Raw genomic sequence first — 61,474 nt, 5'->3', positions numbered from 1 at the left:
CTCTCTACAGTACAGGGCTCTATAGTGTGACCTCTCTACAGTACAGAGCTCTATAGTGTGACCTCTCTACAGTACAGGGCTCTATAGTGTGACCTCTCTACAGTACAGGGCTCTATAGTGTGACCTCTCTACAGTACAGGGCTCTATAGTGTGACCTCTCTACAGTACAGGGCTCTATAGTGTGACCTCTCTACAGTACAGTGCTCTATAGTGTGACCTCTCTACAGTACAGGGCTCTATAGTGTGACCTCTCTACAGTACAGAGCTCTATAGTGTGACCTCTCTACAGTACAGGGCTCTATAGTGTGACCTCTCTACAGTACAGAGGCTCTATAGTGTGACCGCTCTACAGTACAGAGCTCTATAGTGTGACCTCTCTACAGTACAGGGCTCTATAGTGTGACCTCTCTACAGTACAGGGCTCTATAGTGTGACCTCTCTACAGTACAGAGCTCTATAGTGTGACCTCTCTACAGTACAGGGCTCTATAGTGTGACCTCTCTACAGTACAGAGCTCTATAGTGTGACCTCTCTACAGTACAGAGGCTCTATAGTGTGACCTCTCTACAGTACAGAGCTCTATAGTGTGACCTCTCTACAGTACAGAGCTCTATAGTGTGACCTCTCTACAGTACAGAGCTCTATAGTGTGACCTCTCTACAGTACAGAGCTCTATAGTGTGACCTCTCTACAGTACAGGGCTCTATAGTGTGACCTCTCTACAGTACAGAGCTCTATAGTGTGACCTCTCTACAGTACAGGGCTCTATAGTGTGACCTCTCTACAGTACAGAGCTCTATAGTGTGACCTCTCTACAGTACAGGGCTCTATAGTGTGACCTCTCTACAGTACAGGGCTCTATAGTGTGACCTCTCTACAGTACAGAGCTCTATAGTGTGACCTCTCTACAGTACAGGGCTCTATAGTGTGACCTCTCTACAGTACAGAGCTCTATAGTGTGACCTCTCTACAGTACAGGCTCTATAGTGTGACCTCTCTACAGTACAGACCTCTATAGTGTGACCTCTCTACAGTACAGAGCTCTATAGTGTGACCTCTCTACAGTACAGGGCTCTATAGTGTGACCTCTCTACAGTACAGAGCTCTATAGTGTGACCTCTCTACAGTACAGGGCTCTATAGTGTGACCTCTCTACAGTACAGGGCTCTATAGTGTGACCTCTCTACAGTACAGGGCTCTATAGTGTGACCGCTCTACAGTACAGGGCTCTATAGTGTGACCTCTCTACAGTACAGAGCTCTATAGTGTGACCTCTCTACAGTACAGGACTCTATAGTGTGACCTCTCTACAGTACAGAGCTCTATAGTGTGATCTCTCTACAGTACACGGCTCTATAGTGTGACCTCTCTACAGTGCAGAGCTCTATAGTGTGACCTCTCTACAGTACAGGGCTCTATAGTGTGACCGCTCTACAGTACAGAGCTCTATATTGTGACCTCTCTACAGTACAGAGCTCTATAGTGTGATCTCTCTACAGTACACGGCTCTATAGTGTGACCTCTCTACAGTACAGAGCTCTATAGTGTGACCTCTCTACAGTACAGGGCTCTATAGTGTGACCGCTCTACAGTACAGAGCTCTATAGTGTGACCGCTCTACAGTACAGAGCTCTATAGTGTGACCTCTCTACAGTACAGAGCTCTATAGTGTGACCTCTCTACAGTACAGAGCTCTATAGTGTGACCGCTCTACAGTACAGAGCTCTATAGTGTGACCTCTCTACAGTACAGAGCTCTATAGTGTGACCTCTCTACAGTACAGAGCTCTATAGTGTGATCTCTCTACAGTACACGGCTCTATAGTGTGACCTCTCTACAGTACAGAGCTCTATAGTGTGACCTCTCTACAGTACAGAGCTCTATAGTGTGATCTCTCTACAGTACACGGCTCTATAGTGTGACCTCTCTACAGTACAGGGCTCTATAGTGTGACCTCTCTACAGTACAGAGCTCTATAGTGTGACCTCTCTACAGTACAGAGCTCTATAGTGTGACCTCTCTACAGTACAGGGCTCTATAGTGTGACCTCTCTACAGTACAGGGCTCTATAGTGTGACCTCTCTACAGTACAGAGCTCTATAGTGTGACCTCTCTACAGTACAGAGCTCTATAGTGTGACCTCTCTACAGTACAGAGCTCTATAGTGTGACCTCTCTACAGTACAGGGCTCTATAGTGTGACCTCTCTACAGTACAGAGCTCTATAGTGTGACCTCTCTACAGTACAGAGCTCTATAGTGTGACCGCTCTACAGTGCAGAGCTCTATAGTGTGACCTCTCTACAGTACAGAGCTCTATAGTGTGACCTCTCTACAGTACAGAGCTTTATAGTGTGACCTCTCTACAGTACAGAGCTCTATAGTGTGACCTCTCTACAGTACAGAGCTCTATAGTGTGACCTCTCTACAGTACAGGGCTCTATAGTGTGACCTCTCTACAGTACAGGGCTCTATAGTGTGACCTCTCTACAGTACAGAGCTCTATAGTGTGACCTCTCTACAGTACAGAGCTCTATAGTGTGACCGCTCTACAGTGCAGAGCTCTATAGTGTGACCTCTCTACAGTACAGAGCTCTATAGTGTGACCTCTCTACAGTACAGAGCTTTATAGTGTGACCTCTCTACAGTACAGAGCTCTATAGTGTGACCGCTCTACAGTACAGAGCTCTAAAGTGTGACCGCTCTACAGTACAGGGCTCTATAGTGTGACCGCTCTACAGTACAGAGCTCTATAGTGTGACCGCTCTACAGTACAGGGCTCTATAGTGTGACCGCTCTACAGTACAGAGCTCTATAGTGTGACCTCTCTACAGTACAGGGCTCTATAGTGTGACCTCTCTACAGTACAGAGCTCTATAGTGTGACCTCTCTACAGTACAGAGCTCTATAGTGTGACCTCTCTACAGTACAGGGCTCTATAGTGTGACCTCTCTACAGTACAGAGCTCTATAGTGTGACCGCTCTACAGTACAGACCTCTATAGTGTGACCTCTCTACAGTACAGGGCTCTATAGTGTGACCTCTCTACAGTACAGAGCTCTATAGTGTGACCGCTCTACAGTACAGAGCTCTATAGTGTGACCTCTCTACAGTACAGACCTCTATAGTGTGACCGCTCTACAGTACAGGGCTCTATAGTGTGACCTCTCTACAGTACAGAGCTCTATAGTGTGACCTCTCTACAGTACAGAGCTCTATAGTGTGACCTCTCTACAGTACAGAGCTCTATAGTGTGACCTCTCTACAGTACAGAGCTCTATAGTGTGACCGCTCTACAGTACACAGCTCTATAGTGTGACCGCTCTACAGTACAGAGCTCTATAGTGTGACCTCTCTACAGTACAGAGCTCTATAGTGTGACCTCTCTACAGTACAGGGCTCTATAGTGTGACCTCTCTACAGTACAGAGCTCTATAGTGTGACCGCTCTACAGTACAGAGCTCTATAGTGTGACCGCTCTACAGTACACAGCTCTATAGTGTGACCTCTCTACAGTACAGAGCTCTATAGTGTGACCTCTCTACAGTACAGAGCTCTATAGTGTGACCGCTCTACAGTACAGAGCTCTATAGTGTGACCGCTCTACAGTACAGAGCTCTATAGTGTGACCTCTCTACAGTACAGAGCTCTATAGTGTGACCGCTCTACAGTACAGAGCTCTATAGTGTGACCTCTCTACAGTACAGAGCTCTATAGTGTGACCGCTCTACAGTACAGAGCTCTATAGTGTGACCTCTCTACAGTACAGAGCTCTATAGTGTGACCTCTCTACAGTACAGGGCTCTATAGTGTGACCTCTCTACAGTACAGGGCTCTATAGTGTGACCTCTCTACAGTACAGAGCTCTATAGTGTGACCTCTCTACAGTACAGGGCTCTATAGTGTGACCTCTCTACAGTACAGAGCTCTATAGTGTGACCTCTCTACAGTACAGGGCTCTATAGTGTGACCTCTCTACAGTACAGGGCTCTATAGTGTGACCTCTCTACAGTACAGAGCTCTATAGTGTGACCGCTCTACAGTACAGAGCTCTATAGTGTGACCTCTCTACAGTACAGAGCTCTATAGTGTGACCTCTCTACAGCACAGAGCTCTATAGTGTGACCTCTCTACAGTACAGAGCTCTATAGTGTGACCTCTCTACAGTACACAGCTCTATAGTGTGACCTCTCTACAGTACAGGGCTCTATAGTGTGACCGCTCTACAGTACAGAGCTCTATAGTGTGACCTCTCTACAGTACAGGGCTCTATAGTGTGACCTCTCTACAGTACAGGGCTCTATAGTGTGACCTCTCTACAGTACAGAGCTCTATAGTGTGACCTCTCTACAGTACAGAGCTCTATAGTGTGACCTCTCTACAGTACAGAGCTCTATAGTGTGACCTCTCTACAGTGCAGAGCTCTATAGTGTGACCTCTCTACAGTACAGGGCTCTATAGTGTGACCGCTCTACAGTACAGAGCTCTATAGTGTGACCTCTCTACAGTACAGAGCTCTATAGTGTGACCTCTCTACAGTACAGAGCTCTATAGTGTGACCGCTCTACAGTACAGAGCTCTATAGTGTGACCGCTCTACAGTACAGGGCTCTATAGTGTGACCTCTCTACAGTGCAGAGCTCTATAGTGTGACCTCTCTACAGTACAGGGCTCTATAGTGTGACCTCTCTACAGTACAGAGCTTTATAGTGTGACCTCTCTACAGTACAGGGCTCTATAGTGTGAGCGCTCTACAGTACAGAGCTCTATAGTGTGACCGCTCTACAGTACAGGGCTCTATAGTGTGACCGCTCTACAGTACAGAGCTCTATAGTGTGACCTCTCTACAGTACAGGGCTCTATAGTGTGACCTCTCTACAGCACAGAGCTCTATAGTGTGACCTCTCTACAGTACAGAGCTCTATAGTGTGACCTCTCTACAGTACAGGGCTCTATAGTGTGACCTCTCTACAGTACAGAGCTCTATAGTGTGACCGCTCTACAGTACAGAGCTCTATAGTGTGACCTCTCTACAGTACAGACCTCTATAGTGTGACCTCTCTACAGTACAGAGCTCTATAGTGTGACCTCTCTACAGTACACAGCTCTATAGTGTGACCTCTCTACAGTACAGAGCTCTATAGTGTGACCTCTCTACAGTACAGAGCTCTATAGTGTGACCTCTCTACAGTACAGACCTCTATAGTGTGACCTCTCTACAGTACAGAGCTCTATAGTGTGATCGCTCTACAGTACACAGCTCTATAGTGTGACCTCTCTACAGTACAGAGCTCTATAGTGTGACCGCTCTACAGTACAGAGCTCTATAGTGTGACCGCTCTACAGTACACAGCTCTATAGTGTGACCGCTCTACAGTACAGAGCTCTATAGTGTGACCTCTCTACAGTACAGAGCTCTATAGTGTGACCTCTCTACAGTACAGAGCTCTATAGTGTGACCTCTCTACAGTACAGAGCTCTATAGTGTGACCTCTCTACAGTACAGAGCTCTATAGTGTGACCGCTCTACAGTACAGAGCTCTATAGTGTGACCGCTCTACAGTACACAGCTCTATAGTGTGACCTCTCTACAGTACAGAGCTCTATAGTGTGACCTCTCTACAGTACAGAGCTCTATAGTGTGACCGCTCTACAGTACAGAGCTCTATAGTGTGACCGCTCTACAGTACACAGCTCTATAGTGTGACCTCTCTACAGTACAGAGCTCTATAGTGTGACCTCTCTACAGTACAGAGCTCTATAGTGTGACCGCTCTACAGTACAGAGCTCTATAGTGTGACCGCTCTACAGTACAGAGCTCTATAGTGTGACCTCTCTACAGTACAGAGCTCTATAGTGTGACCGCTCTACAGTACAGAGCTCTATAGTGTGACCGCTCTACAGTACAGAGCTCTATAGTGTGACCGCTCTACAGTACAGAGCTCTATAGTGTGACCGCTCTACAGTACAGGGCTCTATAGTGTGACCTCTCTACAGTACAGGGCTCTATAGTGTGACCTCTCTACAGTACAGAGCTCTATAGTGTGACCTCTCTACAGTACAGAGCTCTATAGTGTGACCGCTCTACAGTACAGAGCTCTATAGTGTGACCTCTCTACAGTACAGAGCTCTATAGTGTGACCTCTCTACAGTACAGAGCTCTATAGTGTGACCTCTCTACAGTACAGGGCTCTATAGTGTGACCTCTCTACAGTACAGAGCTCTATAGTGTGACCTCTCTACAGTACAGAGCTCTATAGTGTGACCGCTCTACAGTACACAGCTCTATAGTGTGACCTCTCTACAGTACAGAGCTCTATAGTGTGACCGCTCTACAGTACAGAGCTCTATAGTGTGACCGCTCTACAGTACAGAGCTCTATAGTGTGACCGCTCTACAGTACAGGGCTCTATAGTGTGACCTCTCTACAGTACAGAGCTCTATAGTGTGACCTCTCTACAGTACAGAGCTCTATAGTGTGACCTCTCTACAGTACAGAGCTCTATAGTGTGACCTCTCTACAGTACAGATCTCTATAGTGTGACCGCTCTACAGTACAGAGCTCTATAGTGTGACCTCTCTACAGTACAGAGCTCTATAGTGTGACCGCTCTACAGTACAGAGCTCTATAGTGTGACCTCTCTACAGTACAGAGCTCTATAGTGTGACCTCTCTACAGTACAGGGCTCTATAGTGTGACCGCTCTACAGTACAGAGCTCTATAGTGTGACCGCTCTACAGTACAGAGCTCTATAGTGTGACCTCTCTACAGTACAGGGCTCTATAGTGTGACCGCTCTACAGTACAGAGCTCTATAGTGTGACCTCTCTACAGTACAGAGCTCTATAGTGTGACCGCTCTACAGTACAGAGCTCTGTAGTGTGACCACTCTTTTCCTCCGCTCCTCTTGTCTCTTCGGACGTCTGCTCTGATCTCTTCCTCTGCGCTGATCTCTTCCTCTGCTCCTCTTCTCTCTTCGTACGTCTGCGCTGATCTCTTCCTCTGCTCTTCTTCTCTCTTCGGACGTCTGCGCTGATCTCTTGCTCTGATCCTCTTCTCTCTTCGGACGTCTGCTCTGATCTTTGCTTCTGTTCCTCTTCTCTGTTCGGACGTCTGCTCTGATCTCTTCCTCTGCTCTGATCTCTTCCTCTGCTCTGATCTCTTCCTCTGCTCTGATCTCTTCCTCTGCTCCTCTTCTCTTTTCGGACGTTTGCTCTGATCTCTTCCTCTGCTCCTCTTCTCTCTTCGGACGTTTGCTCTGATCTCTTCCTCTGCTCTGATCTCTTCCTCTGCTCTGATCTCTTACTTTGCTCCTCTTCTCTCTTCGGACGTCTGCTCTGATCTCTTCCTCTGCTCCTCTTCTCTCTTCGGACGTCTGCTCTGATGTTTTCCTCTGCTCCTCTTCTCTCTTCGGACGTTTGCGCTGATCTCTTCCTCTGCTCCTCTTCTCTCTTCGGACGTCTGCTCTGATCTTTTCCTCTGCTCCTCTTCTCTCTTCGGACGTCTGCTCTGATGTTTTCCTCTGCTCCTCTTCTCTCTTCGGACGTCTGCTCTGATCTCTTCCTCTGCTCCTCTTCTCGCTTCGGACGTCTGCTCTGATGTTTTCCTCTGCTCCTCTTCTCTCTTCGGACGTCTGCTCTGATCTCTTCCTCTGCTCCTCTTCTCTCTTCGGACGTCTGCTCTGCTGTTTTCCTCTGCTCCTCTTCTCTCTTCGGACGTCTGCTCTGATCTCTTCCTCTGCTCTGATCTCTTCCTCTGCTCTGATCTCTTCCTCTGCTCTGATCTCTTACTTTGCTCCTCTTCTCTCTCCGGATGTCTGCGCTGATCTCTTCCTCTGCTCCTCTTCTCTCTTCGGACATTTGCGCTGATCTCTTCCTCTGCTCTGATCTCTTCCTCTGCTCTGATCTCTTCCTCTGCTCTGATCTCTTCCTCTGCTCCTCTTCTCTCTTCGGACGTCTGCTCTGATCTCTTCCTCTGCTCCTCTTCTCTCTTCGGACGTTTGCGCTGATGTCTTCCTCTGCTCCTCTTCTCTCTTCGGATTTCTGCGCTGATCTTTTGGCTTTTTCCCCAGCGGCTCTTCAGGTTTTGGCGTGTAATCACTTCCGTGCGTTCCTCTACTTTACGCACAGCGTGCTGCATCGCAGCGGATTCACCAGTTACCCCTGCGGGAGCTACGAGGAATTCATCGCGGTACGTTCTGCCTATGTCCTGGGAGACCGTCAGCATGGCGAAAGCCAGGTCATAGGATTGTGCAGATAATAGGAGTCATCCTCTTTAGTGCTGAGATTATAATGGGGGTCACTTAATTTCTCCAGGGTTCCTGTTTTCCCTGCCCCCCAGGGGGATGCCCGTCCATGGGGTACTACGCAGACCCATCCCAGTACAACACCTCCAGGAGGCAGAGCTTCTATCTGAACACCGGGGGAGACCATTTCTCCAGTAAGTGGCTTGTTGTGAAGCTGCTCATATATTGCAGATGCTGTGCAGTAATGGAGCAGCGCTGCAGTATAAAGCATGGACTAGACTCCGATAGACCCTGCATCTATTACTGAGCTGTGCAGTAATGGAGGAGCGCTGCAGTATAAAGCATGGATTACACTCCGATAGACCCTGCATCTATTACTGAGCTGTGCAGTAATGGAGCAGCGCTGCAGTATAAAGCATGGATTAGACTCCGATAGACCCTGCATCTATTACTGAGCTGTGCAGTAATGGAGCAGCGCTGCAGTATAAAGCATGGATTACACTCCGATAGACCCTGCATCTATTACTGAGCTGTGCAGTAATGGAGCAGCGCTGCAGTATAAAGCATGGATTAGACTCCGATAGACCCTGCATCTATTACTGAGCTGTGCAGTAATGGAGCAGCGCTGCAGTATAAAGCATGGACTAGACTCCGATAGACCCTGCATCTATTACTGAGCTGTGCAGTAATGGAGCAGCGCTGCAGTATAAAGCATGGATTAGACTCCGATAGACCCTGCATCTATTACTGAGCTGTGCAGTAATGGAGCAGCGCTGCAGTATAAAGCATGGATTACACTCCGATAGACCCTGCATCTATTACTGAGCTGTGCAGTAATGGAGCAGCGCTGCAGTATAAAGCATGGATTACACTCCGATAGACCCTGCATCTATTACTGAGCTGTGCAGTAATGGAGCAGCGCTGCAGTATAAAGCATGGATTAAACTCCGATAGACCATGCATCTATTACTGAGCTGTGCAGTAATGGAGCAGCGCTGCAGTATAAAGCATGGATTACACTCCGATAGACCCTGCATCTATTACTGAGCTGTACAGTAATGGAGCAGCGCTGCAGTATAAAGCATGGATTAGACCCTGTATCTATTACTGAGCTGTGCAGTAATGGAGCAGCGCTGCAGTATAAAGCATGGACAGAACCTGCATCTATTACTGAGCTGTGCAGTAATGCTGCAGTATAAAGCATGGACTAGACTCCGATAGACCCTGCATCTATTACTGAGCTGTGCAGTAATTGAGCAGCGCTGCAGTATAAAGCATGGACTAGACTCCGATAGACCATGCATCTATTACTGAGCTGTGCAGTAATGGAGCAGCGCTGCAGTATAAAGCATGGATTAGACTCCGATAGACCCTGCATCTATTACTGAGCTGTGCAGTAATGGAGCAGCGCTGCAGTATAAAGCATGGATTACACTCCGATAGACCCTGCATCTATTACTGAGCTGTGCAGTAATGAAGCAGTGCTGCACTATAAAGCATGGATTAGACCCCAATAGACCATGCATCTATTACTGAGCTGTGCAGTAATGGAGCAGTGCTGCAGTATAAAGCATGGATTAGACTCCGATAAACCCTGCATCTATTACTGAGCTGTGCAGTAATGGAGCAGCGCTGCAGTATAAAGCATGGACTAGACTCCGATAGACCATGCATCTATTACTGAGCTGTACAGTAATGGAACAGCGCTGCAGTATAAAGCATGGACTAGACTCCGATAGACCATGCATCTATTACTGAGCTGTGCAGTAATTGAGCAGCGCTGCAGTATAAAGCATGGATTAGACTCCGATAGACCCTGCATCTATTACTGAGCTGTGCAGTAATGGAGCAGCGCTGCAGTATAAAGCATGGACTAGACTCTGATAGACCCTGCATCTATTACTGAGCTGTGCAGTAATGGAGCAGCGCTGCAGTATAAAGCATGGACTAGACTCCGATAGACCCTGCATCTATTACTGAGCTGTACAGTAATGGAGCAGTATAAAGCATGGACTAGACTCCGATAGACCATGCATCTATTACTGAGCTGTGCAGTAATGGAGCAGCGCTGCAGTATAAAGCATGGATTACACTCCGATAGACCCTGCATCTATTACTGAGCTGTGCAGTAATGGAACAGCGCTGCAGTATAAAGCATGGATTAGACTCCGATAGACCATGCATCTATTACTGAGCTGTGCAGTAATGGAGCAGCGCTGCAGTATAAAGCATGGATTAGACTCCGATATACCCTGCATCTATTACTGAGCTGTGCAGTAATGGAGCAGCGCTGCAGTATAAAGCATGGACTAGACTCTGATAGACCCTGCATCTATTACTGAGCTGTGCAGTAATGGAGCAGCGCTGCAGTATAAAGCATGGACTAGACTCCGATAGACCCTGCATCTATTACTGAGCTGTGCAGTAATGGAGCAGTATAAAGCATGGACTAGACTCCGATAGACCCTGCATCTATTACTGAGCTGTGCAGTAATGGAGCAGCGCTGCAGTATAAAGCATGGATTACACTCCGATAGACCCTGCATCTATTACTGAGCTGTGCAGTAATGGAACAGCGCTGCAGTATAAAGCATGGATTAGACTCCGATAGACCATGCATCTATTACTGAGCTGTGCAGTAATGGAGCAGCGCTGCAGTATAAAGCATGGATTAGACTCCGATAGACCCTGCATCTATTACTGAGCTGTGCAGTAATGGAACAGCGCTGCAGTATAAAGCATGGACTAGACTCCGATAGACCCTGCATCTATTACTGAGCTGTGCAGTAATGCTGCAGTATAAAGCATGGATTACACTGCGATAGACCCTGCATCTATTACTGAGCTGTGCAGTAATGGAACAGCGCTGCAGTATAAAGCATGGATTAGACTCCGATAGACCATGCATCTATTACTGAGCTGTGCAGTAATGGAACAGCGCTGCAGTATAAAGCATGGACTAGACTCCGATAGACCCTGCATCTATTACTGAGCTGTGCAGTAATGGAACAGCGCTGCAGTATAAAGCATGGATTAGACTCCGATAGACCCTGCATCTATTACTGAGCTGTGCAGTAATGGAACAGCGCTGCAGTATAAAGCATGGATTAGACTCCGATAGACCATGCATCTATTACTGAGCTGTGCAGTAATGGAGCAGCGCTGCAGTATAAAGCATGGACTAGACTCCGATAGACCATGCATCTATTACTGAGCTGTGCAGTAATGGAGCAGCGCTGCAGTATAAAGCATGGATTAGACTCCGATAGACCATGCATCTATTACTGAGCTGTGCAGTAATGCTGCAGTATAAAGCATGGATTACACTGCGATAGACCCTGCATCTATTACTGAGCTGTGCAGTAATGGAGCAGTGCTGCAGTATAATGCATGGATTAGACTCCGATAGACCATGCATCTATTACTGAGCTGTGCAGTAATGGAGCAGCGCTGCAGTATAAAGCATGGACTAGACTCCGATAGACCATGCATCTATTACTGAGCTGTGCAGTAATGGAACAGCGCTGCAGTATAAAGCATGGATTAGACTCCGATAGACCCTGCATCTATTACTGAGCTGTGCAGTAATGGAGCAGCGCTGCAGTATAAAGCATGGATTAGACTCCGATAGACCATGCATCTATTACTGAGCTGTGCAGTAATGGAACAGCGCTGCAGTATAAAGCATGGATTAGACTCCGATAGACCATGCATCTATTACTGAGCTGTGCAGTAATGGAGCAGCGCTGCAGTATAAAGCATGGATTAGACTCCGATAGACCATGCATCTATTACTGAGCTGTGCAGTAATGGAGCAGCGCTGCAGTATAAAGCATGGACTAGACTCCGATAGACCATGCATCTATTACTGAGCTGTGCAGTAATGGAACAGCGCTGCAGTATAAAGCATGGATTAGACTCCGATAGACCCTGCATCTATTACTGAGCTGTGCAGTAATGGAACAGCGCTGCAGTATAAAGCATGGATTAGACTCCGATAGACCCTGCATCTATTACTGAGCTGTACAGTAATGGAACAGCGCTGCAGTATAAAGCATGGACTAGACTCCGATAGACCATGCATCTATTACTGAGCTGTGCAGTAATGGAGCAGCGCTGCAGTATAAACCATGGACTAGACTCCGATAGACCATGCATCTATTACTGAGCTGTGCAGTAATGGAGCAGTGCTGCAGTATAAAGCATGGATTAGACTCCGATAGACCCTGCATCTATTACTGAGCTGTGCAGTAATGGAGCAGCGCTGCAGTATAAAGCATGGACTAGACTCCGATAGACCCTGCATCTATTACTGAGCTGTGCAGTAATGGAACAGCGCCGCAGTATAAAGCATGGATTAGACTCCGATAGACCATGCATCTATTACTGAGCTGTGCAGTAATGGAACAGCGCTGCAGTATAAAGCATGGACTAGACTCCGATAGACCATGCATCTATTACTGAGCTGTGCAGTAATGGAACAGCGCTGCAGTATAAAGCATGGATTAGACTCCGATAGACACTGCATCTATTACTGAGCTGTGCAGTAATGGAACAGCGCTGCAGTATAAAGCATGGACTAGACTCCGATAGACCATGCATCTATTACTGAGCTGTGCAGTAATGGAACAGCGCTGCAGTATAAAGCATGGATTAGACTCCGATAGACCCTGCATCTATTACTGAGCTGTGCAGTAATGGAACAGCGCTGCAGTATAAAGCATGGATTAGACTCCGATAGACCATGCATCTATTACTGAGCTGTGCAGTAATGGAGCAGCGCTGCACTATAAAGCATGGACTAGACTCCGATAGACCCTGCATCTATTACTGAGCTGTGCAGTAATGGAACAGCGCTGCAGTATAAAGCATGGACTAGACTCCGATAGACCCTGCATCTATTACTGAGCTGTGCAGTAATGGAGCAGCGCTGCAGTATAAAGCATGGACTAGTCTCCGATAGACCCTGCATCTATTACTGAGCTGTGCAGTAATTGAGCAGCGCTGCAGTATAAAGCATGGATTAGACTCCGATAGACCCTGCATCTATTACTGAGCTGTGCAGTAATTGAGCAGCGCTGCAGTATAAAGCATGGATTAGACTCCGATAGACCCTGCATCTATTACTGAGCTGTGCAGTAATGGAACAGCGCTGCAGTATAAAGCATGGACTAGACTCCGATAGACCCTGCATCTATTACTGAGCTGTGCAGTAATGGAGCAGCGCTGCAGTATAAAGCATGGACTAGACTCCGATAGACCCTGCATCTATTACTGAGCTGTGCAGTAATGGAGCAGCGCTGCAGTATAAAGCATGGATTACACTCCGATAGACCCTGCATCTATTACTGAGCTGTGCAGTAATGGAGCAGCGCTGCAGTATAAAGCATGGACTAGACTCCGATAGACCATGCATCTATTACTGAGCTGTGCAGTAATTGAGCAGCGCTGCAGTATAAAGCATGGATTAGACTCCGATAGACCCTGCATCTATTACTGAGCTGTGCAGTAATGGAACAGCGCTGCAGTATAAAGCATGGATTAGACTCCGATAGACCATGCATCTATTACTGAGCTGTGCAGTAATGGAGCAGCGCTGCAGTATAAAGCATGGACTAGACTCCGATAGACCCTGCATCTATTACTGAGCTGTGCAGTAATGGAACAGCGTTGCACTATAAAGCATGGATTAGACCCCAATAGACCATGCATCTATTACTGAGCTGTGCAGTAATGGAGCAGCGCTGCAGTATAAAGCATGGATTACACTCCGATAGACCCTGCATCTATTACTGAGCTGTGCAGTAATTGAGCAGCGCTGCAGTATAAAGCATGGATTAGACTCCGATAGACCCTGCATCTATTACTGAGCTGTGCAGTAATGGAGCAGCGCTGCAGTATAAAGCATGGATTAGACTCCGATAGACCCTGCATCTATTACTGAGCTGTGCAGTAATGGAGCAGCGCTGCAGTATAAAGCATGGACTAGACTCCGATAGACCCTGCATCTATTACTGAGCTGTGCAGTAATGGAACAGCGCTGCAGTATAAAGCATGGATTAGACTCCGATAGACCATGCATCTATTACTGAGCTGTGCAGTAATGGAGCAGCGCTGCAGTATAAAGCATGGACTAGACTCCGATAGACCATGCATCTATTACTGAGCTGTGCAGTAATGGAGCAGCGCTGCAGTATAAAGCATGGATTAGACTCCGATAGACCATGCATCTATTACTGAGCTGTGCAGTAATTGAGCAGCGCTGCAGTATAAAGCATGGATTAGACTCCGATAGACTCTGCATCTATTACTGAGCTGTGCAGTAATGGAACAGCGCTGCAGTATAAAGCATGGATTAGACTCCGATAGACCATGCATCTATTACTGAGCTGTGCAGTAATTGAGCAGCGCTGCAGTATAAAGCATGGATTAGACTCCGATAGACCATGCATCTATTACTGAGCTGTGCAGTAATGGAACAGCGCTGCAGTATAAAGCATGGATTAGACTCCGATAGACCATGCATCTATTACTGAGCTGTGCAGTAATGGAGCAGCGCTGCAGTATAAAGCATGGACTAGACTCCGATAGACCCTGCATCTATTACTGAGCTGTGCAGTAATGGAGCAGCGCTGCAGTATAAAGCATGGATTAGACTCCGATAGACCCTGCATCTATTACTGAGCTGTGCAGTAATGGAACAGCGCTGCAGTATAAAGCATGGACTAGACTCCGATAGACCCTGCATCTATTACTGAGCTGTGCAGTAATGGAACAGCGCTGCAGTATAAAGCATGGATTACACTCCGATAGACCCTGCATCTATTACTGAGCTGTGCAGTAATGGAGCAGCGCTGCAGTATAAAGCATGGATTAGACTCCGATAGACCATGCATCTATTACTGAGCTGTGCAGTAATGGAGCAGCGCTGCAGTATAAAGCATGGATTAGACTCCGATAGACCATGCATCTATTACTGAGCTGTGCAGTAATGGAGCAGCGCTGCAGTATAAAGCATGGATTAGACTCCGATAGACCATGCATCTATTACTGAGCTGTGCAGTAATGGAGCAGCGCTGCAGTATAAAGCATGGATTACACTCCGATAGACCCTGCATCTATTACTGAGCTGTGCAGTAATGGAGCAGCGCTGCAGTATAAAGCATGGACTAGACTCCGATAGACCATGCATCTATTACTGAGCTGTGCAGTAATGGAGCAGCGCTGCAGTATAAAGCATGGATTAGACTCCGATAGACCATGCATCTATTACTGAGCTGTGCAGTAATTGAGCAGCGCTGCAGTATAAAGCATGGATTAGACTCCGATAGACCATGCATCTATTACTGAGCTGTGCAGTAATTGAGCAGCGCTGCAGTATAAAGCATGGATTAGACTCCGATAGACCCTGCATCTATTACTGAGCTGTGCAGTAATGGAGCAGTGCTGCAGTATAAAGCATGGACTAGACTCCGATAGACCATGCATCTATTACTGAGCTGTGCAGTAATGGAGCAGCGCTGCAGTATAAAGCATGGATTAGACTCCGATAGACCCTGCATCTATTACTGAGCTGTGCAGTAATGGAACAGCGCTGCAGTATAAAGCATGGATTAGACTCCGATAGACCATGCATCTATTACTGAGCTGTGCAGTAATGGAACAGCGCTGCACTATAAAGCATGGATTAGACCCCAATAGACCATGCATCTATTACTGAGCTGTGCAGTAATGGAGCAGCGCTGCAGTATAAAGCATGGATTAGACTCCGATAGACCCTGCATCTATTACTGAGCTGTGCAGTAATGGAACAGCGCTGCAGTATAAAGCATGGACTAGACTCCGATAGACCCTGCATCTATTACTGAGCTGTGCAGTAATGGAGCAGTATAAAGCATGGACTAGACTCCGATAGACCATGCATCTATTACTGAGCTGTGCAGTAATGAAGCAGCGCTGCAGTATAAAGCATGGATTACACTCCGATAGACCCTGCATCTATTACTGAGCTGTGCAGTAATGGAGCAGCGCTGCAGTATAAAGCATGGACTAGACTCCGATAGACCCTGCATCTATTACTGAGCTGTGCAGTAATGGAGCAGCGCTGCAGTATAAAGCATGGACTAGACTCCGATAGACCATGCATCTATTACTGAGCTGTGCAGTAATGGAGCAGCGCTGCAGTATAAAGCATGGATTAGACTCCGATAGACCATGCATCTATTACTGAGCTGTGCAGTAATTGAGCAGCGCTGCAGTATAAAGCATGGATTAGACTCCGATAGACCCTGCATCTATTACTGAGCTGTACAGTAATGGAACAGCGCTGCAGTATAAAGCATGGATTAGACTCCGATAGACCCTGCATCTATTACTGAGCTGTGCAGTAATGGAACAGCGCTGCAGTATAAAGCATGGATTAGACTCCGATAGACCATGCATCTATTACTGAGCTGTGCAGTAATTGAGCAGCGCTGCAGTATAAAGCATGGATTAGACTCCGATAGACCCTGCATCTATTACTGAGCTGTGCAGTAATGGAGCAGCGCTGCAGTATAAAGCATGGATTAGACTCCGATAGACCCTGCATCTATTACTGAGCTGTGCAGTAATGGAGCAGCGCTGCAGTATAAAGCATGGATTACACTCCGATAGACCCTGCATCTATTACTCAGCTGTGCAGTAATGGAACAGCGCTGCAGTATAAAGCATGGATTAGACTCCGATAGACCATGCATCTATTACTGAGCTGTGCAGTAATTGAGCAGCGCTGCAGTATAAAGCATGGATTAGACTCCGATAGACCCTGCATCTATTACTGAGCTGTGCAGTAATGGAGCAGCGCTGCACTATAAAGCATGGATTAGACTCCGATAGACCCTGCATCTATTACTGAGCTGTGCAGTAATGGAGCAGCGCTGCAGTATAAAGCATGGACTAGACTCCGATAGACCCTGCATCTATTACTGAGCTGTGCAGTAATGGAACAGCGCTGCAGTATAAAGCATGGATTAGACTCCGATAGACCCTGCATCTATTACTGAGCTGTGCAGTAATGGAGCAGCGCTGCAGTATAAAGCATGGACTAGACTCCGATAGACCCTGCATCTATTACTAAGCTGTGCAGTAATGGAACAGCGCTGCAGTATAAAGCATGGATTAGACTCCGATAGACCATGCATCTATTACTGAGCTGTGCAGTAATGGAGCAGCGCTGCAGTATAAAGCATGGACTTGACTCCGATAGACCCTGCATCTATTACTGAGCTGTGCAGTAATGGAACAGCGCTGCAGTATAAAGCATGGACTAGACTCCGATAGACCCTGCATCTATTACTGAGCTGTGCAGTAATGGAGCAGCGCTGCAGTATAAAGCATGGACTAGACTCCGATAGACCATGCATCTATTACTGAGCTGTGCAGTAATGGAACAGCGCTGCAGTATAAAGCATGGATTAGACTCCGATAGACCATGCATCTATTACTGAGCTGTGCAGTAATGGAACAGCGCTGCAGTATAAAGCATGGACTAGACTCCGATAGACCCTGCATCTATTACTGAGCTGTGCAGTAATGGAGCAGTATAAAGCATGGACTAGACTCCGATAGACCATGCATCTATTACTGAGCTGTGCAGTAATGGAGCAGCGCTGCAGTATAAAGCATGGACTAGACTCCGATAGACCATGCATCTATTACTGAGCTGTGCAGTAATTGAGCAGCGCTGCAGTATAAAGCATGGATTAGACTCCGATAGACCCTGCATTTATTACTGAGCTGTGCAGTAATGGAGCAGTATAAAGCATGGACTAGACTCCGATAGACCATGCATCTATTACTGAGCTGTGCAGTAATGGAACAGCGCTGCAGTATAAAGCATGGATTAGACTCCGATAGACCATGCATCTATTACTGAGCTGTGCAGTAATGGAACAGCGCTGCAGTATAAAGCATGGATTAGACTCCGATAGACCATGCATCTATTACTGAGCTGTGCAGTAATTGAGCAGCGCTGCAGTATAAAGCATGGATTAGACTCCGATAGACCCTGCATCTATTACTGAGCTGTGCAGTAATGGAGCAGCGCTGCAGTATAAAGCATGGATTAGACTCCGATAGACCCTGCATCTATTACTGAGCTGTGCAGTAATGGAGCAGCGCTGGAGTATAAAGCATGGACTAGACTCCGATAGACCCTGCATCTATTACTGAGCTGTGCAGTAATGGAACAGCGCTGCAGTATAAAGCATGGATTAGACTCCGATAGACCATGCATCTATTACTGAGCTGTGCAGTAATGGAGCAGCGCTGCAGTATAAAGCATGGACTAGACTCCGATAGACCATGCATCTATTACTGAGCTGTGCAGTAATGGAGCAGCGCTGCAGTATAAAGCATGGATTAGACTCCGATAGACCATGCATCTATTACTGAGCTGTGCAGTAATTGAGCAGCGCTGCAGTATAAAGCATGGATTAGACTCCGATAGACCATGCATCTATTACTGAGCTGTGCAGTAATGGAACAGCGCTGCAGTATAAAGCATGGATTAGACTCCGATAGACCATGCATCTATTACTGAGCTGTGCAGTAATGGAGCAGCGCTGCAGTATAAAGCATGGACTAGACTCCGATAGACCCTGCATCTATTACTGAGCTGTGCAGTAATGGAGCAGCGCTGCAGTATAAAGCATGGATTAGACTCCGATAGACCCTGCATCTATTACTGAGCTGTGCAGTAATGGAACAGCGCTGCAGTATAAAGCATGGACTAGACTCCGATAGACCATGCATCTATTACTGAGCTGTGCAGTAATGGAGCAGCGCTGCAGTATAAAGCATGGATTAGACTCCGATAGACCATGCATCTATTACTGAGCTGTGCAGTAATGGAGCAGCGCTGCAGTATAAAGCATGGATTAGACTCCGATAGACCATGCATCTATTACTGAGCTGTGCAGTAATGGAGCAGCGCTGCAGTATAAAGCATGGATTAGACTCCGATAGACCATGCATCTATTACTGAGCTGTGCAGTAATGGAGCAGCGCTGCAGTATAAAGCATGGATTACACTCCGATAGACCCTGCATCTATTACTGAGCTGTGCAGTAATGGAGCAGCGCTGCAGTATAAAGCATGGACTAGACTCCGATAGACCATGCATCTATTACTGAGCTGTGCAGTAATGGAGCAGCGCTGCAGTATAAAGCATGGATTAGACTCCGATAGACCATGCATCTATTACTGAGCTGTGCAGTAATTGAGCAGCGCTGCAGTATAAAGCATGGATTAGACTCCGATAGACCATGCATCTATTACTGAGCTGTGCAGTAATTGAGCAGCGCTGCAGTATAAAGCATGGATTAGACTCCGATAGACCATGCATCTATTACTGAGCTGTGCAGTAATGGAGCAGCGCTGCAGTATAAAGCATGGACTAGACTCCGATAGACCATGCATCTATTACTGAGCTGTGCAGTAATGGAGCAGCGCTGCAGTATAAAGCATGGATTAGACTCCGATAGACCATGCATCTATTACTGAGCTGTGCAGTAATTGAGCAGCGCTGCAGTATAAAGCATGGATTAGACTCCGATAGACCCTGCATCTATTACTGAGCTGTACAGTAATGGAACAGCGCTGCAGTATAAAGCATGGATTAGACTCCGATAGACCCTGCATCTATTACTGAGCTGTGCAGTAATGGAACAGCGCTGCAGTATAAAGCATGGATTAGACTCCGATAGACCATGCATCTATTACTGAGCTGTGCAGTAATTGAGCAGCGCTGCAGTATAAAGCATGGATTAGACTCCGATAGACCCTGCATCTATTACTGAGCTGTGCAGTAATGGAGCAGCGCTGCAGTATAAAGCATGGATTAGACTCCGATAGACCCTGCATCTATTACTGAGCTGTGCAGTAATGGAGCAGCGCTGCAGTATAAAGCATGGATTACACTCCGATAGACCCTGCATCTATTACTCAGCTGTGCAGTAATGGAACAGCGCTGCAGTATAAAGCATGGATTAGACTCCGATAGACCATGCATCTATTACTGAGCTGTGCAGTAATTGAGCAGCGCTGCAGTATAAAGCATGGATTAGACTCCGATAGACCCTGCATCTATTACTGAGCTGTGCAGTAATGGAGCAGCGCTGCACTATAAAGCATGGATTAGACTCCGATAGACCCTGCATCTATTACTGAGCTGTGCAGTAATGGAGCAGCGCTGCAGTATAAAGCATGGACTAGACTCCGATAGACCCTGCATCTATTACTGAGCTGTGCAGTAATGGAACAGCGCTGCAGTATAAAGCATGGATTAGACTCCGATAGACCCTGCATCTATTACTGAGCTGTGCAGTAATGGAGCAGCGCTGCAGTATAAAGCATGGACTAGACTCCGATAGACCCTGCATCTATTACTAAGCTGTGCAGTAATGGAACAGCGCTGCAGTATAAAGCATGGATTAGACTCCGATAGACCATGCATCTATTACTGAGCTGTGCAGTAATGGAGCAGCGCTGCAGTATAAAGCATGGACTTGACTCCGATAGACCCTGCATCTATTACTGAGCTGTGCAGTAATGGAACAGCGCTGCAGTATAAAGCATGGACTAGACTCCGATAGACCCTGCATCTATTACTGAGCTGTGCAGTAATGGAGCAGCGCTGCAGTATAAAGCATGGACTAGACTCCGATAGACCATGCATCTATTACTGAGCTGTGCAGTAATGGAACAGCGCTGCAGTATAAAGCATGGATTAGACTCCGATAGACCATGCATCTATTACTGAGCTGTGCAGTAATGGAACAGCGCTGCAGTATAAAGCATGGACTAGACTCCGATAGACCCTGCATCTATTACTGAGCTGTGCAGTAATGGAGCAGTATAAAGCATGGACTAGACTCCGATAGACCATGCATCTATTACTGAGCTGTGCAGTAATGGAGCAGCGCTGCAGTATAAAGCATGGACTAGACTCCGATAGACCATGCATCTATTACTGAGCTGTGCAGTAATTGAGCAGCGCTGCAGTATAAAGCATGGATTAGACTCCGATAGACCCTGCATTTATTACTGAGCTGTGCAGTAATGGAGCAGTATAAAGCATGGACTAGACTCCGATAGACCATGCATCTATTACTGAGCTGTGCAGTAATGGAACAGCGCTGCAGTATAAAGCATGGATTAGACTCCGATAGACCATGCATCTATTACTGAGCTGTGCAGTAATGGAACAGCGCTGCAGTATAAAGCATGGATTAGACTCCGATAGACCATGCATCTATTACTGAGCTGTGCAGTAATTGAGCAGCGCTGCAGTATAAAGCATGGATTAGACTCCGATAGACCCTGCATCTATTACTGAGCTGTGCAGTAATGGAGCAGCGCTGCAGTATAAAGCATGGATTAGACTCCGATAGACCCTGCATCTATTACTGAGCTGTGCAGTAATGGAGCAGCGCTGCAGTATAAAGCATGGACTAGACTCCGATAGACCCTGCATCTATTACTGAGCTGTGCAGTAATGGAACAGCGCTGCAGTATAAAGCATGGATTAGACTCCGATAGACCATGCATCTATTACTGAGCTGTGCAGTAATGGAGCAGCGCTGCAGTATAAAGCATGGACTAGACTCCGATAGACCATGCATCTATTACTGAGCTGTGCAGTAATGAAGCAGCGCTGCAGTATAAAGCATGGATTAGACTCCGATAGACCATGCATCTATTACTGAGCTGTGCAGTAATTGAGCAGCGCTGCAGTATAAAGCATGGATTAGACTCCGATAGACCATGCATCTATTACTGAGCTGTGCAGTAATGGAACAGCGCTGCAGTATAAAGCATGGATTAGACTCCGATAGACCATGCATCTATTACTGAGCTGTGCAGTAATGGAGCAGCGCTGCAGTATAAAGCATGGACTAGACTCCGATAGACCCTGCATCTATTACTGAGCTGTGCAGTAATGGAGCAGCGCTGCAGTATAAAGCATGGATTAGACTCCGATAGACCCTGCATCTATTACTGAGCTGTGCAGTAATGGAACAGCGCTGCAGTATAAAGCATGGACTAGACTCCGATAGACCATGCATCTATTACTGAGCTGTGCAGTAATGGAGCAGCGCTGCAGTATAAAGCATGGATTAGACTCCGATAGACCATGCATCTATTACTGAGCTGTGCAGTAATGGAGCAGCGCTGCAGTATAAAGCATGGATTAGACTCCGATAGACCATGCATCTATTACTGAGCTGTGCAGTAATGGAGCAGCGCTGCAGTATAAAGCATGGATTAGACTCCGATAGACCATGCATCTATTACTGAGCTGTGCAGTAATGGAGCAGCGCTGCAGTATAAAGCATGGATTACACTCCGATAGACCCTGCATCTATTACTGAGCTGTGCAGTAATGGAGCAGCGCTGCAGTATAAAGCATGGACTAGACTCCGATAGACCATGCATCTATTACTGAGCTGTGCAGTAATGGAGCAGCGCTGCAGTATAAAGCATGGATTAGACTCCGATAGACCATGCATCTATTACTGAGCTGTGCAGTAATTGAGCAGCGCTGCAGTATAAAGCATGGATTAGACTCCGATAGACCATGCATATATTACTGAGCTGTGCAGTAATTGAGCAGCGCTGCAGTATAAAGCATGGATTAGACTCCGATAGACCATGCATCTATTACTGAGCTGTGCAGTAATGGAGCAGCGCTGCAGTATAAAGCATGGATTAGACTCCGATAGACCCTGCATCTATTACTGAGCTGTGCAGTAATGGAGCAGTGCTGCAGTATAAAGCATGGACTAGACTCCGATAGACCATGCATCTATTACTGAGCTGTGCAGTAATGGAGCAGCGCTGCAGTATAAAGCATGGATTAGACTCCGATAGACCCTGCATCTATTACTGAGCTGTGCAGTAATGGAACAGCGCTGCAGTATAAAGCATGGATTAGACTCCGATAGACCATGCATCTATTACTGAGCTGTGCAGTAATGGAACAGCGCTGCACTATAAAGCATGGATTAGACCCCAATAGACCATGCATCTATTACTGAGCTGTGCAGTAATGGAGCAGCGCTGCAGTATAAAGCATGGATTAGACTCCGATAGACCCTGCATCTATTACTGAGCTGTGCAGTAATGGAACAGCGCTGCAGTATAAAGCATGGACTAGACTCCGATAGACCCTGCATCTATTACTGAGCTGTGCAGTAATGGAGCAGTATAAAGCATGGACTAGACTCCGATAGACCATGCATCTATTACTGAGCTGTGCAGTAATGAAGCAGCGCTGCAGTATAAAGCATGGATTACACTCCGATAGACCCTGCATCTATTACTGAGCTGTGCAGTAATGGAGCAGCGCTGCAGTATAAAGCATGGACTAGACTCCGATAGACCCTGCATCTATTACTGAGCTGTGCAGTAATGGAGCAGCGCTGCAGTATAAAGCATGGACTAGACTCCGATAGACCATGCATCTATTACTGAGCTGTGCAGTAATGGAGCAGCGCTGCAGTATAAAGCATGGATTAGACTCCGATAGACCATGCATCTATTACTGAGCTGTGCAGTAATTGAGCAGCGCTGCAGTATAAAGCATGGATTAGACTCCGATAGACCCTGCATCTATTACTGAGCTGTACAGTAATGGAACAGCGCTGCAGTATAAAGCATGGATTAGACTCCGATAGACCCTGCATCTATTACTGAGCTGTGCAGTAATGGAACAGCGCTGCAGTATAAAGCATGGATTAGACTCCGATAGACCATGCATCTATTACTGAGCTGTGCAGTAATTGAGCAGCGCTGCAGTATAAAGCATGGATTAGACTCCGATAGACCCTGCATCTATTACTGAGCTGTGCAGTAATGGAGCAGCGCTGCAGTATAAAGCATGGATTAGACTCCGATAGACCCTGCATCTATTACTGAGCTGTGCAGTAATGGAGCAGCGCTGCAGTATAAAGCATGGATTACACTCCGATAGACCCTGCATCTATTACTCAGCTGTGCAGTAATGGAACAGCGCTGCAGTATAAAGCATGGATTAGACTCCGATAGACCATGCATCTATTACTGAGCTGTGCAGTAATGGAGCAGCGCTGCAGTATAAAGCATGGATTAGACTCCGATAGACCCTGCATCTATTACTGAGCTGTGCAGTAATGGAGCAGCGCTGCAGTATAAAGCATGGATTAGACTCCGATAGACCATGCATCTATTACTGAGCTGTGCAGTAATTGAGCAGCGCTGCAGTATAAAGCATGGATTAGACTCCGATAGACCCTGCATCTATTACTGAGCTGTGCAGTAATGGAGCAGCGCTGCACTATAAAGCATGGATTAGACTCCGATAGACCCTGCATCTATTACTGAGCTGTGCAGTAATGGAGCAGCGCTGCAGTATAAAGCATGGACTAGACTCCGATAGACCCTGCATCTATTACTGAGCTGTGCAGTAATGGAACAGCGCTGCAGTATAAAGCATGGATTAGACTCCGATAGACCCTGCATCTATTACTGAGCTGTGCAGTAATGGAGCAGCGCTGCAGTATAAAGCATGGACTAGACTCCGATAGACCCTGCATCTATTACTAAGCTGTGCAGTAATGGAACAGCGCTGCAGTATAAAGCATGGATTAGACTCCGATAGACCATGCATCTATTACTGAGCTGTGCAGTAATGGAGCAGCGCTGCAGTATAAAGCATGGACTAGACTCCGATAGACCCTGCATCTATTACTGAGCTGTGCAGTAATGGAACAGCGCTGCAGTATAAAGCATGGACTAGACTCCGATAGACCCTGCATCTATTACTGAGCTGTGCAGTAATGGAGCAGCGCTGCAGTATAAAGCATGGACTAGACTCCGATAGACCATGCATCTATTACTGAGCTGTGCAGTAATGGAACAGCGCTGCAGTATAAAGCATGGATTAGACTCCGATAGACCATGCATCTATTACTGAGCTGTGCAGTAATGGAGCAGCGCTGCAGTATAAAGCATGGATTAGACTCCGATAGACCATGCATCTATTACTGAGCTGTGCAGTAATGGAGCAGCGCTGCAGTATAAAGCATGGATTAGACTCCGATAGACCATGCATCTATTACTGAGCTGTGCAGTAATGGAGCAGCGCTGCAGTATAAAGCATGGATTAGACTCCGATAGACCATGCATCTATTACTGAGCTGTGCAGTAATGGAGCAGCGCTGTAGTATAAAGCATGGACTAGACTCCGATAGACCCTGCATCTATTGCTGAGCTGTGCAGTAATGGAGCAGCACTGCAGTATAAAGCATGGACTAGACTCCAATAGACCCTGCATCTATTACTGAGCTGTGCAGTAATGGAGCAGCGCTGCAGTATAAAGCATGGATTAAACTCCGATATACCATGCATCTATTGCTGAGCTGTGCAGTAATGGAGCAGTGCTGCAGTATAAAGCATGGATTAGACCCTGTATCTGTTACTGAGCTGTGCAGTAATGGAGCAGTGCTGCAGTATAAAGCATGGATTAGACCATGCATCTATTACTGAGCTGTGCAGTAATGGAACAGCGCTGCAGTATAAAGCATGGATTACACTCTGATAGACCCTGCATCTATTACTGAGCTGTGCAGTAATGGAGCAGCGCTGCAGTATAAAGCATGGATTAGACCCTGTATCTGTTACTGAGCTGTGCAGTAATGCTGCAGTATAAAGCATGGACTAGACTCCGATAGACCCTGCATCTATTACTGAGCTGTGCAGTAATGGAGCAGCGCTGCAGTATAAAGCATGGATTACACTCTGATAGACCCTGCATCTATTACTGAGCTGTGCAGTAATGGAGCAGCGCTGCAGTATAAAGCATGGACTAGACTCCGATAGACCCTGTATCTGTTACTGAGCTGTGCAGTAATGGAGCAGCGCTGCAGTATAAAGCATGGATTACACTCTGATAGACCCTGCATCTATTACTGAGCTGTGCAGTAATGGAGCAGCGCTGCAGTATAAAGCATGGATTACACTCTGATAGACCCTGCATCTATTACTGAGCTGTGCAGTAATGGAGCAGCGCTGCAGTATAAAGCATGGATTACACTCTGATAGACCCTGCATCTATTACTGAGCTGTGCAGTAATGGAGCAGCGCTGCAGTATAAAGCATGGATTACACTCTGATAGACCCTGCATCTATTACTGAGCTGTGCAGTAATGGAGCAGCGCTGCAGTATAAAGCATGGATTACACTCTGATAGACCCTGCATCTATTACTGAGCTGTGCAGTAATGGAGCAGCGCTGCAGTATAAAGCATGGACTAGACTCCGATAGACCCTGCATCTATTACTGAGCTGTGCAGTAATGGAGCAGTGCTGCAGTATAAAGCATGGACTAGACTCCGATAGACCCTGTATCTGTTACTGAGCTGTGCAGTAATGGAGCAGTGCTGCAGTATAAAGCATGGATTAGACCATGCATCTATTACTGAGCTGTGCAGTAATGGAGCAGCGCTACAGTATAAAGCATGGATTACACTCTGATAGACCCTGCATCTATTACTGAGCTGTGCAGTAATGGAGCAGCGCTGCAGTATAAAGCATGGATTACACTCCGATAGACCCTGCATCTATTACTGAGCTGTGCAGTAATGGAGCAGCGCTGCAGTATAAAGCATGGATTACACTCTGATAGACCCTGCATCTATTACTGAGCTGTGCAGTAATGGAGCAGCGCTGCAGTATAAAGCATGGATTACACTCTGATAGACCCTGCATCTATTACTGAGCTGTGCAGTAATGGAGCAGCGCTGCAGTATAAAGCATGGACTAGACTCCGATAGACCCTGCATCTATTACTGAGCTGTGCAGTAATGGAGCAGTGCTGCAGTATAAAGCATGGATTAGACTCCGATAGACCCTGCATCTATTACTGAGCTGTGCAGTAATGGAACAGCGCTGCAGTATAAAGCATGGATTAGACTCCGATAGACCCTGCATCTATTACTGAGCTGTGCAGTAATGGAGCAGCGCTGCAGTATAAAGCATGGACTAGACTCCGATAGACCCTGCATCTATTACTGAGCTGTGCAGTAATGGAGCAGCGCTGCAGTATAAAGCATGGATTAGACTCCGATAGACCCTGCATCTATTACTGAGCTGTGCAGTAATGGAACAGCGCTGCAGTATAAAGCATGGATTAGACTCCGATAGACCCTGCATCTATTACTGAGCTGTGCAGTAATGGAGCAGCGCTGCAGTATAAAGCATGGACTAGACTCCGATAGACCCTGCATCTATTACTGAGCTGTGCAGTAATGGAGCAGCGCTGCAGTATAAAGCATGGATTAGACTCCGATAGACCCTGCATCTATTACTGAGCTGTGCAGTGTTGGAGCAGAGGTAACGGTCACCTGATCTGTGTCGCTCCGTTACTGCACATATAAAGTGCTGACCCGATTTGTAAATTCGGGGCTCATCAGGATTCTGTAGCATCTGATCCTATAATTTAATTGACTTCCTCTTGTGTACCCCCTCTGTGTACCCCCTCTGTGTACCCGATCTGTGTACCCGATCTGTGTACCCTCTCTGTGTATCCGATCTGTGTATCTGATGTGTGTATCCAATCTGTGTCCCTTCAGGCTGGAGATACAAGATTTCAGTTTCATTGAAGGGATCTGTGAGATCAATGGGAACGATGCGTGTGACCCTCTCTGCATCCGAGAGCAGCAAATTGCAACATGTGGAGTTCAGGTGAGGGGGGACGCAAGCTATGAGCCCCTGACCCTCTGGGTACAGTATGTATTAATAACGGTCAGCTAACTGGAGCACAGGATAATATCAAGCATCTACAGTCACCTCCAGAGCTGCACTCACTATTCTGCTTTTACATCATGTTACAGCAGAATAGTGACTGCAGCTCTGGAGGCGACTGTAGGATAAGACACGATGTAACAGCAGAATAGTGAGTGCAGCTCTGGAGGATACAACATGATGTAACAGCAGAATAGTAAGTGCAGCTCTGGAGGTGACTGGAGGATAAGATGAGGTAACAGCAGAATAGTGACTGCAGCTCTGGAGGTGACTGTAGCATAAGACACGATGTAACAGCAGAATAGTGAGTGCAGATCTGGAGGTGGGTGTAGGATAACACACAATGTAACAGCAGAATAGTGAATGCAGCTCTGGAGGTGGCTGGAGGATAAGACACGGAATAACAGTAGAATAGTGAGTGCAGCTCTAGAGGTGACTGGAGGATAAGACAATGTGACAGCAGAATAGTGAGTGCAGCTCTGGAGGTGGCTGGGTGCATGGCTCGGGCTGGTCGTTGTTATTTGCAGATCTATGTGTGAATGCTGCGCTTCGTGTAGGGGGCGTCTGGTGCCTGGAGAGACGTATTCTGCGCTCGTGGACTCGGCGGTGAAGCTCGGCTCTGGGCACAATGTCACCTTCCACTGGACTCCGCTGCTTCGTCTCTTCAGGACCTGGATGGGAGCGGAGAGGATAGACGTCCAGTCCGGGGAGGACGGGGCAATGTGAGTACTCTCATCATCCAGTGCAGGGGCCTCAGCGATGTCACATGTCCGGTCATGCACTGCTGCACTGATACATTGCAACAAACCCTCACCCAGTGGAGATGCATATATGTTACACAGACCTTGATATCATTGTATCAAACATTCATCTGCGCAGAGTGATCCTTCAGGGCTGATCACAGCTTCTGTGAGATCCTGAGTACAGTGGATCCATCAGAGATCTCAGAATGTGTTATACGATCTTGTCGCTGTATTTATAGCAGGACGCCGGCCCTTTAACCGTGATCTAGTAGAGAGATCAGCAGATTTTTCTTCTTCAGATTTTCATTCTGCTCAAATGAAACCGTCTTGGACGACCAAGAACAAAGCCTGGACCCCTGTGACGAGGAGCGGACCCCATAGATCCAGGCGGTGTGTCAGATCAGCGGCCATCAAGGCGGCCCCCGTCAGCTACGGCCTCAGATCCACAGCGGTAACCCCCGGCGTCTGGCCACACACCAGCAAAGCTTGTATTTACTATATATTATTTTTGTTGTTTGAAATATTGTGAAAAAAAACATAAAGGGGGAAAAAAATAAGAAATAAATAAAGGTGAAGAATCTGCGTTTTCTGCTGTAAAGAAAAGTGTCTGATTTCTGAGGAGGCAAAAAGTTCTGTGCGATTCCAGGAGACTGTGTTACCTGCACAGTCCTGAGCGGTGTCTGTAGCCTCAGGTCCTAAACCTGCACAGTCCTGGGCGGTGTCTGTATTCTCAGGTCCTAAACCTGCGCAGTCCTGGGTGGTGTCTGTAGCCTCAGGTCCTAAACCTGCACAGTCCTGAGCGGTGTCTGTATTCTCAGGTCCTAAACCTGCGCAGTCCTGGGTGGTGTCTGTAGCCTCAGGTCCTAAACCTGCACAGTCCTGGGCGGTGTCTGTATTCTCAGGTCCTAAACCTGCGCAGTCCTGGGTGGTGTCTGTAGCCTCAGGTCCTAAACCTGCACAGTCCTGAGCGGTGTCTGTATTCTCAGGTCCTAAACCTGCGCAGTCCTGGGCGGTGTCTGTAGCCTCAGGTCCTAAACCTGCACAGTCCTGAGCGGTGTCTGTATTCTTAGGTCCTAAACCTGCACAGTCCTTGGCAGTGTCTGTAGCCTCAGGTCCTAAACCTGCACAGTCCTGGGCGGTGTCTGTAGCCTCAGGTCCTAAACCTGCACAGTCCTGAGCGGTGTCTGTAGCCTCAGGTCCTAAACCTGCACAGTTCTGAGCGGTGTCTGTAGCCTCAGGTGCTAAACCTGCACAGTCCTGAGCGGTGTCTGTATTCTCAGGTCCTAAACCTGCGCAGTCCTGGGCGGTGTCTGTATTCTCAGGTCCTAAACCTGCGCAGTGCTGGTTGCTGTCTGTAGTCTCAGGTCCAAACCTGCGCAGTCCTGGGTGGTGTCTGTAGCCTCAGGTCCTAAACATGCACAGTCCTGAGCGGTGTCTGTAGTCTCAGGTCCTAAACCTGCACAGTCCTGAGCGGTGTCTGTAGCCTCAGGTCCTAAACCTGCACAGTCCTGAGCGGTGTCTGTAGCCTCAGGTCCTAAACCTGCACAGTCCTGAGCGGTGTCTGTAGCCTCAGGTCCTAAACCTGCACAGTTCTGAGCTGTGTCTGTAGCCTCAGGTGCTAAACCTGCACAGTCCTGGGCGGTGTCTGTAGCCTCAGGTCCTAAACCTGCACAGTCCTGAGCGGTGTCTGTAGCCTCAGGTCCTAAACCTGCACAGTTCTGAGCGGTGTCTGTAGCCTCAGGTGCTAAACCTGCACAGTCCTGGGCGGTGTCTGTAGCCTCAGGTGCTAAACCTGCACAGTCCTGAGCGGTGTCTGTATTCTCAGGTCCTAAACCTGCGCAGTCCTGGGCGGTGTCTGTATTCTCAGGTCCTAAACCTGCGCAGTGCTGGTTGCTGTCTGTAGTCTCAGGTCCAAACCTGCGCAGTCCTGGGTGGTGTCTGTAGCCTCAGGTCCTAAACATGCACAGTCCTGAGCGGTGTCTGTAGTCTCAGGTCCTAAACCTGCACAGTCCTGAGCGGTGTCTGTAGCCTCAGGTCCTAAACCTGCACAGTCCTGAGCGGTGTCTGTAGCCTCAGGTCCTAAACCTGCACAGTCCTGAGCGGTGTCTGTAGCCTCAGGTCCTAAACCTGCACAGTTCTGAGCGGTGTCTGTAGCCTCAGGTGCTAAACCTGCACAGTCCTGGGCGGTGTCTGTAGCCTCAGGTCCTAAACCTGCACAGTGCTGGGTGGTGTCTGAAGTCTCAGGTCCTAAACCTGCACAGTCCTGAGCGGTGTCTGTAGTCTCAGGTGCTAAACCTGCACAGTCCTGGCCGTGTCTGTAGCCTCAGGTCCTAAACCTGCACAGTGCTGGGTGGTGTCTGTAGCCTCAGGTGCTAAACCTGCACAGTGCTGGTTGCTGTCTGTAGTCTCAGGTCCTAAACCTGCACAATCCTGAGCGGTGTCTGTAGTCTCAGGTCCTAAACCTGCACAGTCCTGAGCGGTGTCTGGACTCCTCGCTGGCTCCCTTGGACTTCTCGCTGTCTGCGCTGGACTCCTCGTTGGCTGCACTGGACTCCTCGCTGGCTCCTATGGACTTCTCATTGGCTGTGTTGGACTCCTCGCTAGCTCCTCTGGACACCTCAATGGCTCCCCTGGACTCCTCGCTGGCTCCCCTGGACTCCTCGCTGGCTCCCCTGGACTTCTCGCTGGCTCCTCTGGACTCCTCGCTGGCTCCTCTGGACTCCTCGCTGGCTCCTCTGGACTCCTCGCTGGCTCCTCTGGACTCCTCGCTGACTTCTCTGGACTCCTCGCTGGCTCCCCTGGACTCCTCGGCTTCCCTGGAGTCCCCTGGACCCCTCCCTGGCTCCCCTGGACCCCTCCCTGGCTCCCCTGGACTCCTTGCTGGCTCCCCTGGACTCCTCGCTGGCTCCCCTGGACTCCTCGCAAGCTCCCCTGGACTCCTCGCTGGCTCCCCTGGACTCCTCGCTGGCTCCCCTGGACTCCTCGCTGGCTCCCTTGGACTCCTCGTTGGCTCCCCTGGACTCCTCGCTGGCTCCCCTGGACTCCTCGCTGGCTCCCCTGGACTCCTCGCTGGCTCCCCTGGACTCCTCGCTGGCTCCCTTGGACTCCTCGTTGGCTTCCGAGGACTCCTCGCTGGCTCCCCTGGACCCCTCGCTGGCTTCTCTGGACTCTTCGCTGGCTTCTCTGGACTCTTCGCTGGCTTCTATGGACTCTTCGTTGGCTCCTCTGGACTCCTCGCTGGCTCCCCTGGACTCCTCGCTGGCTCCTCTGGACTCCTCGCTGGCTCCTCTGGACTCATTGCTGGCTCCTCTGTACTCATTGCTGGCTCCTCTGGACTCATTGCTGGCTCCTCTGGACTCATTGCTGGCTCCTCTGGACTCATTGCTGGCTCCTCTGGACTCATTGCTGGCTCCTCTGGACTCATTGCTGGCTCCTCTGGACTCCTTGCTGGCTCCCCTGGACTCCTTGCTGGCTCCCCTGGACTCCTCGCTGGCTCCCCTGGACTCCTCGCAAGCTCCCCTGGACTCCTCGCTGGCTCCCCTGGACTCCTCGCTGGCTCCCCTGGACTCCTCGCTGGCTCCCTTGGACTCCTCGTTGGCTCCCCTGGACTCCTCGCTGGCTCCCCTGGACTCCTCGCTGGCTCCCCTGGACTCCTCGCTGGCTCCCTTGGACTCCTCGTTGGCTTCCGAGGACTCCTCGCTGGCTCCCCTGGACCCCTCGCTGGCTTCTCTGGACTCTTCGCTGGCTTCTCTGGACTCTTCGCTGGCTTCTATGGACTCTTCGTTGGCTCCTCTGGACTCCTCGCTGGCTCCCCTGGACTCCTCGCTGGCTCCTCTGGACTCCTCGCTGGCTCCTCTGGACTCATTGCTGGCTCCTCTGTACTCATTGCTGGCTCCTCTGGACTCATTGCTGGCTCCTCTGGACTCATTGCTGGCTCCTCTGGACTCATTGCTGGCTCCTCTGGACTCATTGCTGGCTCCTCTGGACTCCTCGCTGGCTCCCCTGGACTCCTCGCTGGCTCCCTTGGACTCCTCGTTGGCTCCCCTGGACTCCTCGCTGGCTCCCCTGGACTCCTCGCTGGCTCCCCTGGACTCCTCACTGGCTCCCTTGGACTCCTCGTTGGCTCCCCTGGACTCCTCGCTGGCTCCCCTGGACTCCTCGCTGGCTCCCCTGGACTCCTCGCTGGCTCCCTTGGACTCCTCGTTGGCTTCCGAGGACTCCTCGCTGGCTCCCCTGGACCCCTCGCTGGCTTCTCTGGACTCTTCGCTGGCTTCTCTGGACTCTTCGCTGGCTTCTATGGACTCTTCGTTGGCTCCTCTGGACTCCTCGCTGGCTCCCCTGGACTCCTCGCTGGCTCCTCTGGACTCCTCGCTGGCTCCTCTGGACTCATTGCTGGCTCCTCTGGACTCATTGCTGGCTCCTCTGGACTCATTGCTGGCTCCTCTGGACTCATTGCTGGCTCCTCTGGACTCATTGCTGGCTCCTCTGGACTCATTGCTGGCTCCTCTGGACTCATTGCTGGCTCCTCTGGACTCATTGCTGGCTCCTCTGGACTCCTCGTTGGCTGTGCTGGACTCCTCTGGACTCCTTACTGGCGCCTCAGGACTCCTTACTGGCGCCTCAGGACTCCTTGATGGCTCCTCTGGACTCCTTGCTGGCTCCTCTGGACTCCTCGCTGGCTCCACTGGACTTCTCGCTGGCTCCACTGGACTCCTCGCTGGCTCCACTGGACTCTTCGCTGGCTCCTCTGGACTCCTCGCTGGCTTCCCTGGACTCCTCGCTGGCTTCCCTGGACTCCTCGCTGGCTTCCCTGGACTCCTCGCTGGCTTCCCTGGACTCCTCGCTGGCTTCCCTGGACTCCTCGCTGGCTCCCCTGGACTCCTTGCTGGCTCCTCTGGACTCCTCGCTGGCTCCCCTGGACTCCTCGGCTTCCCTGGAGTCCCCTGGAACCCTCGCTGGCTGCGCTGGACTCTTCGCTGGCTGCGCTGGACTCTTCGCTGGCTGCGCTGGACTCTTCGCTGGCTGCGCTGGACTCTTCGCCGGCTGCGCTGGACTCTTCGCCAGCTCGTCTGGACTCGTCGCTGGCTCCGCTGGACTCCTCGCTGGCTCCGCTGGACTCCTCGCTGGCTCCGCTGGACTCCTCGCTGGCTCCTCTGGACTCCTCGCTGGCTCCTCTGCACTCCTCGCTGGCTCCTCTGGACTCCTTGCTGGCTCCTCTGCACTCCTCGCTGGCTTCCCTGGACTCTTCGCTGGCTCCCCTGGACTCTTCGCTGGCTCCCCTGGACTCTTCGCTGGCTCCCCTGGACTCTTCGCTGGCTCCTCTGGACTCTTCGCTGGCTCCCCTGGACTCTTCGCTGGCTTCCCTGGACTCCTTGCTGGCTCCTCTGGACTCCTCGCTGGCTCCCCTGGACTCCTCGGCTTCCCTGGAGTCCCCTGGAACCCTCGCTGGCTGCGCTGAACTCTTCGCTGGCTCCTCTGGACTCTTCGCTGGCTCCTCTGGACTCTTCGCTGGCTCCCCTGGACTCCTCGCTGGCTCATCTGGACTTCTCGCTGGCTCCTCTGGACTCCTCACTGACTGCGCTGGATTCCTCGCTGGCTGCGCTGGACTCTTCGCTGGCTCCCCTGGACTTCTCGCTGGCTCCTCTGGACTCCTCGCTGGCTCCTCTGGACTCCTCGCTGGCTCCCCTGGACTCCTCGCTGGCTCCCCTGGACTCCTCGCTGGCTCCCCTGGACTCCTCGCTGGCTCCTCTGCACTCCTCGCTGGCTTCCCTGGACTCCTCGCTGGCTTCACTGAACTCCTCGTTGGCTCCCCTGGACTCCTAGGCTTCCCTGGAGTCCCCTGGAACCCTCGCTGGCTGCGCTGGACTCTTCGCCGGCTCCTCTGGACTCTTCGCTGGCTCAGCTGCACTCCTCGCTGGCTCCTCTGCACTCCTCGCTGGCTCCTCTGGACTCCTCGCTGGCTCCTCTGCACTCCTCGCTGGCTTCCCTGGACTCCTCGCTGGCTTCCCTGGACTCCTCGCTGGCTCCCCTGGACTCTTCGCTGGCTCCCCTGGACTCTTCGCTGGCTCCCCTGGACTCTTCGCTGGCTCCCCTGGACTCTTCGCTGGCTCCCCTGGACTCTACGCTGGCTCCCCTGGACTCTTCGTTGGCTTCCCTGGACTCCTCGTTGGCTTCCTTGGACTCCTCGTTGGCATCCCTGGACTCCTCGTTGGCTCCCCTGGACTCCTTGCTGGCTCCTCTGGACTCATCGCTGGCTCCCCTGGACTCCTCGGTTTCCCTGGAGTCCCCTGGAACCCTCGCTGGCTGCGCTGGACTCTTCGCTGGCTCCTCTGGACTCTTCGCTGGCTCCTCTGGACTCTTCGCTAGCTCCCCTCCTCTGGACTCCTCGCTGGCTCCCATGGACTCCTCGCTGGCTCCTATGGACTCCTTGTTGGCTCCACTGGACTTCTCGCTGGCTCCTCTGGACTCCTCGCTGGCTCCCCTGGTCTCCTCACTGGCTCCTCTGGAGCGCTGGCTGCGCTGGACTCTTCGCTGGCTGCGCTGGACTCTTCGCCGGCTGCGCTGGACTCTTCGCCGGCTCGTCTGGACTCGTCGCTGGCTCCGCTGGACTCGTCGCTGGCTCCGCTGGACTCCTCGCTGGCTCCGCTGGACTCCTCGCTGGCTCCGATGGACTCCTCGCTGGCTCCTCTGGACTCCTCGCTGGCTCCTCTGCACTCCTCGCTGGCTCCTCTGGACTCCTTGCTGGCTCCTCTGCACTCCTCGCTGGCTTCCCTGGACTCTTCGCTGGCTCCCCTGGACTCTTCGCTGGCTCCCCTGGACTCTTCGCTGGCTCCCCTGGACTCTTCGCTGGCTCCCCTGGACTCTTCGCTGGCTCCTCTGGACTCTTCGCTGGCTCCCCTGGACTCTTCGCTGGCTTCCCTGGACTCCTTGCTGGCTCCTCTGGACTCCTCGCTGGCTCCCCTGGACTCGGCTTCCTTGGAGTCCCCTGGAACCCTCGCTGGCTGCGCTGAACTCTTCGCTGGCTCCTCTGGACTCTTCGCTGGCTCCTCTGGACTCTTCGCTGGCTCCCCTGGACTCCTCGCTGGCTCATCTGGACTTCTCGCTGGCTCCTCTGGACTCCTCACTGACTGCGCTGGATTCCTCGCTGGCTGCGCTGGACTCTTCGCTGGCTCCCCTGGACTTCTCGCTGGCTCCTCTGGACTCCTCGCTGGCTCCTCTGGACTCCTCGCTGGCTCCTCTGGACTCCTCGCTGGCTCCCCTGGACTCCTCGCTGGCTCCCCTGGACTCCTCGCTGGCTCCCCTGGACTCCTCGCTGGCTCCTCTGCACTCCTCGCTGGCTTCTCTGGACTCCTCGCTGGCTTCACTGAACTCCTCGTTGGCTCCCCTGGACTCCTAGGCTTCCCTGGAGTCCCCTGGAACCCTCGCTGGCTGCGCTGGACTCTTCGCCGGCTCCTCTGGACTCTTCGCTGGCTCAGCTGCACTCCTCGCTGGCTCCTCTGCACTCCTCGCTGGCTCCTCTGGACTCCTCGCTGGCTCCTCTGCACTCCTCGCTGGCTTCCCTGGACTCCTCGCTGGCTTCCCTGGACTCCTCGCTGGCTCCCCTGGACTCTTCGCTGGCTCCCCTGGACTCTTCGCTGGCTCCCCTGGACTCTTCGCTGGCTCCCCTGGACTCTTCGCTGGCTCCCCTGGACTCTACGCTGGCTCCCCTGGACTCTTCGTTGGCTTCCCTGGACTCCTCGTTGGCTTCCTTGGACTCCTCGTTGGCATCCCTGGACTCCTCGTTGGCTCCCCTGGACTCCTTGCTGGCTCCTCTGGACTCATCGCTGGCTCCCCTGGACTCCTCGGTTTCCCTGGAGTCCCCTGGAACCCTCGCTGGCTGCGCTGGACTCTTCGCTGGCTCCTCTGGACTCTTCGCTGGCTCCTCTGGACTCTTCGCTAGCTCCCCTCCTCTGGACTCCTCGCTGGCTCCCATGGACTCCTCGCTGGCTCCTATGGACTCCTTGTTGGCTCCACTGGACTTCTCGCTGGCTCCTCTGGACTCCTCGCTGGCTCCCCTGGTCTCCTCACTGGCTCCTCTGGACTCCTCGCTAGCTCCCGTGGACTCCTCTGGACTCATTGCTGGCTTCTCTGGACTCCTCGCTAGCTCCTGTGGACTCCTCTGGACTCCTCGTTGGCTGCGCTGGACTCCTCTGGACTCCTTGCTGGCTCCTCTGGACTCCTCACTGGCTCCTCTGGATTCCTCGCTGGCTCCTCTGGACTCCTCGCTGGCTCCTCTGGACTTCTCGCTGTCTCCTCTGGACTCCTCGCTGGCTGTGCTGGACTCCTCTGGACTCCTCGCTGGCTGCGCTCGACTACTCGCTGGCTTCCCTGGGCTTCTTGCTGACTCCCCTGGACTCCTCGCTGGATCCTCTGGACTCCTCACTGGCTCCCCTGGACTCCTTGCTGGTTCCTCTGGACTCCTCGCTGGCTCCCCTGGAGTCCTCTGCACTTTTTGCTGGCTCTTCTGGACTCCTCGCATTCTCCCCTGGACTCCTCGCATTCTCCCCTGGACTCCTCGCATTCTCCCCTGGACTCCTCGCATTCTCCCCTGGACTCCTCGCTTTTTCCTCTGAACTCTTCTCTTTCTCCCCTGGACTCTTCGCTTTCTCCCCTGGACTCCTCGCTTACTCCCCTGGACTCCTCGCTTTCTCCCCTGGACTCCTCGCTTTCTCCCCTGGACTCCTCGTTTTCTCCCCTGGACTCCTCGCTTTCTCCCCTGGACTCCTCGCTTTCTCCTCTGGACTCCTCGCTTTCTCCTCTGGACTCCTCGCTTTCTCCTCTGGACTCCTCGCTTTCTCCTCTGGACTCCTCGCTGGCTGCGCTGGATTCCTCGTGGCTGTGCTGGATTCCTCGCTGGCTGCGCTGGACTCCTCGCTGGCTGTACTGGACTCTTCGCTGGCTCCCCTGGACTCCTCGCTGGCTCCTCTGGACTCCTCTCTGGCTCCCCTGGACTCCTCGCTGGCTCACCTGGAGCCCCCTGGACTCCTCGCTGGCTCCTCTGGACTCATCGCTGGCTGCGCTGGACTCCTCGCTGGCTGCGCTGGACTCCTTGCTGGCTGCGCTGGACTCCTCTGGACTCCTCGTTGGCTGCGCTGGACTCCTCGATGGCTTCCCTTGACTCCTTGCTGGCTCACCTGGAGCCCCCTGGACTCCTCGCTGGCTCATCTGGACTCCTCGCTGGCTCATCTGGACTTCTCGCTGGCTCCTCTGGACTCCTCGCTGGCTGCGCTGCATTCCTCGCTGGCTGCGCTGGATTCCTCGCTGGCTGTGCTGGACTCTTCGCTGGCTCCCCTGGACTCTTCGCTGGCTCCTCTGGACTCCTCGCTGGCTCCTCTGGACTCCTCGCTGGCTCCCCTGGACTCCTCGCTGGCTCCCCTGGACTCCTCGCTGGCTCCTCTGGACTCCTCGCTGGCTGCGCTGGACTCCTCGCTGGCTGCGCTGGACTCCTCGCTGGCTCCCCTGGAGTCCTCGCTGGCTCCCCTGGACTCCTCGCTGGCTCCTCTGGACTCCTCGCTGGCTCCCCTGGACTCCTCGCTGGCTCCCCTGGACTCCTCGCTGGCTCACCTGGAGCCCCCTGGACTCCTCGCTGGCTCCACTGGACTCCTCGCTGGCTGTGCTGGACTCCTCGCTGGCTGTGCTGGACTCCTCGCTGGCTGCGCTGGACTCTTCGCTGGCTCCCCTGGACTTCTCGCTGGCTCCTCTGGACTCCTCGCTGGCTCCTCTGGACTCCCCCTTGGCTCCCCTCCTCTGGACTCCTCGCTGGCTCTCATGGACTCCTCGCTGGCTCTCATGGACTCCTCGCTGGCTCTCATGGACTCCTCGCTGGCTCCCATTGACTCCTCGCTGGCTCCCATGGACTCCTCGCTGGCTTGTCTGGATTCCTCGCTGGTTTGTCTGGATTCCTCGCTGGTTTGTCTGGATTCCTCGCTGGCCCCTCTGGACTCCTCGCTGGTTTATCTTGACTCCTCATTGGCTCCTATGGACTCCTTGTTGGCTCCACTGGACTTCTTGCTGGCTCCTCTGGACTCCTCGCTGGCTCCCCTGGTCTCCTCGCTGGCTCCCCTGGTCTCCTCGCTGGCTCCTCTGGACTCCTCGCTGGCTCCCCTGGTCTCCTCGCTGGCTCCCCTGGTCTCCTCGCTGGCTCCCCTGGTCTCCTCGCTGGCTCCCCTGGTCTCCTCTGGACTCATTGTTGGCTGCGCTGGACTCCTCTGGACTCCTTGCTGGTGCCTCTGGACTCCTTGCTGGTGCCTCTGGACTCCTTGCTGGTGCCTCTGGACTCCTTGCTGGTGCCTCTGGACTCCTTGCTGGCTCCCCTGGACTCCTCGCTGGCTCCCCTGGACTCCTCGATGGCTCACCTGGAGCCCCCTGGACTCCTCGCTGGCTCATCTGGACTCCTCGCTGGTGCCTCTGGACTCCTTGCTGGTGCCTCTGGACTCCTTGCTGGTGCCTCTGGACTCCTTGCTGGCTCCTCTGGACTCCTCGCTGGCTCCCCTGGACTCCTCGCTGGCTCCCCTGGACTCCTCGATGGCTCCCCTGGACTCCTCGATGGCTCACCTGGAGCCCCCTGGACTCCTCGCTGGCTCATCTGGACTCCTTGCTGGCTCATCTGGACTCCTCGCTGGCTCATCTGGACTTCTCGCTGGCTCCTCTGGACTCTTCGCTGGCTCCCCTGGACTCTTCGCTGGCTTCCCTGGACTCCTCGTTGGCTCCCCTGGACTCCTTGCTGGCTCCTCTGGACTCCTCGCTGGCTCCCCTGGACTCCTCGGCTTCCCTGGAGTCCCCTGGAACCCTCGCTGGCTGCGCTGGACTCTTCACTGGCTGCGCTGGACTCCTCGCTGGCTCCCCTGGACTCCTCGCTGGCTCCCCTGGACTCCTCGCTGGCTCCTCTGGACTCCTCGCTGGCTCCCCTGGACTCCTCGCTGGCTCCCCTGGACTCCTCGCTGGCTCCCCTGGACTCCTCGCTGGCTCACCTGGAGCCCCCTGGACTCCTCGCTGGCTCCACTGGACACCTCGCTGGCTGTGCTGGACTCCTCGCTGGCTGTGCTGGACTCCTCGCTGGCTGCGCTGGACTCTTCGCTGGCTCCCCTGGACTCCCCCTTGGCTCCCCTCCTCTGGACTCCTCGCTGGCTCTCATGGACTCCTCGTTGGCTGCGCTGGACTCCTCGATGGCTTCCCTTGACTCCTTGCTGGCTCACCTGGAGCCCCCTGGACTCCTCGCTGGCTCATCTGGACTCCTCGCTGGCTCATCTGGACTTCTCGCTGGCTCCTCTGGACTCCTCGCTGGCTGCGCTGGATTCCTCGCTGGCTGCGCTGGATTCCTCGCTGGCTGTGCTGGACTCTTCGCTGGCTCCCCTGGACTCTTCGCTGGCTCCTCTGGACTACTCGCTGGCTCCTCTGGACTCCTCGCTGGCTCCCCTGGACTCCTCGCTGGCTCCCCTGTACTCCTCGCTGGCTCCCCTGTACTCCTCGCTGGCTCCCCTGGACTCCTCGCTGGCTCCCCTGGACTCCTCGCTGGCTCCTCTGGACTCCTCGCTGGCTGCGCTGGACTCCTCGCTGGCTGCGCTGGACTCCTCGCTGGCTCCCCTGGACTCCTCGCTGGCTCCTCTGGACTCCTCGCTGGCTCCCCTGGACTCCTCGCTGGCTCCCCTGGACTCCTCGCTGGCTCACCTGGAGCCCCCTGGACTCCTCGCTGGCTCCACTGGACTCCTCGCTGGCTGTGCTGGACTCCTCGCTGGCTGCGCTGGACTCTTCGCTGGCTCCCCTGGACTTCTCGCTGGCTCCTCTGGACTCCTCGCTGGCTCCTCTGGACTACCCCTTGGCTCCCCTCCTCTGGACTCCTCGCTGGCTCTCATGGACTCCTCGCTGGCTCTCATGGACTCCTCGCTGGCTCCCATTGACTCCTCGCTGGCTCCCATGGACTCCTCGCTGGCTTGTCTGAATTCCTCGCTGGTTTGTCTGGATTCCTCGCTGGTTTGTCTGGATTCCTCGCTGGCCCCTCTGGACTCCTCGCTGGTTTATCTTGACTCCTCGTTGGCTCCTATGGACTCCTTGTTGGCTCCACTGGACTTCTTGCTGGCTCTTCTGGACTCCTCGCTGGCTCCTCTGGACTCCTCGCTGGCTCCCCTGGTCTCCTCGCTGGCTCCTCTGGTCTCCTCGCTGGCTCCCCTGGTCTCCTCGCTGGCTCCCCTGGTCTCCTCGCTGGCTCCCCTGGTCTCCTCTGGACTCCTTGTTGGCTGCGCTGGACTCCTCTGGACTCCTTGCTGGTGCCTCTGGACTCCTTGCTGGTGCCTCTGGACTCCTTGCTGGTGCCTCTGGACTCCTTGCTGGTGCCTCTGGACTCCTTGCTGGTGCCTCTGGACTCCTTGCTGGCTCCCCTGGACTCCTCGCTGGCTCCCCTGGACTCCTCGCTGGCTCCCCTGGACTCCTCGATGGCTTCCCTGGACTCCTCGCTGGCTCACCTGGAGCCCCCTGGACTCCTCGCTGGCTCATCTGGACTCCTCGCTGGCTCATCTGGACTCCTCGCTGGCTCATCTGGACTTCTCGCTGGCTCTTCTGGACTCTTCGCTGGCTCCCCTGGACTCTTCGCTGGCTTCCCTGGACTCCTCGTTGGCTCCCCTGGACTCCTTGCTGGCTCCTCTGGACTCCTTGCTGGCTCCTCTGGACTCCTTGCTGGCTCCTCTGGACTCCTCACTGGCTCCTCTGGATTCCTCGTTGGCTCCCCTGGACTCCTTGCTGGCTCCTCTGGACTCCTCGCTGGCTCCCCTGGACTCCTCGGCTTCCCTGGAGTCCCCTGGAACCTTCGCTGGCTGCGCTGGACTCTTCACTGGCTGCGCTGGACTCTTCGCTGGCTCCTCTGGACTCTTCGCTGGCTCCCCTGGACTCCTCGCTGGCTCATCTGGACTTCTCGCTGGCTCCTCTGGACTCCTCACTGACTGCGCTGGATTCCTCGCTGGCTGCGCTGGACTCCTCGCTGGCTGCGCTGGACTCTTCGCTGGCTCCCCTGGACTTCTCGCTGACTCCTCTGGAATCCTCGCTGGCTCCTCTGGACTCCTCGCTGGCTCCCCTGGACTCCTCGCTGGCTCCTCTGCACTCCTCGCTGGCTTCCCTGGACTCCTCGCTGGCTTCCCTGAACTCCTCGTTGGCTCCCCTGGACTCCTAGGCTTCCCTGGAGTCCCCTGGAACCCTCGCTGGCTGCGCTGGACTCTTCGCTGGCTGCGCTGGACTCTTCGCTGGCTGCGCTGGACTCTTCGCCGGCTCCTCTGGACTCGTCGCTGGCTCCGCTGGACTCTTCGCTGGCTCCGCTGGACTCCTCGCTGGCTTCCCTGGACTCCTCGCTGGCTTCCCTGGACTCCTCGCTGGCTTCCCTGGACTCCTCGCTGGCTTCCCTGGACTCCTCGCTGGCTTCCCTGGACTCTTCGCTGGCTCCCCTGGACTCTTCGCTGGCTCCCCTGGACTCTTTGCTGGCTCCCCTGGACTCTTCGCTGGCTCCCCTGGACTCTTCGCTGGCTCCTCTGGACTCTTCGCTGGCTCCTCTGGACTCTTCGCTGGCTCCGCTGGACTCTTCGCTGGCTCCGCTGGACTCTACGCTGGCTCCGCTGGACTCTTCGTTGGCTTCCCTGGACTCCTCGTTGGCTTCCTTGGACTCCTCGTTGGCATCCCTGGACTCCTCGTTGGCTCCCCTGGACTCCTTGCTGGCTCCTCTGGACTCCTCGCTGGCTCCCTTGGACTCCTCGGCTTCCCTGGAGTCCCCTGGAACCCTCGCTGGCTGCGCTGGACTCTTCGCTGGCTCCTCTGGACTCTTCGCTGGCTCCTCTGGACTCATCGCTGGCTCCTCTGGACTCTTCGCTGGCTCCTCTGGACTCTTCGCTAGCTCCCCTCCTCTGGACTCCTCGCTGGCTCCCATGGACTCCTCGCTGGCTCCCATGGACTCCTCGCTGGCTCCTATGGACTCCTTGTTGGCTCCACTGGACTTCTCGCTGGCTCCTCTGGACTCCTCGCTGGCTCCCCTGGTCTCCTCACTGGCTCCTCTGGACTCCTCGCTAGCTCCCGTGGACTCCTCTGGACTCATTGCTGGCTTCTCTGGACTCCTCGCTAGCTCCTGTGGACTCCTCTGGACTCCTCGTTGGCTGCGCTGGACTCCTCTGGACTCCTTGCTGGCTCCTCTGGACTCCTCACTGGCTCCTCTGGATTCCTCGCTGGCTCCTCTGGACTCCTCGCTGGCTCCTCTGGACTTCTCGCTGTCTCCTCTGGACTCCTCGCTGGCTGCGCTGGACTCCTCGCTGGCTTCCCTGGGCTTCTTGCTGACTCCCCTGGACTCCTCGCTGGATCCTCTGGACTCCTCACTGGCTCCCCTGGACTCCTTGCTGGTTCCTCTGGACTCCTCGCTGGCTCCCCTGGAGTCCTCTGCACTTTTCGCTGGCTCTTCTGGACTCCTCGCATTCTCCCCTGAACTCCTCGCATTCTCCCCTGGACTCCTCGCATTCTCCCCTGGACTCCTCGCTTTCTCCTCTGGACTCCTCGCTTTCTCCTCTGGACTCTTCGCTTTCTCCCCTGGACTCCTCGCTTTCTCCCCTGGACTCCTCGCTTACTCCCCTGGACTCCTCGCTTTCTCCCCTGGACTCCTCGTTTTCTCCCCTGGACTCCTCGTTTTCTCCCCTGGACTCCTCGTTTTCTCCCCTGGACTCCTCGTTTTCTCCCCTGGACTCCTCGCTTTCTCCTCTGGACTCCTCGCTTTCTCCTCTTGACTCCTCGCTTTCTCCTCTGGACTCCTCGCTGGCTCCTCTGGACTCCTCGCTGGCTGCGCTGGATTCTTTGTGGCTGTGCTGGATTCCTCGCTGGCTGCGCTGGACTCCTCGCTGGCTGTACTGGACTCTTCGCTGGCTCCCCTGGACTCCTCGCTGGCTCCCCTAGACTCCTCGCTGGCTCCTCTGGACTCCTCTCTGGCTCCCCTGGACTCCTCGCTGGCTCCCCTGGACTCCTCGCTGGCTCACCTGGAGCCCCCTGGACTCCTCGCTGGCTCCTCTGGACTCCTCGCTGGCTCATCTGGACTTCTCGCTGGCTCCTCTGGACTCCTCGCTGGCTGCGCTGGATTCCTCGCTGGCTGCGCTGGACTCCTTGCTGGCTGCGCTGGACTCCTCTGGACTCCTCGTTGGCTGCGCTGGACTCCTCGCTGGCTCCCCTGGACTCCTTGCTGGCTCACCTGGAGCCCCCTGGACTCCTCGCTGGCTCATCTGGACTCCTCGCTGGCTCATCTGGACTTCTCGCTGGCTCCTCTGGACTCCTCGCTGGCTGCGCTGGATTCCTCGCTGGCTGCGCTGGATTCCTCGCTGGCTGCGCTGGACTCCTCGCTGGCTGTGCTGGACTCTTCGCTGGCTCCCCTGGACTCTTCGCTGGCTCCCCTGGACTCTTCGCTGGCTCCTCTGGACTACTCGCTGGCTCCTCTGGACTCCTCGCTGGCTCCCCTGGACTCCTCGCTGGCTCCCCTGGACTCCTCGCTGGCTCCTCTGGACTCCTCGCTGGCTGTGCTGGACTCTTCGCTGGCTCCCCTGGACTCTTCGCTGGCTCCCCTGGACTCTTCGCTGGCTCCTCTGGACTACTCGCTGGCTCCTCTGGACTCTTCGCTGGCTCCGCTGGACTCTTCGCTGGCTCCGCTGGACTCTACGCTGGCTCCGCTGGACTCTTCGTTGGCTTCCCTGGACTCCTCGTTGGCTTCCTTGGACTCCTCGTTGGCATCCCTGGACTCCTCGTTGGCTCCCCTGGACTCCTTGCTGGCTCCTCTGGACTCCTCGCTGGCTCCCTTGGACTCCTCGGCTTCCCTGGAGTCCCCTGGAACCCTCGCTGGCTGCGCTGGACTCTTCGCTGGCTCCTCTGGACTCTTCGCTGGCTCCTCTGGACTCATCGCTGGCTCCTCTGGACTCTTCGCTGGCTCCTCTGGACTCTTCGCTAGCTCCCCTCCTCTGGACTCCTCGCTGGCTCCCATGGACTCCTCGCTGGCTCCCATGGACTCCTCGCTGGCTCCTATGGACTCCTTGTTGGCTCCACTGGACTTCTCGCTGGCTCCTCTGGACTCCTCGCTGGCTCCCCTGGTCTCCTCACTGGCTCCTCTGGACTCCTCGCTAGCTCCCGTGGACTCCTCTGGACTCATTGCTGGCTTCTCTGGACTCCTCGCTAGCTCCTGTGGACTCCTCTGGACTCCTCGTTGGCTGCGCTGGACTCCTCTGGACTCCTTGCTGGCTCCTCTGGACTCCTCACTGGCTCCTCTGGATTCCTCGCTGGCTCCTCTGGACTCCTCGCTGGCTCCTCTGGACTTCTCGCTGTCTCCTCTGGACTCCTCGCTGGCTGCGCTGGACTCCTCGCTGGCTTCCCTGGGCTTCTTGCTGACTCCCCTGGACTCCTCGCTGGATCCTCTGGACTCCTCACTGGCTCCCCTGGACTCCTTGCTGGTTCCTCTGGACTCCTCGCTGGCTCCCCTGGAGTCCTCTGCACTTTTCGCTGGCTCTTCTGGACTCCTCGCATTCTCCCCTGAACTCCTCGCATTCTCCCCTGGACTCCTCGCATTCTCCCCTGGACTCCTCGCTTTCTCCTCTGGACTCCTCGCTTTCTCCTCTGGACTCCTCGCTTTCTCCTCTGGACTCTTCGCTTTCTCCCCTGGACTCCTCGCTTTCTCCCCTGGACTCCTCGCTTACTCCCCTGGACTCCTCGCTTTCTCCCCTGGACTCCTCGTTTTCTCCCCTGGACTCCTCGTTTTCTCCCCTGGACTCCTCGTTTTCTCCCCTGGACTCCTCGTTTTCTCCCCTGGACTCCTCGCTTTCTCCTCTGGACTCCTCGCTTTCTCCTCTTGACTCCTCGCTTTCTCCTCTGGACTCCTCGCTGGCTCCTCTGGACTCCTCGCTGGCTGCGCTGGATTCTTTGTGGCTGTGCTGGATTCCTCGCTGGCTGCGCTGGACTCCTCGCTGGCTGTACTGGACTCTTCGCTGGCTCCCCTGGACTCCTCGCTGGCTCCCCTAGACTCCTCGCTGGCTCCTCTGGACTCCTCTCTGGCTCCCCTGGACTCCTCGCTGGCTCCCCTGGACTCCTCGCTGGCTCACCTGGAGCCCCCTGGACTCCTCGCTGGCTCCTCTGGACTCCTCGCTGGCTCATCTGGACTTCTCGCTGGCTCCTCTGGACTCCTCGCTGGCTGCGCTGGATTCCTCGCTGGCTGCGCTGGACTCCTTGCTGGCTGCGCTGGACTCCTCTGGACTCCTCGTTGGCTGCGCTGGACTCCTCGCTGGCTCCCCTGGACTCCTTGCTGGCTCACCTGGAGCCCCCTGGACTCCTCGCTGGCTCATCTGGACTCCTCGCTGGCTCATCTGGACTTCTCGCTGGCTCCTCTGGACTCCTCGCTGGCTGCGCTGGATTCCTCGCTGGCTGCGCTGGATTCCTCGCTGGCTGCGCTGGACTCCTCGCTGGCTGTGCTGGACTCTTCGCTGGCTCCCCTGGACTCTTCGCTGGCTCCCCTGGACTCTTCGCTGGCTCCTCTGGACTACTCGCTGGCTCCTCTGGACTCCTCGCTGGCTCCCCTGGACTCCTCGCTGGCTCCTCTGGACTCCTCGCTGGCTCCTCTGGACTCCTCGCTGGCTGCGCTGGATTCCTCGCTGGCTGCGCTGGACTCTTCGCTGGCTCCCCTGGACTCTTCGCTGGCTCCCCTGGACTCTTCGCTGGCTCCCCTGGACTCCTCGCTGGCTCCTCTGGAATCCTCGCTGGCTCCCCTGGACTCCTCGCTGGCTCCCCTGGACTCCTCGCTGGCTCACCTGGAGCCCCCTGGACTCCTCGCTGGCTCCTCTGGACTCCTCGCTGGCTCCACTGGACTCCTCGCTGGCTGTGCTGGACTCCTCGCTGGCTGCGCTGGACTCTTCGCTGGCTCCCCTGGACTTCTCGCTGGCTCCTCTGGACTCCTCGCTGGCTCCTCTGGACTCCCCCTTGGCTCCCCTCCTCTGGACTCCTCGCTGGCTCCTCTGGACTCCTCGCTGGCTCTCATGGACTCCTCGCTGGCTCCCATGGACTCCTCGCTGGCTCCCATGGACTCTTCGCTGGCTTGTCTGGATTCCTCGCTGGTTTGTCTGGATTCCTCGCTGGCCCCTCTGGACTCCTCGCTGGTTTATCTTGACTCCTCGTTGGCTCCTATGGACTCCTTGTTGGCTCCACTGGACTTCTTGCTGGCTCTTCTGGACTCCTCGCTGGCTCCTCTGGACTCCTCGCTGGCTCCCCTGGTCTCCTCACTGGCTCCTCTGGACTCCTCGCTGGCTCCCCTGGTCTCCTCGCTGGCTCCCCTGGTCTCCTCGCTGGCTCCCCTGGTCTCCTCTGGACTCCTTGTTGGCTGCGCTGGACTCCTCTGGACTCCTTGCTGGTGCCTCTGGACTCCTTGCTGGTGCCTCTGGACTCCTTGCTGGTGCCTCTGGACTCCTTGCTGGTGCCTCTGGACTCCTTGCTGGTGCCTCTGGACTCCTTGCTGGTGCCTCTGGACTCCTTGCTGGTGCCTCTGGACTCCTTGCTGGCGCCTCTGGACTCCTCGCTGGCTCCCCTGGACTCCTCGCTGGCTCCCCTGGACTCCTCGATGGCTTCCCTGGACTCCTCGCTGGCTCACCTGGAGCCCCCTAGACTCCTCGCTGGCTCATCTGGACTCCTCGCTGGCTCATCTGGACTCCTCGCTGGCTGCGCTGCATTCCTCGCTGGCTGCGCTGGACTCCTCGCTGGCTGTGCTGGACTCTTCGCTGGCTCCTCTGGACTCCTCGCTGGCTCCTCTGGACTCCTCGCTGGCTCCCCTGGACTCCTTGCTAGCTCCCCTGGACTCCTCGCTGGCTCCCCTGGACTCCTTGCTAGCTCCCCTGGACTCCTCGCTGGCTCCCCTTGACTCCTCGCTGGCTCCTCTGGACTCCTCGCTGGCTGCTCTGGATTCCTCGTGGCTGCGCTGGATTCCTCGCTGGCTGTGCTGGACTCTTCGCTGGCTCCCCTGGACTCCTCGCTGGCTCCTCTGGACTCCTCGCTGGCTCCCCTGGACTCCTCGCTGGCTCCCCTGGACTCCTCGCTAGCTCCCCTGGACTCCTCGCTGGCTCCCCTTGACTCCTCGCTGGCTCCTCTGGACTCCTCGCTGGCTGCTCTGGATTCCTCGTGGCTGCGCTGGATTCCTCGCTGGCTGCGCTGGACTCCTCGCTGGCTGTGCTGGACTCTTCGCTGGCTCCCCTGGACTCCTTGCTGGCTCCTCTGGACTCCTCACTAGCTCCCCTCCTCTGGACTCCTTGCTGGCTCCCCTCCTCTGGACTCCTCGCTGGCTCCTCTGGACCCCCCTTGGCTCCCCTCCTCTGGACTCCTCGCTGGCTCCCATGGACTCCTCGCTGGCTCCCATGGACTCCTCGCTTGCTCCCATCGACTCCTCGCTGGCTCCCCTGGACTCCTCGCTGGTTTGTCTGGATTCCTTGCTGGCCCCTCTGGACTCCTCGCTGTTTTTTTCTTGACTCCTCGTTGGCTCCTATGGACTCGTTGGCTCCACTGGACTTCTCACTGGCTCCTCTGGACTCCTCGCTGGCTCCTCTGGACTCCTCGCTGGCTCCCCTGGTCTCCTCGCTGGCTCCTCTGGACTCACTGCTGGTTCCTCTGGACTCCTTGCTAGCTCCCCTGGACTCCTCTGGACTCCTCGTTGGCTGCGCTGGACTCCTCTGGAGTCCTTGCTGGCGCCTCTGGACTCCTCGCTGGCTCCTCTGGACTCCTCGCTGGCTTCCCTGGACACCTCGCTGGCTCCCTTGGACACCTCATTTCACTGCGCTGGACTCCTCTGGACTCCTCACTGGCTCCTCTGGACTTCTCGCTGGCTCCTCTGGACTCCTCGCTGGCTTTTCTGGACTCCTCGCTGGCTCCTCTGGAGTCCTCTGGACTCCTCGCTGGCTCCTCTGGACTTCTCGTTGGCTGTGCTGGACTCCTCTGGAGTCCTTGCTGGCGCCTCTGGACTCCTCGCTGGCTCCTCTGGACTCCTCGCTGGCTCCCCTGGACACCTCGCTGGCTCCCCTGGACACCTCGTTTCACTGCGCTGGACTCCTCTGGACTCCTCACTGGCTCCTCTGGACTCCTCACTGGCTCCTCTGGACTTCTCGCTGGCTCCTCTGGAATCCTCACTGGCTGTGCTGGACTCCTCTGGACTCCTCGCTGGCTTCCCTGGGCTTCTTGCTGACTCCCCTGGACTCCCCGCTGGCTTTTCTGGACTCCTCGCTGGCTCCTCTGGAGTCCTCTGGACTCCTCGCTGGCTCCTCTGGACTACTCTGGACTCATCGGTGGCTGCGCTGGACTCGTCGCTGGCTCCTCTGGACTCCTCACTGGCTCCCCTGGACTCCTTGCTGGTTCCTCTGGACTCCTCGCTGGCTCCCCTGGAGTCCTCTGGACTGATAAGGCCGTAATTTAGGTTGATGCCATTCCATCGTGCATCCCTCTTAAACTGTCTGCAGTCCAAATTATGAGTCACTCGTGGTAGCATGCATAACCACTCTTTCACACACCAGAGACGTGCTCAGATATGAATAGAAAGTAAGACTGATTTATTTCCGGAAGTTGTACAAATATATATAACCTTATTGGCTAGGTGCCAAGAATACGTAACATGTCTCCTATTGGATAAAGTAGAACAGCTTATTCTGTGATATACAATTTACTGTAATGTGCTTGGTTCCTCATTTATATTAAGCAATGTCAGCATGATTCACTGGTCACAAGAATAGCCCAGACTGTCTGTCTGAGTCTTATGCCAAGATATATGTGGGGTACAGTTCAAACACCATCTTAAATCCTGTTCTTTATGGATATCTCCATGTAACTCTTATATACTCATAATAATTCATAATCTTGTCCATAACAGTCCCCCCTTTGGAGATAGCCAAAAAGTCTTTCCTTACTTTTCCCGAGTCTATTGATCTGTCCTAATGCCGATGGTTACCTCACTCACATACGAGATACCCCATCCCTTGTGGATGAATCTTCCCACCCAACAGACTATGCATAGGAAGCCAGATCCTGATCGTATTCTCTAGACTGTCCTCATGGCTATGTTCCGCTGGCCCACGTTATTCAGGAAGGGGGAACGTGGCAGTAGTCCTTTAATTGGCTAATATTTATCAGGGTTGGGTTCACTCAGAGTCTCATGCTCCTCAGTCCTCAGGCGGTAATGGTGGGACATCAAAGGTGGGATGTAGAGTCGTCTTCCAGTCCACATGCTTAGATATCATCATCCTGGCACAAAGTATCGGGTAGAAGAGGGAAGACAGCCATCTCCTGGTCTCAGGCAGGTCCGACATCTCTTTGTAGTGGAATGCATGGATCTCCGTCCGAAAGAAAAAGAGTGAGAGAAGAGAGAGAGAAAGAGAGAGAGAAAGATTGAGAAGAGAGGGAGAGAGAGAGAGGAAAAGAGAAAAGAGAGAGAAAAAGAGAGAGGAAAAGAGGAGAGAGAAAAAGAAAAGAGAGAGAAATCTAGATCTGGTTGGATCTGGAGGAGAAAACTCAAAAACGTGTATTAGGCACATGTTTAAACAACAACAAGCTTAGTTGAAGTATCTGGGGGTACTTCTAAACAGGATTTCATAGGGTCTCAACCTAGTGATCCCTGCTGGGGTGTGTCTGACACTGAACAATGCAAGCGAAGACTCTCATGCCCTTGCCTTCTACACTGCCCCATCCTCCCAACCTTCCCTCTATTCTGTGGCTGGTATGGGGTGTGTAGAGTCAGTTCTGTGTCTAAGGCCTGCCATCTCTCTTTGGCTGGCAGTGAAAGCAGGTCACTAGCCACTTTCCATGGTCTCCGGGAGCCCACAGCTGCACCCTATCTCAGTCCTCTTCTTCTTCTGGGACTTGCTCTTGTAGGGTCAGGACAACGTTTTCTCAAGACTTTCCATCTTTCCTTTCTTCTTCACCTCTGGGTCATTCGAAAAGCACAGATTGACAGACTGTTTCTCTGGTAAGTGGTCTTGGGGCTTCTTTGGCTGTTCTGTCAGTGAGGGCACTTCTTACTGCTTCCCTTGACTCTTCCAATGTAGGCCTCAACCCTGCTCACCGCGACTCTGTCTGGCAATAGCAAAGCTTCCATCCGTTCTTCTATGGCCTCATGGCGGCGTACAGTTCCATTGGCAGTGATCAAGTCTCTTGTCCTCCACAGAGTAGATGCTGGCTGCCATCTTGCAGGCTTCAGCGAGAGCACATACATCTGCTTCTTTACAGACAGGCATGCGGGTAGCGACTGCTCTATCAGCACAGCGTCTTCTGCTACCAGCACCATACCCATGTGGAACCGTCTTCTTGATGCACATCTTGATCCATCCGCAAAGATGTTAAGTCAGGGTCCAAAGGTGTTAAGTCACTGTATCGAATCCAGAGTTTCCTCAACTATGCCAGAGTCGACTACCTCTTCCACCAAGGTGTCAGAGGTGGGACACTCCCCCCTTGGAAGAGGGAGAAGTTCAGCAGGATTAAGGACCCCACACCGGGAGATGGTGACTTTGTCAGGGAGCAGTGATGTCATACGGGCACTGATCTTCAACTGGTGCTTTAGGTTGGTGTTCAATCTGGCTGAGTAGTGTTCAAAGGGCTGCTGTCTTCCTCCATGGCAAACAGGTAGAATGACTTCTGGGCTGGAGATGACGTGATGATACTCTTCAGGTGACTGTGACTGTAACTCAGGTGACTGTGACTGTAACTCAGGTGTTACCAGCTGTAGTTGTTTGCATATGGGCTCTCGGAGACCTGATACAAAGGACTATACCCAGGTTTGTAAGAAAGAGCAATGGGTGTAACTTTGGGGTCAGGAGAACACTGAAATTCTAAAAACTAAAATCCCCTAAAATCCCGGGGAAAGAGAAAAGAGCACAAGAGGGTTTGGAAACCAGCAAGCAGCACCCCCTGACTGCATCTACACAACTAGGAAAAAGCAGTGGAGCGTATCTACTCCACCTCTCCTGTGCTGACCCTGTAACTGGGGGCCCTGCACTCTCCCTCATCCCGACGGTAGACCTGATGGTGGTCAGGGCCGAGCCTCCAGCGTATCCCTATCTCCTTTCAGACCCTGCAAACTAAGACACAAAGGATTACTGGGTGCTGCCAACGAAAACCCTAATATATGCCAACTCCTGAAGATCAATGTCCCCTTGGGACCACATGAACCTCCACCCTCTCTATCAGGGAACTCTTGTGCAAGCTACCGGCAGGATAACATACAAGTGAGAATATCTCAAACCTAGGCTTAAGTAACAACTGCCATAGGCAGAAAAATATTCACTGTCCACCAGGACTAATAGTGAGCAGTCTATATGGTCTACTAAACTGTAACAAACATGCAAAAGTGAAGGGAAAAGGTTTCCACAGGACTATCAGCAATAACCTCTGCTAAGGTTCATTAGTGGGAAAAACTGCATATATGACCAAACATGGAGTGTGTGTGTTCCAGGTCCCTGTCTCCCCCCTCTGCAGTCCCTGCTATGTCAGCAATAAACAGAGCAGTGACTTTGGCTGCATAAACAAAAAATGGGGAACTGGGTGTCGGCTGGACTAAAATGGCGTCTAAAGATGAACTATGTAGTGTCTGAGTTAAAGCGTCCACTAAAGATAATTACCGATAAACAGCCGCTAAAAGAGGAAGTAGGTGTTGGCCAAAAATGGCGTCTGAAGAGTCCTGGGAGGGAGTGACATGTATTATGACATCTACATTCAGGAGGTATTCAATCTGTCACCGGGAATATGGATTATATAGGGACCCCTGGACTGACCCTGTAACTAGGGACCCTGTACTCGCCCTCATCTCGACGGTAGACCTGATGGTGGTCAGGGCCGAGCCTCCAGCGTATCCCTATCTCCTGTCAGACCCTGCAATAATATCCCCATACCATACCCCAGGCTGGGTAAAACACTGAGTGACAGAAAGAAATCTACATTCAGAACAGAAAATAATGGGGTGGGCTTACGTGGACACAGTGCTCCACAGACAGGTAAAATACACATAGTGTATTCAGTGTCATCTAACCTCCCCCCCTTCTGGGAGAATTCTCCATTTCAACATACATACATTCACAGGACACTGAAATAGAAACTAACACTTCCCTTTTTTTTTTTTTTTCCCCTTTCCTTTTCAACCCTACGGTGTTATACACCAAAAACTGCGTGCATTATACATAAAACATCTTTCAGTGTCACTTGGGTGATAAGGTACACACACCCTCACTGTAAACCGGCAAACCTGGCTTCATTACTGGCCAGAAAGAATCCCCAGCTTTAATCTGGGTGAAAACATCTTCCAGGAAAAACTATATATTTGAGATATTATGTCAAGGAGAGAATTCACGACATACATACACCTCCATGAGAATGTATTCAATTCTAGGTAAGAATACATTGACATCCACTAAAACAAGACCAGTGAGTACGCATACAACGTTCAACTCACTGCTTAGCAGGAAAACCGTACCAGGTAACAGTCTAACAGTCAGGGCTCTTTCTCCCACTTTTTCCTTAACACTGCACCTGTACATAGACAACCCCCCCCCTTTCAAATCTTCTATCCCCGAAGATCAGGTCCAAGGTATCAAACATCAATTATTGATGGCACGTCACTCATAGGTGTATATATCTCAGTGTTCCTTCACAAGGACTGCAGCCTCTTGAGGCTTCCATGTCACATATTTATGGCGGTTTTGTCTGGGACTATCGGAATAATGGTGCGATGCCATGTGTGGCCTGACGTCCTCAAATAAGGACAGCACCTGTCATCTTCCTGCCCCCCCTCGGTGGCTTCTGTTGCTCCAGCAACAAATAGGCCAGTGGCCTTGGGACTTAAGATGGCTGGAAAAGGGAACTAGGTGCGGCCCAACCTGAAATGACGTCTGGGCAGGCTAGGGAGGGCGTTTGGTGGGCAGGGGGACAAACTACACAAGTCCAACCCTCTGGGGACGACTTATGAGGAGGGGGCGTTGTTTCCTACTGGGCTTGGCCACTTCCTGAGGTGCCATTTTCTGAGCTGATGCAATATAGAAATATCTACCATCTCTATCCCTCTTTCCATGCCAATTTTCTAACATCTTTTGGCGTTCTATACCATGCCTCAGCATCCATAAGGAGATCTTTATCTTTCAAGATCCCTCGCTTGTTTAACAAAACATCTTTCCATTCCTTCTCGTTCGCTTACTAATTCTTCTGCCGTTAACTTGACAGGTGTGGACTGATTAGACCCCATGCTTCAAGGGTATACGACCCAAAACTAACACGTCAATCTGGATGTCTGCTATGCCGTAATCCACTTCCTCTTCTGGACCATAGACTATACACATCCACAGAATACACAGAATTTCTACCTCAGTCCACAAACCACAAACACAAACGGGTTGTCCTACCAGGAAGTGTCACGTGGGTGATAGATACTAAATTCACCCTCACTATCTCTTACTTCATGTACCAGTAACCTCTGTTCACACTATATACACCTTATTCTAACGGTCCGTCCAGAACATCAATAATACTGTTTAAAACCAAAGTCACGGGATTCTGCCAATGTTCCTCCTACCTAGGATCGTAGAGAACATCAAATTCCACCGGATACAGTCAGGGTCTCACCATGACGCTGTACCGGCCAAAACCAATCCCCCTATCGTCTCCTCTCTGTGGAAGACGCACCAGGATTCTGCCAATGTTCCTCCTACCTAGGATCGCGGAGAGAACATCAAATTCCACCAAATACAGTCAGGATCTCACCATGACGCTGTATTGGACAAAACCAATCCCCCTATCGTCTCCTCTCTGTGGAAGACGCACCAGGATACAGTCAGGACTCTTACCATGACACCTGTACCTGCCCTTTAGATTTATCAATTACTGACTATCGACCGGACACGTCACACACCAGTGTATACACTATATGCATAACCAGTATACATAAACAGCATACTTCAAAGTACATTTTTCCTTTACTCATAGAATAAACAGCTTCAGAGGATTTTTTTTTTTCTTCACTCAAAGACAGCTCTCACTACATTACGTGACACTTCCTCTTTTTCCCGTAAACCAGCAAGTACTCCACCTGCTGCAAATAGACAGACATTTCAACAGGTAGACACAGGTCAACACAATGACATAACAATAAGGACACTATATACACCATCCAGGTGGCTGATCTCACCTGCAGATATAACCATATATATCCAACGTATATAACAACTTCCTCATTTTCTCCTGCCGTTAAGTCAGAGAAAAATAAAACATAGAACTTCTGCTTTTCTCAAAGAGCAGACAAAAACCACATTACGTTTCATGTGATTTACAATTTATACAGACAGCTTAAGGTGAACCTGACCACCTTGGTGTGGGATCTCTTAGGACGGCTTATCTCATGCGAGATGGCGGTCATTAGGTGTCTAGACTGGGACAGCCCAACCCCCCCTTCGAAATGCAAGTACACGCATGAGGTTTGCAAGGTGAGATTATACAAATTTTCTCACCTGCATTTGGAGTGTGCACCTCCACCTCTCGCGTAGTTGCCTATCGACTGAAGGTGTCAGCACGGCTGTCCGCCATCCAGAGCTCCGTCCTAAGGTTCGTTGGGCGCCAAATGATAAGGCCGTAATTTAGGTTGATGCAATCTAATCATGCATCCCTCTTAAACTGTCTGCAGTCCAAATTATGAGTCACTCGTGGTAGCATGCATAACCACTCTTTCACACACCAGAGACGTGCTCAGATATGAATAGAAAGTAAGACTGATTTATTTCCGGAAGTTGTACAAATATATATAACCTTATTGGCTAGGTGCCAAGAATACGTAACACGTCTCCTATTGGATAAAGTAGAACAGCTTATTCTGTGATATACAATTTACTGTAATGTGCTTGGTTCCTCATTTATATTAAGCAATGTCAGCATGATTCACTGGTCACAAGAATAGCCCAGACTGTCTGTCTGAGTCTTATGCCAAGATATATGTGGGGTACAGTTCAAACACCATCTTAAATCCTGTTCTTTATGGATATCTCCATGTAACTCTTATATACTCATAATAATTCATAATCTTGTCCATAACAGGACTTCTCGCTGGCTCTTCTGGACGCCTTGCTGGCTCCCCTGGACTCCTCGCTGGTTTGTCTGGATTCCTTGCTGACCCCTCTGGACTCCTCGCTGTTTTTTTCTTGACTCCTCGTTGGCTCCTATGGACTCCTTGTTGGCTCCACTGGACTTCTCACTGGCTCCTCTGGACTCCTCGCTGGCTCTTCTGGACTCCTCGCTGGCTCCCCTGGTCTCCTCGCTGGCTCCTCTGGACTCACTGCTGGTTCCTCTGGACTCCTCGCTAGCTCCCCTGGACTCCTCTGGACTCCTCGTTGGCTGCTCTGGACTCCTCTGGAGTCCTTGCTGGCGCCTCTGGACTCCTTGCTGGCACCTCTGGACTCCTTGCTGGCGCCTCTGGACTCCTCGCTGGCTCCTCTGGACTCCTCGCTGGCTCCCCTGGACTCCTCGCTGGCTCCTCTGGACTCCTCGCTGGCTCCCCTGGACTCCTCGCTGGCTTCCCTGGACACCTTGCTGGCTCCCCTGGACACCTCGTTTTACTGCGCTGGACTCCTCTGGACTCCTCACTGGCTCCTCTGGACTTCTCGCTGTCTCCTCTGGACTCCTCGCTGGCTGTGCTGGACTCCTCGCTGGCTGCACTGGACTCCTCGCTGGCTTCCCTGGGCTTCTCGCTGGCTTCCCTGGGCTTCTTGCTGACTCCCCTGGACTCCTCGCTGGCTTTTCTGGACTCCTCGCTGGCTTTTCTGGACTCCTCGCTGGCTCCTCTGGACTTCTCTGGACTCATCGGTGGCTGCGCTGGACTCGTCGCTGGCTCCCCTGGACTTCTCGCTGACTCCCCTGGACTCCTCGCTGGCTCCTCTGGACTCCTCACTGGCTCCCCTGGACTCCTTTCTGGTTCCTCTGGACTCCTCGCTGGCTCCCCTGGAGTCCTCTGGACTTCTCGCTGGCTCTTCTGGACGCCTTGCTGGCTGCGCTGGACTCCTCGCTGGCTCCCCTGGACTTCTTGCTGGCTCCTCTGGACTCCTCGTTGGCTCCTCTGGACGCCTCGCTGGCTCCGCTGGACTCCTCGCTGGTTCCCTGGACTCCTCGCTTTCTCCCCGGGACTCCTCGCTTTCTCCCCGGGACTCCTCGCTTTCTCCCCTGGACTCCTCGCTTTCTCCCCTGGACTCCTCGTTTTCTCCCCTGGACTTCTCGCTTTCTCCCCTGGACTTCTCGCTTTCTCCCCTGGACTTCGCGCTTTCTCCCCTGGACTCCTCGCTTTCTCCTCTGGACTCTTCGCTGGCTCCTCTGGACTCCTCGCTTTCTCCCCTGGACTCCTCGCTTTCTCCCCTGGAATCCTCCTCGCTTTCTCCCCTGGAATCCTCCTCGCTTTCTCCCCTGGAATCCTCCTCGCTTTCTCCCCTGGACTCCTCCTCGCTTTCTCCCCTGGACTCCTCCTCGCTTTCTCCCCTGGACTCCTCCTCGCTTTCTCCCCTGGACTCCTCCTCGCTTTCTCCCCTGGACTCCTCGCTTTCTCCCCTGGACTCCTCGCTTTCTCCCCTAGACTCCTCGCTTTCTCCTCTGGACTCCTCGCTGGCTCCTCTGGACTCCTCGCTTTCTCCCCTGGACTCCTCGCTTTCTCCCCTGGACTCCTCGCTGGCTCTTGTGGACTACTCTGGACTCCTCGCTGGTTTGTCTGGACTCCTCTGGACTCCTCGCTGGCTCCCCTGGACTGCTCGCTGGCTCCTCTGGACACCTCACTAGCTCCCCTGGACTCCTCTGGACTCCTCGTTGGCTGCGCTGGATTCCTCTGGACTCCTTGCTGGTGCCTCTGGACTCCTTGCTGGCGCCTCTGGACTCCTTGCTGGCTCCTCTGGACTCCTTGCTGGCTCCTCTGGACTCCTCGCTGGCTCCTCTGGACTCCTCGCTGGCTCCTCTGGACTCCTCGCTGGCTTCCCTGGACTCCTCGCTGGCTTCCCTGGACTCTTCGCTGGCTCCTCTGGACTCCTCGCTGGCTTCCCTGGACTCCTCGCTGGCTTCCCTGGACTCCTCGCTGGCTCCTCTGGACTCCTCGCTGGCTCCCCTGCAGTCCGCTGGAACCCTCGCTGGCTTCTCTGGACTCCTCGCTGGCTCCTCTGGAGTCTTCGCTGGCTGCGCTGGACTCTTTGCTGGCTTCTTTGGACTCTTTGCTGGCTCCTCTGGACTCTTTGCTGGCTCCTCTGGACTCTTTGCTGGCTGCGCTGGACTCTTTGCTGGCTCCTCTGGACTCTTCGCTGGCTCTTCTGGACTCCTCGCTTTCTCTTCTGGACTCCTAGCTTTCTCCTCTGGACTCCTCGCTTTCTCTTCTGGACTCCTCGCTTTCTCCCCTGGACACCTCGCTTTCTCCTCTGGACTCCTCTCTTTCTCCCCTGGACTCATCGCTTGCACCGAAGTTCGCTCATGGTTTACACTTTTTTTATTTTATGGATGGATGGATCCCCTGAGCTGGATCTCTTCACAGTCGTTTCTCCGGTCCACAAGCTACAAACACAGATGAGTTTTCCCATCTGCTTTGTGCCTTCATTGTACGGGTTCAGTAGTGTAGCTACCGGCATACCTCCCAACCGTCCCGGATTCTGCGGGACTGCCGCGATTTTAGAGGTCCCGCGGCTCACAGCTGATGTCCCGGCTCCTCCCCTCAGTGCAGTGAATAAATTAAATTAAATTATCATTGGCTCTGGATTTTCGGTGGAACTGTGAGTTCATTGTTTCAAAGGCAGCAGCTTTACCACTGAGCTACTGCCTCTATTGAAACCCATAGGAAGATTTTGTTATCTTGACTAGAGATGAGCGAACCGGTCCCGGTTCGGCTCGAGGTCGGCTCGACGAACGGGGGTCCCGTTCGAGTTCGGTTCGTCGAACGTTCGACGAACCGAACTCGAACGTATAGGCTAGAATGGGAGGCAATCACAAACACATAAAAATGCATGATAAATGTACACAGTTAATAAACATTGCCATAACACTTACCGGTCCTCGCGATCCCTTCTGCACTCTGTCTCCTGCCGCTATTCCATCCGATGATCGCTGAATCCTCCCGGTGACCGGCACTGCCAGCAGAGATGCAGGACCTATCGTGACGTCAAAATAGCCATGTGACCAGTCACGTGGCTATTATCTCATTGGCTACAGACTCGTCACATGACTATGACACGTCATGTAGGACCTGCGAGTGCATCTCTCCGGTACACGGTGCACATATGTGTATCGCCGTGTACCAGCGACATGCTCTAGCACACGGTCGACTCCCCGTTCCGTTAGGGACCGGCTGACACAGCCGGTCATTAACGGAGATCACCGTTGCCATAGCAACGCAGTTAGCGGTGATGTCACTCCGGCTCCGAGAGCACCGTTGCTATGGTAATGCGTCTGTCAGCGTTACCGCTGTTACCGCTGACAGCCAGCACTGATCACTCATGGAGTGAAGGCTGCACGCTGCTTCCAGATTGTAGTGAGGATTGTAGTGAGGATGGAGGTTCCCCAGCCCCAAGTGATGAGCTGGTGAATCTCATCCTCGCTACAATCGTCACTGCTACTACACTAGTGAGGATTGTAGTGAGGATGGAGGTTCCCCAGCCCCAAGTCATGAGCTGGTGAATCTCATCCTCACTACAATCGTCACTACTACTACACTAGTGAGGATTGTAGTGAGGATGGAGGTTCCCCAGCCCCAAGTCATGAGCTGGTGAATCTCATCCTCACTACAATCGTCACTACTACTACACTAGTGAGGATTGTAGTGAGGATGGAGGTTCCCCAGCCCCAAGTCATGAGCTAGTGAATCTCATCCTCACTACAATCGTCACTACTACTACACTAGTGAGGATTGTAGTGAGGATGGAGGTTCCCCAGCCCCAAGTCATGAGCTGGTGAATCTCATCCTCACTACAATCGTCACTACTACTACACTAGAAAGAAAGAAGACAGGATCGTGGAGGGCTGACAGGGGGTAATAAAGATGGAGTCTCTAATGTGTCTGTGTATTTATTTCTATTAAAGTATTTTTTCTCTGTGTGGTGTTTTTTTTAACCCTTTATTGGAGATTCTTAATGGCCGGGTCAAACGTGCCTGACATTAAGAATCTCTGGCTTAATACTGGCTAGTAAAACAAAGCCAGTATTAACTCATGTTTACCCAACAAGCCACCCGGCTCCAGGGCTGTTGGAAGAGTTGGATACAGCGCCAGATGATGGCGCTTCTATGAGAGCGCCATTTTCTGGGACGGCTGCGGACTGAAATCCGCAGTAGAGGCGCCCAAAAACCTCGGGCTAACCTGTGCTGCGGATTCCAATCCCCAGCTGCCTAGTTGTACCCGGCTGGACACAAAAATGGGGCGAAGCCCACGTCATTTCTTTTTTAATTATTTCATGAAATAAGTGAAATAATTAAAAAAAAACGGGCTTCCCTATATTTTTGGTTCCCAGCCGGGTACAAATAGGCAACTGGGGGTTGGTGGCAGCCCGTGGCTGCCTGCTGTACCTGGCTAGCATACAAAAATATGGCGAAGCTCACGTCCTTTTTTTTGTAGTTTTTTGGCAAAAAAAATAAAAAATGCTTCCCTGGATTTTCCATTGCCAGTGAAGGTAACACCAAGCAGTGGGGGTTAGCAGCCAGTAGCTGCTTGGATTACCGTTAGCCAGCAATACAAAAAATGCAGCGGGAGCCCATATATATTTTTTTTAATTATTTATTTAAATAACTAAAAATAAAATGGGCTTCCCTGCATTTTGATTGCTGGACATCACTGTGCTGTAAAAATAAATCTTTAAAAAAATGACGTAGCGCTCCGCGGTATTTTTGATTCTCAGCGCAGATAAAGCAGACAGCTATAGGTTGCCACCCCCATCTGCCTGCCGTTACCTTGGTTGGCAATCAAAATACAGGGAAGCCCATTAATTTTTTCTATTTAAAAAATGGTTAAAAAAAAAAATGACGTTGGGTCCCCCCATTTTTGATAGCCAGCTAGGGTAAAGCAGACGGCTGTAGCCTGAAAACCACAGCTGGCAGCTTTACCGTGGTTGGGGATCCAATGTGGAGGTCCCCTCAGGCTCTTTTTTATAATTATTTTATAAATATTAATAATTACACAATAAAAGTAGGGTCCCCCCCAAATTGGATCACCAGCCAAGGTAAAGCGGACAGCTGTGGTCTGGTATTCTCAGGGTGGGAAGGTCCATAGTTATTGGGCCTTCACAGCCTAAAAATAGCAGGCCGCAGGCACCCCAGACGTGGCGCATCCACTAGATGCGCCAATCCTGGCGCTTCACCCCAGCTCATCCCGTGCCCTGGTGCAGTGGCAAACGGGGTAATAAATCGGGTTGATACTAGCTGTAAAGTCACCTGAGATCAAGCCCAGCAGTTTGTGATGTCATGGCGTCTATTAGATACCCAACATCATAAACTGTCAGTACTAACAAAACAAAAAAAAAAAAATCGACAAAAGAAATTTATTTTAAAAAACAGTCCCCAAAACATTTCTTCTTTCACCAATTTATTGTAAGAAAAAAAATAAAGGGGTCCCACGACGACTCTGGACCGTCTAGAATATGGGGGGGAGACAC

General features: G+C 52.7%; 1 protein-coding gene across 1 annotated transcript; it reads left to right on the top strand.

Moving 5' to 3' along the window:
* Positions 1-8,073: 8,073 nt before the first annotated feature.
* Positions 8,074-29,379, top strand: LOC142310623 (pancreatic lipase-related protein 2-like). Its single transcript, XM_075348147.1, has 5 exons — positions 8,074-8,187; positions 8,313-8,436; positions 27,894-28,005; positions 28,623-28,787; positions 29,108-29,379. Exons 2-5 carry the CDS (start codon positions 8,352-8,354, stop codon positions 29,187-29,189), a joined length of 444 nt encoding a protein of 147 aa, XP_075204262.1. The 5' UTR covers positions 8,074-8,187; positions 8,313-8,351; the 3' UTR covers positions 29,190-29,379.
* The last annotated feature ends 32,095 nt before the right edge of the window (positions 29,380-61,474 follow it).

Source organism: Anomaloglossus baeobatrachus, chromosome 5 (genome assembly GCF_048569485.1).
Source record: "Anomaloglossus baeobatrachus isolate aAnoBae1 chromosome 5, aAnoBae1.hap1, whole genome shotgun sequence".
NCBI classification, from domain to species: Eukaryota; Metazoa; Chordata; class Amphibia; order Anura; family Aromobatidae; genus Anomaloglossus; species Anomaloglossus baeobatrachus.
The sequence above is the reverse complement of the archived record's forward strand: the minus strand, read 5'-3'. Positions and strand labels throughout refer to the sequence as shown.

Excerpts from the sequence above, each read along its gene's own strand:
- LOC142310623 (XM_075348147.1), top strand. The coding sequence starts at position 8,352 with ATGGGGTACTACGCAGACCCATCCCAGTACAACACCTCCAGGAGGCAG. Across the intron at positions 28,006-28,622 it reads TTGCAACATGTGGAGTTCAG|GGGGCGTCTGGTGCCTGGAG; the intron begins GTGAGGGGGGAC and ends CGCTTCGTGTAG. Across the intron at positions 28,788-29,107 it reads TCCGGGGAGGACGGGGCAAT|ATTTTCATTCTGCTCAAATG; the intron begins GTGAGTACTCTC and ends TTTCTTCTTCAG.